Source organism: Paroedura picta, chromosome 2 (genome assembly GCF_049243985.1).
Source record: "Paroedura picta isolate Pp20150507F chromosome 2, Ppicta_v3.0, whole genome shotgun sequence".
Taxonomy (NCBI): Eukaryota; Metazoa; Chordata; class Lepidosauria; order Squamata; family Gekkonidae; genus Paroedura; species Paroedura picta.
This window is the reverse complement of record NC_135370.1, coordinates 104,031,116-104,103,204: the sequence shown is the minus strand read 5'-3', so window position 1 is coordinate 104,103,204 and position 72,089 is coordinate 104,031,116. Positions and strand designations below refer to the sequence as shown.

General features: G+C 42.4%; 2 protein-coding genes and 1 pseudogene across 3 annotated transcripts in view; 2 read left to right on the top strand and 1 right to left on the bottom strand.

The window, feature by feature from the left end:
• FSHB (follicle stimulating hormone subunit beta) overlaps positions 1–2,865 on the bottom strand; it is a 5,004-nt gene extending 2,139 nt beyond the window's left edge. For both annotated transcript variants that reach the window (XR_013227864.1, XM_077318999.1), the window contains exons 1-3: positions 2,540–2,865; positions 1,670–1,829; positions 1–67 (exon numbers count right to left, since the gene is read on the bottom strand). The exon at positions 1–67 is cut by the window's left edge. Coding sequence is in view for 1 of the 2 variants with exons in the window: in XM_077318999.1 (XP_077175114.1) it covers positions 1–67; positions 1,670–1,828 (226 nt within the window). In the remaining variant the exon portion in view is untranslated. The remainder of the gene's footprint in view (positions 68–1,669; positions 1,830–2,539) is intronic.
• A 19,462-nt stretch (positions 2,866–22,327) lies between these two features.
• LOC143828766 (calmodulin pseudogene) lies at positions 22,328–22,807 on the top strand (annotated as a pseudogene).
• Positions 22,808–43,795: 20,988 nt separating this feature from the next.
• ARL14EP (ARF like GTPase 14 effector protein) lies at positions 43,796–68,143 on the top strand. The gene is made up of 4 exons (XM_077319088.1): positions 43,796–44,036; positions 58,280–58,599; positions 61,492–61,622; positions 64,716–68,143. Exons 1-4 carry the CDS (start codon positions 43,796–43,798, stop codon positions 64,942–64,944), a joined length of 921 nt encoding a protein of 306 aa, XP_077175203.1. The 3' UTR covers positions 64,945–68,143.
• The last annotated feature ends 3,946 nt before the right edge of the window (positions 68,144–72,089 follow it).

Here is a 72,089-nt window from a genome sequence, read left to right as displayed (position 1 = left end):
ACACAATCTCCTTGAATGTGCAGATCTTTTGAATGTGTTTCCTTCGGGACAACTTATCAAGGGGATCCTAATCAAAGAAAGAGAGCGAGAGAGAGACTAGCTGTGAAATTCATTTGCTAGCAATGGCCTTTGACCTATATCTTGATATTATTGTGCAGAGCCTGCTCAAAGGCCTGATTAATTGGCCTAATACTGACTGTATTTCTCCCACAATGTCAGTGATCGTTAGGCAACTTGTTCAACTCAAACCAATTTCTATTTAGGGCCTGCCATTTGTTTCAGGACTCCTTGTTCTCATTCTGTATCCAGTGAGTGACAAGAGACACATATTGCTCTATATCAGAATAAACAGGAACGAGTTTTATAGTGTACAGCTTCTTCCTGAGCAAGTAATCCCTTGCTATGAACAAACTATTTCCAAAATTCACTATTTGGAGACTTCAGTCCTACATAGCTCTGGGTGCCTAGCCTTTAATAACCTGCTTCCTGATGGAGGCATCTCCTGTGCATGGCTGAATCATGTAAAGAGAGTAGTGTCATTCATTCTGTTACATATATGGAATCCTCAAGAGAGCAGGCATAATTTCCACACTTCAGAGTTCTCATAACTATGATAACCTAGGCTATGGCACACAATACATATTAGCCTTGTGAACATTTCTGTCGGCTTTCTTTTCTGCCTTCAATAGCAGCACATGTAGAAATTTAGCTGGTAAAGTTTTCTGTGGCATGTAGAAAGTGATGGTAAAAACTGTACTTGAAGGGTATAAATATTTTAATAGAAGGGCCACCACAGCATCCAGAGAAAAAGGCCTGGGCTCTTTAATAGAAGCTTAATTTGTAGAAATGGACAGCTGTAGCTTTCCATGCATGGAGGTAAATAATATCACCTGACAAATAGCATCCCATTAAGCATCTATTTTATTTCCTCCAGGCAGTCGACAACTCTATTTGTGTCCAACTGGTGTTTAAAACAGAAGAGCAAGGCTACTAAAATGTTGATGACAACTGATATAAAAATGAGACTTGGTAAATTTATATTAGAAGCAATGCAATTTTCACTGTTGCTTTTTCACAGTCTGGCTGCACTGAGAAGCTCATCACCAGATAAACTGAAATTCTCCCCTAGCCATAGAACTACATACCCGAGGCCTGTGTAACAGATTTAAATAAGTTATTTAAATAAGGCACACATAAAAGAGTCATGACTTGCAGCCTTTCAATATTCTCAGACCACAAACTAACAATTGATGCAGACGCCTCAGTAGAGCATATGGTTTGTATGCACAAGGTCTCAGGTCCAATCTCAGGCATTTCCAGTTTAAACGGGGGGGGGCATGGTAACAATCACACAAAAACACACACACACAAAAAACCCTTGTATATGTGGATTTTTCCACGGGATCCATACTTTGGGGCAAATGAATTCAAGTTAAGCATCTGTACTTACAAGTCCCACTGAACTTTCTCTAGTGTACACATTCCTAAAATTAGGATACCAGTAATATTTCTAACAATGGCCCAAATGGGTAAGCACCACAGCTATTTAAAATGGTTTCTTTGTGTTTTGCCATACCTCACCAGCGCATTTCTTTTGTCAGGATCTGAAAGAATAGTTTCTTTAGTATTATTTTGGAAGTACTAATTCCTGAGTCTCATGGCTCCTCACCTCTGTGTAGCAATAACCGGAGCACCACGTTGCATTCACACTGATGCAAAACCCACATTCCTCCTTCTCCACTGCTATTGTAACATTGGATAGCACACAATGATTGGAATATACCGTTTTCCAACAAAGTAACAGGACATAAAAGTTAACTGTCTTCATCCTGCAATGCAAAAAATTTGGGGTCAAGAGTCTTAAAGTTACACATATTTATGAAGTCATACACTATTATCCATTAGATAAGTGGCAATATCAGATACAATTACAGACTTCGGCAAACAGAAGCAGGGGATACAGTTGGTTAAGGAAAAGTAGACTCTGCAGTTTGTATTGGCAGAGAGCCAGTTTGATATACTGGTTAAGAATGGCAGCCTCTAACCTGGAGAACCAGATTTGTGTCCCCACTCCTCCATATGCAGCCAGCTAGAATACCTTGGGCTAGTCACAGTTCTCAGAGCTCTTTCAGCCCCACCTACCTCACAGGGTGTCTGTTATGGGGAGAGGAGAGGAAGGCAATTGTAAGTCACTTTGTGACTCCCTTGGGTAGTGAAAAGCTGGGTATAAAACCCATCTCTTCTGCAGGTAACAATACTGGTAAATGAGGAAAGTAGAGGTTACTCTACCACCACATCAGAGAAACTAACAACATAATCAGAAATTTTCTTTCAACTAGATTATTGCGCTCTCTCGCTATTACAAATAAGTTCTGGAAGCCTTTTTCTTTAAAAAAACAAAAAAGGAAAGAGAATAAACATATTTAAAAGATGGCAAATGGCTATCACTACTCTTTTAAATGTAATTTTTGTTGCTAAGCTTTTTAAAAGAACTTGTCATTTCCAAGGCAATCTTAATTGAGAATCTGCTGAAAGTTACCTGTAATAGACTTCCTTTGCTGGAATTAGTTGTCAAGAGAGGAAACGCAGGCCTTTTATACAAAATCAGATGTAACTTACACCTAAAGGCTTTGCAGAGGATTAAGACAACTGGTATTAGTCTGAACCCGAGTGAAAGAGAACTAATATTTAGCTAGACACTGATGAAACCTTGTAAAATGAAGGCCATGAACAGCATCACTATTCTTAAAATGGCCTGTTATAAAATTTCACCCAAAGAAACTTTGGAACTCATAATAGAGGATATTATTAGCACCATGATGATTATGCTGTTAGGACCTACACTAAGGAAACCATGGCCAAGGATTGGAGGTGTGCATTATAAAGGATTTAGAGCAGTACTGAGCGCTGTTGTCATACTTTCCACCCAGAGAAAATCTCCTCAGGGTCATAGCCTGCTTTCCTTTCTAGCAGGGATGCTGCAACTCCTAAAAAAAAAAGAAAGACATTTTGTTATATCCAGTAGAAATGACTATAGCCTATAACACAGAAGAAAGGAAGAAGGAGTATCAATTACTTTTCATATAATAAACTGGGATTATAAGGAATCACAAGGGAAATCATTTGATAACCTCCTCACTCCCCAAAATGTTCCCTTTCAAATTTCTTTCTTGGGGAGCTTGAGCAAGTTAGCATCATTTCCCTCTCTACTTTTTCATTTAACTAACCCCATTCACAAGTTACAGAGCATTCATGTACAACCTGTGCACAGTGAACACTCCACTATTCCTTATTCAAGCATAGAATAATTATCACACGATATTCAGTACATGTACAGTTCAACATGTGATTCAAAACCTCCCTGCCCCACTATGTTTTGGCTTGTCCCCTGTACAAGGGGCAAAGTCCTTGCCAAGTTACTACCAAACTCACACCCCACTTCTGATTTTGATAAAGTCGCCTATCTGTTATCAGATGTTGACCCCTATATTTCATATAGGGTGGTACTTTTCGCTCTGGCCGCCAGAAAGATCCGAGCCAAAGCTGTCTTACAGGTGTCCCCACCTTGATACACCGTGTTTCTTTTAAATTGTAACTCAGTAGCCCTCGTCTACAATTTATGTACGCAATATTGGAGAAATATTGTTTTATCCATATTTGTACCATATCGTTTTTAATTATGTTTTGTAATGGCCTTTGGCTAAACACAATAAATGTTATCGTATCATATCGTATTGATTCAAAACCTCACATTTATCCAGGCACTATTCCTCATACACATTAATAACATCAATGCACATTGGATGTACATTGGATAATTTAAAAAAATAAATAAGATGCAAGCACATATATGTCGAATGTACATGCATTCATTATTTAAGCAATGTCTTCAGCCTAAATTGTTGAACATTCCATGCTTTTTGGAGCATGTTCAGTCCTCAACAGGCTGTTGAAGAGATTTTTCTTCTCAATCCTTTTGTTAATTTACAAATTCATATTTTCCTGCATAACTGAATATCTGGGAATCTCTGTTTATCTGTGGGCAACCCATTTTTGAAACATTTAGAAGGAGGAGTGCCCAATGCCTAGCTGACATCAAAACCAACAGTCATTCATTGTCTGTGTATCTCTCCTTTAGAAACATTTAGTAATGCAGAATGGGTGAATTTGTTAGAACATACAAGATTAGTAGTGTGCATGAGTCAAAAGTATATGAAGAGAATCCTAAAAGGGACGTCAGAGGAGATGTGTAGTTAGCATATTAAGATCAGGAACCTACTGGCATTTTTCAAATAATCTTCTCCTGTGTACTGATTGGCTCAACTGGAGACTTCCTGCTCCTCTGAGCACACTTCCTCTCTGTTTGCCATCAGATAAATAGAACAGTTAGTGAGATAGACTGCTATCTCTCTCTGTCTTTACAAAGTTGTTTCAATTCCCAATAAAGCTATTTATTCTTTAAGCAGCTGGTGCTTTACACCTTTGCATATTTAAACTCTGCCAACAGAATCAATATCATCACAGTGGAGCCTACCACCACTCATCCTAAACTGCAGTCGACTGAATGGATTGGGGATAAGGGAACTCAAAGCACACTAATGTTACATTTTGCATTTTGAATGACTAAACAGTATGGGGAAAGTAGAGGAAAAGGAGACCCAAGGCTGCTGACTTTGGCACCAGGCACATGTCAATTTCAGTGTGAAATTCAGGCATCAGCTGCAAAACTGTCCAAGCATTATCCAGTTCAGTCTGTGTATATGTGGGTGTCATATCTTATTTCTTTTCATTTATTGTCCTAGCAACTTGGCCTTGATCTTATAACTGAATCCTCTAATTATGGTTAATGCTCTCCAGGCACCTGGATAAGACGTTCATGAACAGTCATAACATGCCTAATTATATTGTTGGCTTAATAGTAACCTTCTTGTACACTGAAAATGTACACTAAATAACCTTCATTTGATTCTCCTACCCATATTGCAAGAATGGGTATTACTATTTGGCAGTAATTATGAGAGATTTTCCTTCTGTTTAATTTGGAATGGGCCAAGTATTTATTTTAGAAGCTTTGCCAGTGAGTGTTCTAAAACATTTGTTTTCTGAAAATCTCTCTGAGGCTGCACCTGATGTTAGTGTGTGTACACTCATGCTGCTGCTTTGTTTCCCTGTATTTTGATTTCACTTTCTCTACATGCATCCTACAACATCAGTCAGGGCAGTGATCATTTTGAAAATTCAGCCATCAGTTCTTCATTTAAAAACACATAGGCAGTAACAATCACATAACATGTTTGCAAGAAACAATCAGCATGAATTATTCAAATACAGAAGATATCAAACCATAGGCCACTTGGTCAGGTGGCTTGCTCATGACAATGCAGGAGTCTAATTTTGACATCCAGGATGTGCACAGAAGTTTTATGTGGGTTTGAGTTTGTCTGTTTTGCAGGAGTAGACTTTGTGCAGATGGGAAGATTTGTTTTCCATCTGCACTAGAAGTATTCAATGTTTGTTTTGAATGAGATAGAATAGAAAGTTTAATATTGAATTTCTGTCAGTTATGTAGTTTTTAAACTTATAAGAATCTCAACACACAAAAATGGCAATAACAGCCAAGTTGTATAAAGTTAAAAATGCTTTTCCATAAGCAACATCTGCATAGCTAGGTAATGTTTACAAGAAACATCCCAAGGGGAGTATGAGGTTCTCACCACAAAATTAGCCAGGAGGGGTGCTGTTCTATGGAAAAGACTCATGCAGTCAACTCCTCAGGTTCCTACATGATTGAGGGATATTCCAGGGCACCTTGAGAAATTATGAAATAATCCAAAAGATCTGGGTAAATGAACCAATCAATTCAAAGAAGTATGGCACTTCACAGCATAAGCAACTCCTGGTCATATTAGCCCATTTAGACAAAGAAGAGGAGGCATCATTGAAATGTAAAGAAAATGGTCAGCCACATGAGCAATGAAAGAGAAACCCACCCACACCTGCACATGTCAGTTTGCCCTCTGCTCAACCTGGAAAAACTAAATATCCTTTTAACCATATATTTACCATTCCATCATTTGGAAGGCTCTGATAGTTGGGGACTTCAGAAGACAGACTACTGAAGCAGAAAACTAGAACTAGAGGAAGGAATTATGAAGTACCACTAGAGATGGGCAACACACAATCTAGCGCTCACATTTGACTCAGAACTAGGGTATTATAAATCAATACATAGACCTATAAATCAGCAAAAGAGTTAAATTGTGTTTATCCCAGTTTGCCCTGATCTCCCTTCTCTTATTTGGTTGGGGTGGCAGCAGCTGCACATACCTGGCAGTTGATGGTTGCAAGCCAACATGTAGCTACAGAGAGCTCTGACCAGCAGGAGGGAATGCAGCTGCAGACAAACCAGAGCTTAGATTCCAAAGTTGTTGCAGGAGCTCCTCATTCCTCTGCCCAGCCCCCAGCTGCAGCTCCCTGCCTTCTCAGCCCACCTGGCTCAACTGAGCCAATTAAGCAATGTCAGCTACTTACTGGGAAAAACTCCAGTTTAAAAGGAACATTACCATGTTAGCAAGGCAGTTGCACACCCCCAGCGAGGGCCAATCAGGTAGGGAGTAAGTTGACTACACGCAACTTCAATTTTATAATGTTTAGTGGTAGGTAATTTGTTACAAGTAGTTTTTTGTTATGCAATCAAGTATTTAAAACTATAAGTGGCTTATCTTTTTGGCAGGGAGACTGACCATGAGGAATGCCATGACCCCAACTCAGTCTGTTAATATGGTTGTATACCAAGCATACTGGCTTTTGTTGTTGTTGTTGTTCCTGCTCACATAATATAATATGTTAGGGCAAAGCACCTGAAAAGATGTGTGATTCCAACTTTGTCAGCAGTACCATCAACACCTTGGTATAAATGCCAAATAAAATGCTGCAACTAGGTGCCTGATATAAATCACTTCCCATCTTTTCCATTTCACTGCTTGCCTTGAGACATTCCTATGCTTTAATTAAAAAGAGAGAGAAGGGTAGAAGCTCAGTCTGCAGAGATTCGTGAACCAATATCTCAAGTGTCCCTGGATGTCACAGATCCTAGCTCTAAGGTGTTCTAAGCTTTGAAAAGTCTCTGATACTTAGTCTGTGATGTAGCTCTTTTGATTTTGCATGCAATTCTGTGACTCTAGAGAATATAATGGTGATCATTAAAGTAACTCTACTCAGTGTTTCATGCACACAGATCCCCCAAAATCCAAATTTTCCAAAAGCCCATTTCTCTCAAAACTTCCAAAATATATTTTGTCCCTTCATATTCGCAGTTTCACAGCATGACAGAAGAATCTTTACAATCTAATTTAGCTGATTACACTTAATATTAGTTCTGGTCTACCGGTTGTTACTAGACTTACTGTACAGTCACATCTGAAAATATGTTTCAAATAATAAAGTGGGGGCAGGAAGGAAGTATCTGAAGAAACCTCCTATTATTATGTCTCATAATACCAGTGCAGAGATACAGTTTTGCATTCTCTTACATATTTATTGATTCTGTTACTACCTAAACTATGGTATGGAAATGTTACACAGTCGACATGACTTCCCCCTGAAAGGGTACTCCATGAGCAAAGAAATCCTTTGAGATCCTATAACAGATTCTGGAAAACTATTTGAACAATGGATCCATAGGCATTGCCCTCTTTTGTCCACATAAGTTCATTTCAAAAGCCAATATATTGATATTTATATATTATACTAGCTTCAAAGCCCATTCCTAAGAATGCCCCTGTCCAGGCAGCTTAAGGTGGCCTTGGGCGGCAGCTCACAGCCAGATCAAGTGGGACGGGCGGGGGCTGGGCAGCTCGTTAGCAGGGCCGACAGAGCTCCTTAGCAGTGTGTAACAAGTAGTCAGCAGGCCGGGAGGCCCTCGTCAGCAAGCCCTCGTTAGGAGGCCTTCCACCATGATCCTTTGCCCAGGGCCCTCTCCCCTTACGTGCTGTTGGCTTCAGGCACTGAGACATCTGAAAGTCCAGGGACGGAGGGCGGGAGCTGCAGGGGCATGGCCAGGGCTGGCTGCACCCTGATTGAACCTATTCCAACTTGGACAGCCAGACACGTCCCACCCCCTAGGCTGTTTCATAAACAAAGATGTCCATGGACATCTGGAGGGCCGCAGTTTGACTACCCCTGTCCTACGCAATCATCAAAGGGGAAACATTTTTTTACTACATCTCAGGCTGTAGAATAAGGGTGCAACATATTGAGGATGCCAGGAATGGCCTTGATGTCACAAATAATATTATAAATGCAACGTGGTACCAAAACAAAAGGTCTGGTCAAAAGAAGAATTTGGTTCAAAATTGGCAATTTGAATAAAGTACAGAATAGTTACAAAATAGCTATTTATAGTTGTCTTTTAAATTTGGAGCAAGATCTTCATCCTGGAAGATTTTTTGTGTTTTTCAGGATATTTACAGTCACATTGCTACTCACAATCTCTCATCTCAATTTTATAATAACTGCATTCTTTCGCACTGCATCAAGTCCTGTAATCTTCATACTAGCACTGAACTGGATGAACTTTTGATCTGATCCACCGAGGAAATTCTCAAGTTTATCAACATGATACTTCAGTTTACAGAAGTGGGAGAAATCAAGTTTTTTGAACAACCAAGAATACTTATGAGGTATTTGAACACAAGTGGATAATTGAACATTTGACTGTGACGATCATAATTTATAGACAGCTGGTGTGATATTTAAGCTCTGCTCTTTAGGACTACTGCCAACATAATTTCTCCCTATTCACGGGTTCATACTGCACGTAGGCAGGTAAGGGACAACAGTCACAGTGACATGTTGCACCAAGTATGTATTTGGGATGCTTATAGACAAATGCCTTCCACTATCTCAGACTATTATTCCCTCCTGTGTTTTATATAGGGGATAGTAAATATTGGAATAGAGTCAAAACTACCAACCATTTCAAAGAGGATAACATTTCTTCCTTATTTTCTGAAATATAACATGGAAAAAAGTACAGGTAAAAACTTAGCCGTTGTGTTAAAGAAGTAAATGTACATTTCACATGAGCTAAATGATATCACTGAATTATCCCACCAAGTAAGAAACCAGTCAGTTTTGTGCATTAAAGGCATACACACAGCTTCACATTTTGTTCTATTTAATTTGTTTTGCATAGTCTAGGTTACAGATCATCATGAGAAGCACAGGATTTGATTCATCTTTCTTATCTATCTTTATAAACATGAAGGCAGAAACCTGCCTTTGAAACATATGCTTTATCTGCAATCAGTTAGCTGAGCTGAAGTATCAGCCTGCAGTGCATGAATTCAGAAAGGAGGGAGATTACTCATTATTTTTCACTATATTATTTCTCCAGCCAAGTGTAGAATCCATGCTGTCATGTTCCAGTCTGCAGCCAGCAAGCCAACTTGTGATAATGAAGATACAGTATTCTGGCAAAACTTCAGTACAGCTAACCCCTGAAAAATAAGATTAACCTTGAGCATTGCTTTGGAGAATTAAAGTAATTATGACTTTTAAGTGTATTGTTCATTATTCTTAGCATTTTTATATTACTTTCTTTCATGACACAGAGTTCCAATGAGTCTTATTCCCAAGAAACCCCAATATCTCCTCCCCAACCCTCCCTCATGTTCTAAAGCTTTTGCACAGATCCAGTTGAAGGGGAAAGGCAGAGATAATTACTTGTATCAAATTTATCAAACAGGTATTCCTTAAACCAGCCTTGCCCAGTAGCTGGGATCCACTGGAGGGGTTTTGGGAAATAGAAGAGTGAGGCAACTTTCACTGATCCCCTTTCCCACTGCAGACATCTGACTCTCTACAGCTGCTCCTGGGAATCCCCACTTCACCCAAAAGCAGCATTTCTGGGGCATTTTGGGACTCCAGTAAGAGAGAGGAGGCCAGGAAATCCCTCTCTGTAGACATCCACAGAAATCTCCACCCTTTGAGTGCTGATCAGTTAACTGTATTGCAAGCAAAACTTGTTGTATTAACATTTCCCCAGTAAGGCACCAGTCTCTAAAACAATGCATAGTTGAGCCCTCTTTATTGAAGGGATCCATTGTCCACATTCACTTGCAAATCTTGTTGAAAAATAAACAAGCCTGACACAGCCTGGTAATACTTCCATTCTTGTGACATTTCAGTGTTTGGCAACCTACCAGCCTGCATGCTTGAGATATTTGTGCAAAGCCATTCTCATGATATTCTAAATGTTTCACATTAACTCATCTTTAGTCCTGCAAAACTATAGGCTCCATGCTGCAATACGGGAACAAAACATTTGTGATCTGAAAACCCAGGATCTTTAATCAAAATCAACAACTGACTATATTTAGAAAATGGCAATCCAAATGAAATTAGCCAAAACGCCAAGGAAACCAGCTGCTCAGAGCTTGGGGGGGGGGGCAGGAGGACAGAACTGAGAACATAATTCTGTCCATGAGCTTCACACATAACGACTCAATGCTCATTCCTCAAAAGCTCTGTGGGTAACAATGCAAAAAAAAATGGGTCAGGGGGAGAAATTAAGGAAACATTTGCTACTGAATCATCCTTAGCCACAGAATACATTCTTGTATACAAAGGATTTAAATCACTGCTGGAAGATAGGCTTCCCCTTGTCACAACTCTGAAGGAACACGTCCATGCTGCTTAATAAACTAATGTCACTAAGGCAAAACACAATCAACACTATGTAAGAAATCTCCCCCCCCCCCAAAACAGAAAAACAAAATACAACAAACCATATACACACCAAGAGATCTTCCAGCAGGATAACAACAACAACAACAAAACAGTGAAGTTCCTGAGATTTACTGTTGTATATGCAGACCTGCTGAGGACTGACCTTGAGGTCCAAGGTGGGATCATAATTCCAAGCCACTGATTGGCTCATGCCAGGCAGGCTTCGCTGCAGGAGCCAGTTGATTCAAAAGTGTTCACCACAGCCTGATTCAATGCCTCACAGCAGGATCCACTATGGATCCAATCAGATTAAACTAATTGGCAGCCAATGGCCTGCATCTGCGGGAAGTTCCGTTTGTTCTGTTATGTAAATATTTGGGGGGGTTGATCTGGAATTCTCAGTACAGTTTTGTACCATGAGCTGATTGAAAATAAAGAGTTGAATGATTTCAGTGCCTCTTGACCCTTTCCTATAGCTACCTTTCCCCCTATTTTAATAATCTTATATTATTATTATTATTAAATTTATATCCTGCATCCCCCCGGAGGCTCGAGGCGGGTCACATAAAAACCAATCCCCTATAACAATAAAAGCACAATAAAACATAATACAATTAATACAAAAGTTAAGACAAGAATGGCGGCATTTTAAAGAAATTTTAATGAAATTTCACACAAACATTACAGATATAATGCGAAACCTTCCCTTAACATACTATATTAGTTCCCAACACCTTCTGTAAAAGGAAATAAATATGGTGCACAGGCAAATAAAGGAAAGCAATGCTGAGGTGAAAAGACAAACACTTTCCCCTTTGTTGCTGATTAGAAAGGGAACCACAGGTAGTTCAAGCCAATTAGCACTGCAGCCCAGAACCCTAATGGCCCTGATGATCAGGTAATTACCAGAAAGCATATTCCATCTCCATCTAGAAGACTGTCATCTTCTAGGAGGGGTACAGAGATTTTACGGGTCAAAGATGCTAGAAGATGTCTTCCTGGAGATTTTAGGAAAGGCTTCTTTGAACTGGGAGGGAAGATAGACAAATGGACATAGTAAAATCCCTGGGCACAGAGAAGGAAGTTAACAGGATTACAGGCCTGTCAGATACATTTTTCTTTCAAATCTAGTATTGACCCTGCAGCCAGTAGGTAACTTCTTATAAAAATGGGGGTCTAAAAAGTAAATAGAATGGAGGAATATTACTTAGGGTAGCTTCACTGGTGTTCACTGGGAATATGAGGAGTTTTTTTCTTTAAATTATTTCTTACAAACCATAACAAACTTCACAAGACCTCTTCCTCTTTCTGGCACAGTAGTGAAATGCAGACAATTGATCTATGCTGGAGTTGTAAGAAAACAAAGCTGTAAACAATTAGTTCAGTAACCTGCTCCATTGTAAAGGCTTCAAAAAGTTTTCAAATGGTGAAATGGATGGAACTTTACAGTCCCTAGCCGGTAAGAATATGTTTCAACCATATAACTACACACATGCCATATCCATCATAATAGGAGGATTTGTTGTTGGAAAAGCTCTCTTTGTTAGCTGGCAGAAAGACATTTAGATTCAACAGCGTAATTAAGAATAATGGATTTATTGTACAGGGGATAAGGCGAATGAGTGCAACATCTCCCCCACCCCAATCACACAAACATCATCAACAGAATGTCTAAATAATTTTTTAAAGCCAAGATGAGAAATAGGCCTCCTCCGGCCACCAGCAGGGAATGAGTGGATAGACTTGCCAGATCCAGTTTGGGAAACTCCAGGAGATCTAGAGAGGAAGCCTGGGGAGAAGAGGAACAACAGAGAGGTACAATGTCACAGATTCTACCCTCCCAAGAAGCTATTTTTTTCAGCAGGAACTCATCTTGTTGTCTTGAGATTACTTGTACATACATATGACCTTTATTGGCATTATACAGAAAGAGTCAATTTGACAAGATATATAGCAGTAGGACATACAGCAAATAGAAATTCAGTTAATACCATCACTACAACTCTGGTGAGCAAACTGTAAAAATCTAGCAAGATTTTCCATTCTCTCAGGTGTCATATCAACAAGAAAACTATAGTATTTTAGAATCAGAGAGATCAGTGTTCTCAACTAAAAGGCTCCCAATATAAAATTTAATTTGGGGCTCACAAAAAGCACAATAAAGCATCTCTGTCACTAGCACTGTACAGACATAACCTATCTTCAAGATATCCCCCATAATCTACCTTCCAAAACTGCTGAAAGCATTACATTATACCTTGTCTGAGAAATGACTCTACGCAGATTAACATTCTAATATATGGGGGAGACGACTTGTAATTCCAGGGGGTTCCCCCTGAGGCTGTCATTCTTATTCTGGAGCAATTTAACAATTGCCTCCTCTATTCACTATCTTATATATCAGTAATGCTCAAATTTAGCAACACAAGACTCCCATTTTAATTTTTTTGTAGATCCTATTGCAAGACTTTCCCTCTACCAACTTTGGCTCCCACCTGATACTTTGTTTTCTAGGGTGTATGGCATACCCCATGGATGTTTCCAAGCTCAAACCAGAAAGCAAGCTTAAGTACAGAGTTTTTACTATCATTAATTTGCCTACAAGGGCATGCCTCAGAGTCAGCAAGTTCTATAGGGCCACAGCTCAAAAGATCTAATCAATCTCACCCATTGATTTGAAGGGACTTTGTAGCAGAGGAAGCCAAGAAACTTCTTTATTGACTTCTAACTAGAGGTCAGTGGAACAAAATTGGGTAGGAGGCACAGAAAAGGTTTCTGAGCTGTTCATACAATTAGAACAAAACCAGAATTTTTGGTATCCAGCTGAAAACTGAAGTAGGACAGCCAAACTCAGTGTGGGGCCTGGAGCTCTCTCAGAATTAAAACTGATCTCAAGACTACAGTGACCAGTTCGGCTAGAGGGAATAGCTCTTTGGGAGGGTGGACTTTAAGTCCCTCCCCTCCCCATCCTTCCCAGGCTCTACCCACAAATCTCCAGAAATAGCCCTACCTGAAGTTGGCAACTGCAATTTGGCTATTGTCTATGTCCATCAAGTGATATTTCTCTACCTTTACACAGAAATTCTTGGGGATGGAAAAAAGAGTAAAAGCCCTTCAATTTTAAAATATTTATCCTAAGAGTGAAAACGAGAGAAGGTCATGAACCAGAGAAATAAGGACTGTAGAATAGTTCCATTACTTTCATCAAAGCAAGATCAGCCAGCCAAATGTATACATACATTCTGTCAAACTGATCTCCATCCACTCTCTGGCAGTTCCCCTTGTGTGTCTAGTCTCATTAGATTATAGGCTAGAGAGCAGAGCCTGCTTTATTACTGATATATATCACTTTGAGAGATGATTTTTGGAATAGAAATTTTATTTATTTATTTATTTATTTTAAGCACCCATTAACCACCTTTCTTATGGACCTCTAAGTGGCTTACAATACAGATAAAATACATAAAACATAAAAAAAATTAAAATCACACTTAAAGCCTGCCAGTAAATTAATTAAATATGATCCTACTAAAACTGTCTTCAACTACCAAAGACTGAAAGTGAGGGGGCCAGGCAAGCTTCCCTGGGGTTTTGTTCCATAATTATAGGGCTGTCACAGATAAAGTCATTTCTCCTCTATCCACCAAATGACCTCTTTTGATTGATGGGAAAATCAGGAGCATTCGCTGGCAGGGGCTCATGGGAATTGTAGTCCATGGACATCTGGAGGGCCGCAGTTTGACTACCCCTGATTAAGAGTTTTTATGGCTGAACCACTTTGGGCTTGGTGCGCGAGGCGTGGGGTCGGTGGTGGCCGCGGAGTGGTCCAGCGGCGTCCTCTTGGTCGGTGGAGGACCTGGAGAGGGCGCGAAGCTGGGAAGCGCCCTCAGCAGCTCAGCTGCGGCAGCGTCAGAGGCGAAAGCGGTGGAGAGGGAGGCAAGCGGTGAGCTGTGACTGGGGGGTATGTGGAAGGGTTTAGGAAGGGCGTGGGTGGCGGTGGGAGGTGGCGGCGGACGGCCAGGGTGGGGTGGGAAGGGCGTGGGTTGCGCGAGCGGGAAGTGGGGGTTGGGGGGGTGGGAAGGGCACGGACGGCAGCAGGGGGGCGGACGCTGAGGGTGGGGGTGGGAAGGTCGCGGCTGTTGTCGTGCGGTGTAGGCGGACGTGGGGAAGGGCTGCCGCTGGGTGGAGGGGAAGGAGTGTTCACCGAGACCAGTGGCGTGGGGCGAGGGTCCTCCCTGGTGGCCATCCATGGAGGATGGCGGCTTGGGAGGAGTGGAGTCAGTGGTGTGGCGTCCGGGAGATGGGTCAAGTGTCAAACAGGGAGGCGCGCTTTGCACACCTCCCAATTGGACACTTGGCCCTGGAGTGCCACTCAGAGGAGCGAATCAGGACCCGCTTTGAGGCTCCTGATTCGCTCCTCCGAGTTTTTATCCCGGACAGAGCCCGCCCTAACTCCTCCCCACCAGCCCTTACTGTTTTATTTAGTCCGCGGCACCCATGGTGCCGCGGGTGGTTTAAAGATGATTCTATATCACTTTCAAGGAAAACCTTGTGTCTTTTTAGGAATCAGCAGAAACTCTATGGTAAAACCTGTGGTTGACTGTGTTGAACGCTTCTGTCAGATCTAATACAAACAGCAGTAGTGACCCACTTAGGTCCAGTTTCTTCCAGAGGTTGTTTGTTAGAGCAACCAGAGTTGTGTCTACCCAGGCCAGTTGGACCAGAATGAATCAAGTACCAATGTATCTTACAAGAAACTCTGTAGTTGTCCTATGACCACCCATGCAACCACCTTACCCAGGAATACCAGGTGAGATACTGGGTGGTAGCTTGCCAGGTCAGAAGGTTCCAACCCTTGTTCTTTCAGAAGTGGCCTAACCATGGCTTCTTTTAGTTTCTCTGGGAATGTTCTTGAATTAAGAACAAGTTGATAAGTTCTCAGAGAGGAACCCAGATCTCCATCCCACCAACGTTCACCAGCCAAGAGAGACATGGGTCTAGAGGACAGGTGGTTGGTAGGACAGCTTCTAGGACCTTGTCAACATTGACCAAGGAGAGTGGGCCGAAGTGGTCCAAAAAGGACCAGACAGTCAAGGGGCCTCCAGTTCAGTATCTGTCTCAAGCATGATAGAAAGCACCTGCTGGAACATCAAGATTTTCAACATGAAGAAGCTCACAAAAGCCCCACAGCTAACATCCAATTAAGTCTGGGATGATCCTTTGAATAAGGTTGTCAAAGACCACATTGCTTTAAACAGTTGTGCTTAGTGCAAGCTCACAGAGGCAATAGAGGCTGCAATGTATTTGCAGCCTTTACTGCCATCTCATAAGCATTCATAAGCCTTTTATAAGATGCTCTTGAAGCCTCATCATGAGTTTTCCAACAAACTTGTTCTAGTCATCTCAACTCTTGTTTCTGCTTCTGCAGCTCCAGTGTGAGCTGATTTGGGTCAAGAGTAGAGAGGGCATCGTGGAGCGATTTTGTCAATGACTTCAGAGCCAGCAATGCCAATACTCTACCAGCTCATTGACTGAATCTCTGGGGGTGACATCAGATCCTGCAGAGCATTCTGGAATCCAATAGGATCTATAAGTCTCCTTGGGTGAGTGAAAATCTGTTCTCTGCCTATTCAAGGAGGAGGCAGTGTATTAACTCAATCCTTTAGGGCAAAGTCATCCAACAATGACACCCTGATTGGTTGGACTGCACCACTTTCTTTTATTTATTTGTGGTCATTTAGATCAAACTTTGCACTACTATACAATAGCAGTTTGTAAAAGGGAGGGTAATACATTAAAAGGTTAAAAATGCATCAACAATAAAACTTAAAACTTCTCCATCATAAAAGCCAACATTTAGAAGCATTAACTGCTGTTGACTATTTTACAAGAATAAAATGAGTAATAAAAGCAATAAAACTAGTAAAGCTGTTAAAATATAAAACAAAAAACAAGATTAAGAGACGTGCGATAATATCTACTAACCAAAAAGCATAAGACGTTCTGTGGACCTATTATGGCTATACATGAGTGACCCAATCTTTCCTAATTCTTAATGCTAGCCATGCACATTTTGACTGCACCACTATTTAACCCCATCCCAAAAATCAAATCCAGGGTGTGGTCTGCTTGGTGTGTGGGGCCAACAACAAATTTGGTGAATCCCAGTGTTGCCTTGGCTGACACTAGGTCTGAATTATGCAAGGTCACTTTTCTCTGCAAGTATGTTTCCCAAGATCAATAGTCTGAAGAACTATACTACCCACCAAGCCACCAACACCAGGAAATTTGGCAGGGTAACTGTAGGTACAGTAGGTGACCTGTACACCAGACAGATGGCCAAACTCTCCCCTGTGTCCCACACCAGACCTACCCACTCAGTTCCTGGGATTGTTGGGATAGGGAGTGCCCAAAAGGAAAAAAAGATTCTCAGACAGTTGCTCACAAACATTTCTTCTTTGCAAAGGATATTATAGTTCTACCAGACTCTGCAAAAGGATCCTAAGGGAATGACTGGATTTTTTTTTCACAGCACTAATGAGGAGAAACACAGTGTGAGGTAAAAAATTGTCTATTTTGTTCCCTAGATAACCATGAACATACTGAATCTACCTTGTGAATAATAGCAGGAGATGTTGCAATAATGTGATAAATATGTGATAGTTAACTGTGCAAAAGAAATGTAAAAATAATTGACTATAGCAAATCTGAGAATCAAAACAGGACAATAACAATGTCAGAAAGCAAATGGTGACACCATAGGTAGTGGCAAGATAGGAGGAGTAGAACTATTAGGGCCAAGAGACAAAAATAGAATTGAATGAAGACCGAAAGATTGCTTGCATAAATGCTGGGAAAACAGCAAGATCTCACCACGACATAAAACTACAACCAATTAGTTTTCTTAAGCTATCATTGTTCTTGCTGCTGAAAGAGCTAAGCAGGGTTCCGTATTTTGAAATTGTCAGTCAGATATTTTGTGGCTAAATCCTACAGTGCTCTATTGTCATCTGATGAGTTTAGCTGTGGTAAAGTGTATTGGGAGAAAGATCAGGGCAAAGTAAAAACACATCTTACCTCCTTGCATACCAGATATGCCTACCTGCAATTTAGACACCACTGGTAATCCATGCAGTTGTGTAGGCTGGAAGGCAAAACTAAGCCAGTTGGTAATTGCCATTGCAGGAACTGTTATATTTGCCATCTTTGCTTTTGCACTGATATTTTTTGTGATTCATCTAACCAGAGTACGTATTCCATAAAATAATTTGTTATTTTTAATCCTAAAGCTGTGATTTATGTTATCCAGTAGCCATGATGTAAGTAGGTTTTACTACCACAGCTGTGAAGAAACAAATTTGTGAGCACATAAATTGTATGAGGTTACAAAAAAGGAATGCTTGTTTGATTCAGCATTTCAAGACCTTGAGAAACCCAGGTAACCAGTTTAACTTCTGTGTGTTGGGAAAAAATCAAGTCTCCCAGCCTACAATGTATTCAACATCTGAGAGCAGGGGATACATATTGGTTTTATACTATGAACACTCTATTTCCACATGGCCTTAATGGGGAAGTTGATTGGTTATATGTTTGATGTAAACTGTATTTGCTGAGCAGAGGATAAAGCAATTCCACCTATGTTTTTAGAAAATGTAGTACTCAAAAGTAACTTCATGTTGAAATATCTAGTTATTTCTGGCAAACAACAAAACTTTGATATTTTAAGTAAGAGACCAACAAAGCTAGGAGAATTCCCCAGTGGCTTATGTTGTAACACATTGTCAATTTATTTTTGCTGTAACATTTGTCTGATTTTTAAAGAAGAGTTGGTTCTTATATGCCGCTTTTCTCTTCCCAAAGGAGTCTCAAGTGGCTTACATTCGCCTTCCCTTTCCTCTCCCCAGAACAGATCCTGTGAGGTAGGTGAGGCTGAGAGAGCCCTGATATCACTGCTCAGTCAGAACAGTTTTCTCAGTGCTGTGGCAAGCCCAAGGTCACCCAGCTGGCTGCATGTGGGGGAGTACAGAATCGAACTCAGCACGCCAGAAGTCCATACTCCTAACAACTACACCAAGCTGGCACAGGCATGTAAAGTTTGCTAGTCTCAGTATTGTAAATCCAAATTTCTAGAACATTTTAATACACCCTACAAGAAATATTACATGATTCTTTGTAATGTCATATTAGTAACTGAACATGAATTAATTACCTCAATCCTGTGCTGATTGGGACTTCTTCTGTGTGTACTCCTGGGATTTTTCTGCAATAATCTTACATCAAATTTTGTATGCTTCAGAGGAAGAATCAAGAGAACATTTGTCTCTGTTTCAATAGCAGATCTTTGCTGTTGAATTTCTTTCTTAAAAAATGAAAATGTTTCAGATATGACCCTTTGTGTACATGCACATAGTGAAATATGCTTTCCATCACTGAAGGCAAGGTTGATGGCATCAGCATACCCTCAGGTGGGGCAGCTGCCCACTGCAACATGTCATTTCCCTGCCTGTCCACTGTCACCTATGCCTCCAGCAGCATATACTGCCGCCTGGGAAAGTTCTGCGAGCAGTGCTGATGGCCAGAAATATGGACAGCGAGAGGGCTTGTGAGCAGTACAAGGTAGGATGCACAGATAGGGAGACACATGACTGAGTGGATGGGAATCGGTCTCTGGGAACTCTTTGCCCAGCCCCACCCCTCAACTAGAACTGGCTGTTACTCAAGGAGCTAGTTTCAAAATATTTCTATACGTATTCCATGGGGGGGGGGGTATGTGTTTGTTTCTACATTTCAATGGATGGGTGTGTTTTTCTCAAACTTCTGAAATTTCAGAGTCATGGAAGTACACATCCATGGGACCTTTTAAAATTCCATCATAGCTGCAACTTCTGTAAAAGAATGAGGGAAGAGATATGGACCTTCCTTGAATTATGTAACTGTTGGAGTGTGGGGGGGGGGTGAGATAAAATAGCAAACTGCTTCCTAATAGCAGCATATACTTTGAAAGTCTCAAAATGTAAGCAATGAAATTTCAGGGCATAATAAATTATTTTATCTTTAAGGGCCCAGTGTTCTGCCTTGTTACTGCTATGAAAATGATGGTATGGCTATTTTTTTCAGAACTTCTGTTCTGAATTATTTCATGTATATGCTTCTGGACTGTTTGCAGTTGCTTTATACAGCAGATGATTTCACTCTTGAATTGTAGTCTCAGAGTAATTAAACACTGTTCCATTTTTAGCACTGTAAATAGTTAATGACAAGAAGCCACCCACTTTGTTCAGAAGTCACTGAACACAACATGTTGCAGCATTTGCTTTCTTCCCCCCTCCCCCACTACACTGTGGGAAGGGAAAGATCTACATTTGAAATCAGTGTTTCTTTTCCATCGCTCTGTGTAATCATCTGAGCAACTGCTGAGGACTCATCCATGTGTGCTTGTTTGACATCACCACCACTTCACTGCTGGCCATCTCCAATTCCAGCTGCTGCAGACTCTCCTGCCACTGGCAGATCCTGACCACATCCAGCTCCTATTCCCTTAGCACAAGCTTTCTCAACCACAGTTCCTTGAAACTCCGGGGTTTCTTGATGGCCCTAGAAAGATTTCCTGAATGGGTGGCAGTTAATTATTTTTAATTCTAAACATTTATTGGGTGATATGACCATGCTCCTGCCCTGCTCCCCACATGGCCAATGATGGGCCTGGAGGGGTGGGAAGGGAAGGGGCCTTGGGTAGGCATGTGCACAGCTATGCTTCCCAACCGTATTCTGTATGATCACTTCTGAGGTTTCTCAAAGCCTGAACAATGTTTCAGGGGTTTCAGCTCTGCCTCCAAAGAAGAGCTCACCCAATGGGCTGGTCACTTATCCCACCTGGCAGCTGGGCTGTACTCAGTGCCCCCTGAAGCCAGTGGCTGGAGAGATGGGTGCTTCAAATCAAGCCACCACCCATCTGAGGCTGGTCCCAAAGTGGCTTCCCTTCTTTTTCACATACACCACTCTCCTAAGAGAAGAGATTGGACAATTGGCACCATGCAGCAATCAGCCAAGCCTTCACTTACAATCTCCCAGCCTCCCAAGCTCAGGTAGCAGCTCCTCCAATAGTAATTTAACCTCTAATAGTAATTAATTAGACTGACATTAATTAGGATACTATATAATCTGAGATCATGCTAGAAATCTATTTAAACTTGATGCAGGTCGGTGTAGTGGTTAGGAGTGCCGACTTCTAATCTGGCAAGCCAGGTTTGATTCCCCACTCCCCCACATGCAGCAAGCTGGGTGCCTTTGGGCTCGCCATGGCACTGATAAAACTGTTCTGACAGAACAGTACTATCAGGGCTCTCTCAGCCTCACCCACCCCACAGGGTGTCTGTTGTGGGGAGAGGAAAAGGAAGGCGATTGTAAGCTGCTTTGAGACACCTCGAGGTAGAGAAAAGCAGCAAATAAGAACTAAATCTTCTAAATAGTTTCATACTGTTAATGTTATGTTATTAATTATAATTTCCAATTTTACAAATTTAGAGTCCAGCGGCACCTTTAAGACCAACAAATTTTTATTCAAGGTATGAGCTTTCATGTGCATGCACACTTCCTCAGATACAAAGTCATGGACTGGAAGCAATCAGTTCAAACTTATAGGTAGAGTGTAAGAATAAATTAACATACAGGATAATGAAAATGATTAACAGGTCCCAGAGATAAATAGGAAAAAATAGCATTTTCGATTTTTTTGCGTTCACCTGAGATTGACTTGCATGGGAAACATTTGGCCACAGTAAAAATGTAAATGTCTACATTAAGAGAATAATGGGCAAACAGATAGTCAATTGCTGACAACAGCTGAGATCTTGGCCCTTTGCCCCTGCCTATCCTTTCAAACTTGAAAGTCTCTAAGGAGCTTTTATTCCAGTCCCAGGTCGATTTAGTCCCTGCTGTCTACAGTGAATGTGATTTCCATTTTAATTTTGGGCAATTTAAATTTTTCATCTGCAACAAGCATGATTGATCTGGAGTGACCCTACCTTTCCCCCGCGATATCCTGGAGTGAATATAACCCTCGATATTTGAAAAATCAGCATGAGTAAAGGTGCAGTTCTCTGCTTTTTCTAAACTAATTTGCTGCCTCGAACCTCCAACACTGTAGAAAAGCCCTGATTGGCCAGGGCATTAGTTCAAGGCTTCCTCGTTCCAGGTTGCAAGGCTTCTCTTAAAGAGAAAGCCCTAAGTTCTCTCAGCAGAGGCTCCAGAAGCCCTAACTTAAAATTATTTCCAAATTTCACCAAGGGGTGCCTGATTCCTAGTGGGACCTAGCGTTCCCCTGAAATCATACCTTATCTCCAGACAACAAAGATCAATTCCTCTGGAGAAAATGGAGCATTTGGAGGGTGGATTACATGGCATGTGCCCCACTGAGATCCCCACTACGGCTGCTCCCGAAGATCACCGCTGCGCCTCCCCACCCCCCTCGGCTATTTTAATGCTGCGGCCGGGCATCGGGACTCATTTGCGGGGGCGGAGGGATACGCACACGAGGGCATGAGGTCGAGCAACGTTTGCCTCCAGCCACTGGGCACGAGAAGCATGGGGAGGGGCAGTGGCGGTGGCGACTCAGCCCCGGGGCGGAAGGAGACGGACAACGGCCGACAGCTGAAAGGTCGCAGCACCTGGTCCCCTCCCCCCCATCACCATGGCTGACCAGCTGACAGAGGAGCAGATTGCAGAGTTCAAGGAGGCCTTCTCCCTCTTCGACAAGGACGGCGATGGCACTACCACCACCAAGGAACTCGGCACTATCATGCGCTCGCTGGGGCAGAACCCCACGGAGGCTGAATTGCAAGACATGATCAACGAGGTAGGTGCTGATGGGAATGGCACCATTGATTTCCCAGAGTTCCTCACGATGATGGCCCAGAAGATGAAGGACACAGACAGTGAGGAAGAGATCCGCGAGGCCTTCTGGGTCTTCGTGAAGGACGGCAATGGCTACAATCAGCGCTGCAGAGCTGCGCCACGTCATGACCAACCTGGGCGAGAAGCTGACGGACGAGGAATTCGATGAGATGATCCTAGAGTGTATTATTATAATCTTGACCACTGAGGAAGACCCAGAAGGGTCGAAACGTGTTTGGTCCTTGGTTCTATGTGCTGTTAGTTCGGTATAGTTTTTAAGAAGTTTTTATTCTGTTTTTAATTGTGCACCATAATAAACAACCAACCAGTTTTACATTATTTTTATTGTTCAGCTCAACTTTTGAGTTCCTACCTGTTAAGGTTGGGTTTTGTTCCTTTTTTGGTTTACCACCGAGATCCCTGTCATGGTCAGGCTCAATCCTCAAATCTTCAGGAGTTTCCCAACTTGGTTCTGCCAATCCTAACCCTCCCAACACCCTGCTGATGACCAAGGAGGATCTGGCAGACCTAATTCCTCTTTGAAGCAATGTACAATAGTCATATAAACTTTTAACAAGATATTACTACATCCAGCTAATCCTCATAGTAATAACAGTGTGCTGTCAAGTCACAAATAACTCACAACAACCCCTCATTGAATTTTCAAGGCAAGCAATGAGCAGAAGTAGTTTGCTGTTGCCTTCCTCTGTATGGCAACCATTGTCATCCTTAGTGGTCATCCATCTATAATGATTTCTGTAATTTAGAGACAATACTTCCAGGAGAAGAGGAGTGTTTTCAGATGATCCCTCCTGACTAGAAGAACAGAGCTATGGGCAGTAGGATCCAGAGAGCATTTAGGAAAACTACAGGAATCTTGTTTCTTTGGCAATAAAAGACTAACTGTTACATTTACTTTGGTGTGTCCTTCATACAAAGGAAATCTAACTCTTTACATCGTCCAAGTAATAACAGTGGACAAACCAGTTTAGCTTCCAAGTTCTGATGAGATCAGCCCACTTAGTGCTATTAAGGCTGCTAATAATCCCCATAACTATCTTTATTTTTATTTTGTTTTAATTTAAAATGTAGTTATTGAACTCTCTGCCTCTGGTGGCACTTCTCATTGTGAACAGTCTTTAGAGAGGAAAGGAATCCCATTTCCTTCCTCCTTGCCACCACCTCTGATTTCTCCCAGTTGAGTCTTCCATATCCTTGCCATAAATCGCCTACAAATGGCAGTTCTCTTCTCCCCTTTCCTGATCATGGCTTGCAACTGGTGCTTCCTATTTCTACTGATAGCTGTACAGAATCTTCTCTGTGTCTCCAACAGTGCAATTTTCAATTTTGGATTCTTTGCACTTGCCCACATGGCTTCTCCAATGTTCTCCCTCTTGCCTCTTGCCTACCTGTTAGACTAGTAAGGAATGAGGGAGAGAAGCTGGAGCAAGCTTCATCTTCCTCTCCACATATGTTTCTGATGGTTATCATTGTTGCATCTTGTGCACCATTTTTGTGTAACCCAAAATGCCACCCAAATCCAGGTGTTGCTGTGAAGTGGCTCCTGTGTGCATAATCATGTGCCCTGGCAAACAGAAGGTCCCATATTCCTTTTGCAGGAGAATATATATATTCAGGTGTACAAATTATACATTTCAACAGCTGGAAGATGGACATAATGCCAGAGGTTCTGAACCCAACTACCATGCCATATATTCATTTGTGAGCAAATGAACATCAAAAAGAGTTTTCATATCTCAAACTAGCATGTTACTACAGATCCTGCCACACTACAAGAATGATTCTGGTTTCCTCAAGTGTCTTGGAATTCTGTATCTGAAGTGACAATAGCAAGAACATTTGGAATGTAAAGGATGATAATTCAGGCTTCTTTTATAAATTATTGCTTTTCTACCTGTTGGGGAATCAGGTAATATATAGGCAATACACTAAAGTACCACACAGATCTTTTCTTTTAAAAAATCTCAACTTGAATGTGTACACACTGCTTTCTTTTGCCCCTTTGAAAGCTAAAATGACAGCATATATGATAAATCAGAGCTCAAGATGACAGTTTAAATCAAAAACAGCAGAAAAAAGTCTGGAATGAAATTTCAATCTAGGATTTGCTTGACTGATTTACTGTCAATTGGCTTGTTCCTGCATAAGCAGTAGTAGTTGGATTTTGATAAGCTACAGTTAATTAGTGTTTTTTAAAAAGGACTGTCACAACTTTTTATACATTGTAGCAACAGTTTTCCTGAATGATTCAAGTGAACAAAGATCTTCATGTCTTAAGAAAAATGTATACTTTTGGATTGCTGCAATAACAATAACAGACTCCTCAGAACAGGTACCCAGGGTGTACATGCATTAATTATTTCTGAGAAGATGCTGACTATTCTGTTTGCTACGCTATATGGAAAACAAATGTATTTCTTTCATGTCTTCCTGTGATTGTGAGTAACCCAGCTCTCGTATCTCTTCTCTGCTTTGCTAATAAAATCAGTTGTCATCTCCAGATAACATTTTTATGCTATTGTCACAGAACTCTTTCATTAGCTCCCAGGACAGTTTTTCTGCCTGAATTGGTAACCAAGGTAGTCTCAGGAGTGGTGATAGAGATAGGCAGCATCTTCCATTCAAATCCCCATTAAGTGTTGCACATGTGTTTAAGTGTTAGTTCATTGACTGAATGAGAACACAAAGTAATGTAGGCTAAAGGGGGAGAAAAACCTCTCAAAACTGATAAGACTATTTTGAAGCTGACAAGAGCAGCTGTGAAGCCCTGTATTCCATATTGCCAACCTCTAGGGGATTATCTGTTGTGTTATTGGCCACTGAGGGAAATGGGAAAGAGTCTCACAGTCTCATAATATGGGGAAACACACTGAGTGTACCAAATGCCCAGCAGAATCCAGTAACACTGGCATTGCAAGCTCTAATGGACTGATCTTAAAGCAGAGCCACAACAATCCCAAGCAATGGGGGAGGGTTTGAAAGCTCTGTTGAAGTCAAGAAAATAGAAAGGGAATACAAAGCAACCCTGGCAAGGGGTGGAGAACCTCTTGAAGAGGCAGAGAAGGAGGACAGCCCGAGCCAGCCTCTCTGTGCTGGAGCTTACGACTGGGGAGAGAAAGATATGAAAACAGCAGAAAGAACAATCCTTGGGAGTCAGACTCCTGATCTTTTCTGAAACAAATGCAGTGTTTGGGGTCTCAGCTGGATATAATGACATAGAATCCATCCTCCAGAACAGCCTTTTCCTCCAGGATGACAGATCTTTATTGTCTGAATCCAGATGTAGTTCTGGGAGCTCTCCAGGTCCCACCTGGAGCTGGCAGCCCTAGGTCTGGCAGCAAGCTCTGGGTGACTTGATACCACCTGACATATATGACTCAACTTGGCCTGGCTGCTTGTTACTCTTCAACAGAACAACAAAAGATCGACTAGGCAGAAATAATACAGTTGATTATATCAATCCTTTTAATGTCTCCATTATTCAGTATTTGGAAAAGTCAGAACAGATTCTGAATAAATAATGTCCCATTTTCAATTTCTTCTATTTCCTCAGTGACTTAAAGGTAAAGGTATCCCCTGTGCAAGCACCAAGTCATGTCTGCCCTTGGGGTGACGCCCTCTAGTGTTTTCATGGCAGACTCAATACAGGGTGGTTTGCCAGTGCCTTCCCCAGTCATTACCGTTTACCCCCCAGCAGCAAGCTGGGTACTCATTTTACCGACCTCGGAAGGATGGAAGGCTGAATCAACCTTGAGCCGGCTGATGGGATTGAACTCCCAGCCTCATGGGCAGACAGCTTCAGACAGCATTTCTGCTGCCTTACCACTCTGCGCCACAAGAGGCTCATTCAGTGACTTACACCTATTAATTAAATATATATCATAAGTAATAATATATTACAAAAATAAAAATAAAATTTTTGACTCCACCTTAATATATATTCCAAATATGTTCAGTCTCTTTGAATTAAGTTTTTCTATTGGTTCTGAAAAGAAGTATATTGATTGTTATTCCAACATATACAATTCACACATTATTTCATTAATGATCATATTAGAAAATAAAAAATGAAAATAAATACAAAAATGCTTTGTAGTATTCCTTGGGACTCTGCTGAATAAGTCGATGAGGGATTCTTTGAAAAGTAATTCTCTTCTAGGTTGCCATAAATACATTCTCAAATACTTAATACATTCTAACATTAATTGCTAAACAACAAGTGCAGCATTTGTCAAGACTAATTAAAGGGGTCATGTAACAAAAAGTCCCAGGTTATGTTAAGACCATGCTTTCCCAATGTATTAAGTGCAGATATATAAAAACTCCCCTTCTGTAACAATAATCTTTCTATATTGACCCACTGATGCCCAGATCTGGTCATTTATTCTAAATACTCGAGATTATGCCTACGCACACCAAAGTGGCTCATAAAAAGTGTGTCCTTTACAGAACGTTTTAATCTAGTTTTAAAGCCCTTGAAGACATGCCTACATACAAAATGCCTACATTAGGTGGCATAAACTACATTTCTAGTTGCACAGTTTATGAAACTATTAACAGATTTAAAATACAATGTTAGGATTAGTAAACTCTTCAATTGGTAACATAAATTTACATACATTGCATGCTCCACATCGGAAATTCCCTTTAGGTAATTCTCTTGAAGGACTACCCCTCCCCAGTCTACTTTGGTGTGACTGAGTCCCTTATGTTGGGACCTTGCCTCCATGCAAATATTGATTTACTAGCTTCAAAGCCCATTCCTAAGAATGGGCCCTGAAAGGGTCCCCTCCCCTGGCCCCTGGCCAGGCAGCTTAAGGTGGCTTTGGGCCGCAGCTCGCAGCCAGAACAAGTGGGGAAGGCGGGGTCTGGGCAGCTCGTTAGCAGGGCCGGGACAGACCTCCTTAGCAGGCAGTCAGCAGGCCGGGAGTCCCTCATGAGCAGGCCCAGCCTAGCAGGCCAGGAGGCCCTCGTTAGCAAGCCCTCCACCACGACCCTTTGCCCAGGGCCCTCTCACCTGCTGCTGGCTCCACGCACTGAGGTGTCTGAAAGCAAAGAGGCTTGAGTCTAGGGCCGGAGGACGGGAGCCGCAGGGGCAGGGCCAATCAGGACAAAGCTGGCTGCACCCTGATTGGCCCTATTCCAACTTGGGCAGCCGGACACGTCCCACCCCCTAGAAATATATAGAGGAACAACAATGGATGATGATTATATTCAAGTTGCCAATGTTTGGATATTATCTTTTTAATCGGTTCAGCCCTATTTGGTTATTCCAAAGAACATACAATTCTTTCCATAGTTGCCTTAGGTTTATATAGTAATAGATCCTCCCTTCGCATTGCTCTGGCTTGATTCCTCACCTGTTAAATAGTCTCTTCAAGGCAGCCTCTCTGTTTTAAAGCTTCAGATAATCTTTCATTAGCATGGTCAAAGTCCACCAGATTGGCGTTGATACTTCTATGCCAAAGGAATTGTCCAAACAGCAAATTTTCTTTAAAATGCCTAGGATGGAAATTTGAAAAATGTAACAATTAATTTCTATCCGTTGGTTTCCTATGGGAGGATATCTTCCATTTTCCCTCTTGATTTATTTTTACCATGGTATCCAAGAATGTTATTTGTTCATCACTCATATTAGCTGTACATTTTATATAATCATAGAATCATAGAATAATAGAGTTGGAAGGGATCTCCTGGGTCATCTATTCCAACCCCCTGCACTGTGCAGGACACTCACAACCCTATCGCTCATCCACTATAACCTGATACCCCCTTGAACCTTCACAGAATCAGCCTCTCCATCAGATGACTATCCAATCTCTGTTTAAAAATTTCCAAAGATGGAGAATCCACCACCTCCCAAGGAAGCCTGTTCCATTGACAAACCACTCTGTCAGGAACTTCTTCCAGATTTTAGACAGAATTTCTTTTGAATTAATTTTATCCCATTGGTTCTGGTCCATCCCTCCAGGGCAAGAGAGAATATCTCTGCTCCATCCTCTACATGGCAGCCTTTTAAATACCTGAAGATGGTTATCAGATGCCCTCTCAGTTGTCTCCTCTCCAGGCTAAACAGACCAAGCTCCCCCAACCTTTCCTTATATGTCTTGGTCTCCAGACCCCTCACCATCTTTGTTGCCCTTCTCTGGACACAATCTAGTTTGTCTACATCCCTCTTCAACAGTGGTGATCAAGTACTCCAATTGAGTTATACTAGCATGTTGTTCATTCACCCATTTATTAAATAAAACAAAACTACTCTCATCCTTATAAATAAAAAAAATCATCCAAAAATCCCAAATAAAAGTGTACATTATTAAAATATGGATTAGTATGTAAATTACACAACCATGCATCCTCAAGCTGTTTCTCAAATAGATTCACAATCCCAGGAGCCCCATGGTTATCCTAAACAATTGTAAGTAAACTTCTCCTTCAAACTATAGAATTATGTTCAGTAAAGAAAGCAAAAATGGCGGGAGGTCTGGAGTTTTCTCTAGAAGCCAGTAATCTCTCCATGGCTATCCTTGCCTCTTTGTGTAGAATATTAGTATAAATTTACATCAAATGTAACAAGTAATGCCCCCTTGGGAACCAGAAGAAGTTCAGTGGCATTAATAAAGTGGGTGTATCATTAAGCAAAGATGGAAAGTTTTCTAAAGTTTCATAGAGTGTTCACGGTGGCATCTGGATCTGGGGCTCGTGTTTCGCATCTTACATAGTATACTACAGCAACTCACACATTTTCAGGCCTCCATTTGTTCCATCTTTTGTTTTCCAAACACGGCTGCATCTTGGCAAACACTAATAAAATCCCAAGGCCTTGTAAACTAATCCCTATAAATCATTTATTTTGACTATGTTGAAAATTTCCACTGTGCAAATAAATATCAAGGTATTTCTCTGCCTGGGGCTGGCAAACCCTAAAAATCAGTGCTTGCATATCTGAGGCTGCTGAATAAAAAGTCTGGACATCCTGGGCAAGAGTTTTTTATAACAAACAATAAAATATGAAAACCATATCTTAGAATCAGATGGAAGCTAATTTATGTTTATGTTTCTTGCAAACTAATCCCCCCCAAATAAATAATCTAGATGTGAGAATTATGACAACACTGTCGATATATGGGATGTTAAATTGGTAGCCTAGCAAAATTATTAGTAGGACATTCTAAGAATTCACTTATTTTTATCATGAGTGAGCAACATCAAAAAATAAAACAGATTTCTTTCATATTGTTACTATCCTTTATTGTAAAGCAGAAACTATGGGGGGGGGGAGTTTTGTTTCACTCCTTCTACCTTACCTCACTAATGTACTTTTTCTGATCAGAAATCCAAGAGCATTTATTATGCTTTTATCTAAAGCCAAATGCACAACCTTAGGCTTTCAGGGGCACATATTGGCTTTAGAATAGTCTTGGAACAATTCTGTCAACTTCAAAGGAAACTCAATGCAATGTTCTGGAGCAAAGAATATTTATACTGAAACCTCTGAAGTTAAGGACCTTTAGTTGGAAAACCACCTGGTTCACTGAAAAGGTTAAAATTCTACAAACAGTGTACATTATTTGCTTAGTACCAAGGCGGTATCATTTTTAAGGTTTGTGCTTGAACAAAAGCCCAACCTGAAAAAACAAATCATGAACCCAAAGGTTGAACAGCAAATACATACTAAAATTAAAAAATATATATTTATTTTATTTATTTATACATATTTATTGACGCCACTCCCAGCACAACCGGCTCATGGCGGTTTACATACATTTAAAATCCCACATAAAACAATACTCAACCAAGTCTAAAAAACCCAGATGGTGGAAAAAAAACTATCCACAGGATACTCCTTCATTCCCTCCCCCCCCCACAACCATTGGACCTCCAGGAGGTAGCTTCCAAGAGTATCCAGGTCAACAGCTTTTCCATAGGACCATGTAGAGAGGGAGCTGATCTTCCTGGCCTGGCCTCAACCAAATGCCTGGTGGAAGAGCTTCATTTTACAGGCCCTGCAGAACACTGACAATTCCATCAGGGCCCTTAGCTCTTCAGGGAGCTCATTCCACCAGGTTGGGGCCAGGACTGAAAAGGCCCTGGCCCTGGCCCTGGTCCTGACCCTGGCCAGATGCACTTTTCGGGGCCCAGGGACAACCAACAGATTCCTACCTGCAAAGTGAAGGGCCCTGCGGGGGTCATCAGGAGACAAGCAGTCCCTCAGATAAATGGGACCCAAGCCACAAAACGCCTTAAAGGTAAGAACCAGAACCTTGAACCTGATCCGTAAGCCAATTGGCAACCAATGCAGCTGCCTTAGCATATAGAGTGAGTTACAGAAGTCTAATCTGGAAGTGACCGTTGCATGGATCACCATGGCCAGGTGGTGTGAGGACAGGTAGGGCGCTGGTAGTATTATTAAGTTTTTGTTAAGAAGACTTAAAACAACATTAAAAGATATAGTCTGTGCAATATTTCACACACAAAAGCTGGTTGGTGGCATAAGAATCATAAAACAATAGATAAAAATAATTTCAGACGTGCAACTCACAATCAAAAATTAAAGTAATCAAGAACCACCATTTTGCCCAGGGCAAGGATTCAATCCTGAGAGTGCATCCTTATGAGTTCACACATTGATTTTTGGCCCTGGATCCATGGTGGTTCTTGAACACTTTGACTCCCTCACATCACCAGGCAGACCAAGAGTTGTGGGACAGCCTGGCTGAAGTGCAACTTGATGAAGACATCAACAGCAAGTTTCTGCTCATAGCCACCATTGACAAGCATTTGCAGAAGGAATGATATATTCTGTGGGTGACCATGAAAACATTTACTGTAGCTTAATTATTAAGATGTAATATCATAGAACCATACTTTTAAAAACAGAAGTTATTTTGGAAAAACTGGGAATTTCCACAGCCTTTAAAAATAGTGAAATATTGACCTTTCATTGTCATTATATTCCAGACCCTCCACATGATGTCACCAACATGCAGAGTCTGAGCAGTAAACATCCAGCTACATCCTCCATTTTAAAGCGCTAGTTGGTGAATCCCCAAAAGTGGATTCACCAACATATGTAGCGCTACCTACCAGACAGCAATCAGCAGGCCACTAGCAAAAAAATGCACGGAGGCGAAGAAACATTATCTCTGCCTCCAGTGTCCTGCCCTTGAACCTGCCTCCCTCTTCCTTTTCCCAGAGAAGGGAGTTTGTTTGTTTTTTTAAGTGAACGGCCTGGAGCAACAAATAGGCATTCAATCATGCCGGCAAAGGTAAAAAAAAATAATAATAATTCCCCAAAGTTGTAGCACAAAGCATGTCTAGGTCCCCCCCCCCCAAAAAAAAATCAGGAATTAGATTTATTTTTAAAAGAAGCAAGACTCCTGATTCCATAAGGAGTGGCAACAAAGAAGCACTATGCATCTATGATTAGATGCATAAGTGTTTCAACAGAGAACTATTGATTTTTTAAAAAAAAAATAGCGTGCATCATGGGCCCTTTAAAGCATGGGGAAAGGGAACTGTCTGCCTGGCTTGATTGACAGGCGGAAGAGAATCACGTATAAATCGTGTTGCTCTCTTCCGCCATTTCCAGCAGCCCTTATGGAGGGGGAGAAGCGTGAAATGGTGGCAGAGAAGAGTGAGACAGCAAAAAAGGTGAGGAGGGACTGGGAGGCACGATTATATGTAGCATTATACCACTCAGCTGGCCTAATGCTATTTTTAATGATGTGCAGAAATGCCCTAGATATTTTACCTACTGTTTTCCAACTGTGGGGGAAAGTGGCATTGACATAGAACACAGTAAGAAAGAAGACATCAAGTGACCATTCAGCCCTTTCACATCTAGCCTCAGCACTGAATTTTAAAAATTAATTAATTATTATGTAGATGTACTCAGAATACACTTATTTTTGAGTCAGGAAATATTTATATCCTGACCCAAACACACTCAAGCTAAGAAACCAATAACCATTCAATGGCTTTAATCCTGTTTGAGTAAATACCTCCCACAGAACTTTGGAAATGGAAATATGAGTTGTTAGTAGTCTCCTTAATATTATTAAAGTGTTTATGCAACCCACATTTTCCAGTTGTATCAAATGTTGTAAATCTAAAGCATAAGACCTAGCCAATGACTGCTGTGTTTTAAAAGTTAATTACAGGCATGTTGTGTCCAGGCAACCATGAGCAAGTATTTATGCATAGGCAAATTAATTCCAAGTAAATCCTGGAAAAGCTAGAGAATTTGGAAACGGGGGCATAATAAACATTTGCACTAGAAGATTTCAAGCCTAATGACTAATCTAGTCTGCTTAGATTTCATAATACAACAAAGTCAGGTGACAGAAAGCCTCTAGCAAAGATTCAGTGTTTATTTTAGGAGCACTTTCTGTAGAAGGCTGTATAGTATTAGTTACCTCTTTCCCCACCATAGTTCTTTGTGACAATATACCATTGTCTTTTTGACATTGTGTCATTTTTCTTTACTTTAATTACTTAATTTACACAGTACTGCTGTATTTCCAAAGCATGGCTGTCCCAGCTACTGAAGATGGTCTCACTATACGGAGCCTAGTTCTTCCTTATCATACCTATTTGAAACTGTGCTTTTGTTAGTTGCGAAGTCGTGTCCAACCCACTGCGACCTCATGGACAATGATTCTCCAGGCCTTCCTGTCCTCTACCATTTCCCGGAGTCCATTTAAGTTTGCACCTACTGCTTCAGTGTCTCCATCCAGCCACCTCATTCTCTGTCATCCCCTTCTTCATTTGCCCTCAATTGCTCAAAGAATTAAGCTCTTCTCCAGGGAGACCTTCCTTCTCATGAGGTGGCCAAAGTATTTGAGTTTCATCTTCAGGATCTGGCCTTCTAAAGAGCAATCAGGGCTGATCTCCTCTAGGGCTGACCGGATTGTTCACCTCGCAGTCCATGGGACTTGCAATAGTCTTCTCCAGCACCAGAGTTCAAAAGTTTCAATTCTTTGATGCTTGACCTTCCTTATGGTCCAACTTTCGCAGCCATACATTGCAACTGGGAAGACCGTAGCCTTGACTAAATGCACTTTTGTTGGCAGGTTGATGTCGGCTTTTTAGGATGCTGTCTAGATTTGCCATAGCTTTCCTCCCCAGGAGCAAGCGTCTTTTAATTTCTTTGCTGCAGTCCCCATCTGCAGTGATCTTGGAGCGCAGGGAAATAAATTCTGTCACTACCTCCATTTCTTCTCCATCTATTTGCCAGGAATAGAGAGAGCAGGATGCCATGATCTAAGTTTTCTTGATGTTGATGAAACTGTGTTATTTATTATTTATTTAAATGTGAGGCAATCACACGTACTGTCCTCAGTCCCAGCCTCTACCCATAGTTGTGAAATTTATCACATGATCGGGAATCCACATGTATATTGATGTATAGACTGTGATATTTTTCACTTCAATGGGTTGAGGTTGAGTGGGTATACTTCCTTCCATGCCACTGTGATTTAGATGACAGTGGTGTGAAAGCTGGTGGAAGGAACATTAACTGTTTGAGATATGCAGATGTCACCATATTACTGGAAGAAAATAGTAAAGACTTAAAATAAATACTGCCGATAGTTAAGGCAGGAAGTGCCAAAGCAAAATTATAGCTGAACATCAAAAAGACAAGAGAAATGACTGCTGGGGAATTACATTAGGTTGACAGTGGGAAAAAACTGAAATTGTTAGAGATTTTTTACTCCTTGGCTCTGTCATCAACCAAAAGGGAGACTTGCAACCAAGGAGATTGAGTCTGGGAAGAGGAGACATGAAGGATACAGAAAAGATCTTTAAATGTAAAGATGTATCACTGGCAACCAAGATCAAGATCATTCATCTCATAGCATTCTCATAGCATTCTTCAGTATTATGTGTTGATGTGAAAGTTGAACAGTGAAGAAAGTTGATAGGAGGAAAGTTGATTCATTTGAAATGTGGCATTGGAGGAGAGTTTTACAGATACCACAGATTACCAAAAAGAAAAATCAGTGAGCTCTAGATCAAATAAAGCCTGAACTCTCCCTAGAAGCTAAAATGACCAAAAGTGGGGTTATCATACTTTCATCACAGTATGGGAAATCAAGGGTTGCCGGAAAAGACAAAAATGCTAAAAAAAAAAAAAAAATGCTAAAAGCCAGAAGAGAGGAAGATCGGACATGAGATGTATTGACTCAATCAAGGAAGTCATGATCCTCAGTTTGCAAGACCTGAGCTAGTTTGCTAATGATAGTGCAAAAAAAATGGGGGGCTATTTTAGGTTCAGGTCAAATCAACTAGAACCTGATTCAACTTTACCTGAATCACCCAAATCCCAGCTTCAGGACTGAGATTCAGGTTCAGCTTGATTCAGAAAGCCAAATTTTCCTGAAATCTGCTGCTCAACAAATAGCTGATCTGCCATTTGAACCACCCCACTACAACTCAAGCTGATCTGGCAGAGAGCCTCCTCCCTGAGAATCAACTGTTGGCCTGTAGAGTGGTTTGAACTGCCCCCTCACAGCCTATGCTGATTCAGTGGAGAGACTTCTCTCTGCACATCAGCTATTTGTTGGGCTCTGGGGGGCAGTTCCAACTAGTCCTCTCCCCACAGCCTGCCAAGCAGTTGAACCAGAGATAGAAGTCTGTTTGCCAGATTGTCTTGGGCTGTGTGGGGCGTGTAGTTTGAACTGTTCCCTCCTGACTGCTGCTCTGCAGAAAGGCGTATCTCCATTGAATCGGCTTGGGCTGTGGGCGTGGTAGTTTTGAACCACAGCTCCCCACATCCCTACAAACAGCTGATCCCCAGAGAATTTTCTCCCCATAGATCAGCTGTTTGTTGGGCAGATGCAGGAACTGGAATCAAAAGCTGAAGTGATATGACTTTTTGTGATTCAGGTCCCAAGAACTGGGGATTCTTGGTTTGAGTAAGAACTTCTGGAAAAAACTTTTACCCATCTGAATACACACTCCTGGTCATTAATTCAAAGGGTTGTCATAAGTCAGAAGTTCACAGATGGCACTTAACACACACATACATAGAAGAAATTATTACCTCCTTGGGCAAGGTGGTAGCTACTGGGCTGTACTAGTTCAACCACCCCTGCATAAAAATGCATTTGCAAGAGTGGGTTTCTGTTCATCAGCATGCAATGTGAAACACTGCATACTGAAGCTGCACAACATCCAGGGTGGCAAGCATGCTTTCTCATCTGGACCCTTCCTATCTAGCCACAGGACCTCCATCTTGGAAGGGTTGGGTTTCAGGCAGCTCCACTTGAGCCAAATCATCGCTGCTTCCAAACACCTGGCAAATGTTTCTGGGGAGGAGTTGGGCCATCCATCCATCAGGAGGTAGAACTGGGTGTAATTGGCTTATTAATGACAATCCAGCCCCAAATCCCAGACCAGCTGGACCCGAGGGCACAAGAAGATGTTGAATAATGTGGGGGAGAGGACTGTGCCCTTTGGGACCCCACAGAGGAGTTGGAATTCCTGCGACTGATCCTCTCCCACCATCAGCCTCTGGTTCTGGTTCTGGAAAAAAGAGATCATCCATTGAAGGGCTGCCTCACACCTTATATCCAATTCCCTGTGATTTGAGTATAATAAAATTACCCAAAATAATTTTGCCAAATGTGAGCTTGCAGATACAATGGAGGTGGTATAAAACTCTCATTTAACCACCATCTCATAGGCATTCACAAGCATCCTATGTTATTGAGGCTTCTTCATGAGTCTTCCTTCAAACTCTCTCTAGTCATCTCACCTCTTGCTTCCTATGGTGCAGCTCCTCTGTATACCAGGGGGCTGGCTTTGGAAGGGAGATGAGAGGATATCTGTGTGTGATTACATCAATGGCAGCCGACAGCCAGCAATGCCAGACATTGACCAGCTCATCTAGTCCCACAGAGCATTCAGGAATCCTTCTGGATCCATAAATCTCCATGGGTGGGCATAAATCACCATGGAGATTTGCAGACATTTAGAGCCTCTTGTGGCGCAGGGTGGTAAGGCAGTGGCATGCTGTCTGAAGCTCTGATCATGAGGCTGGGAGTTCAACCCTAGCAGTCGGCTCAAGGTTGACTCAGCCTTCCATCCTTCCGAGGTCGGTAAAATGAGTACCCAGCTTGCCGGGGGGTAAACGGTAATGACTGGGGAAGGCACTAGCAAGTATTGAGTCTGCCATGAAAACACTAGAGGGCGTCACCCCAAGGGTCAGACATGACTCGGTGCTTGCACAGGGGATACCTTTACCTTTACCTTTAGCAGCTATAGGAAAACAATTCTAAAGCACCATGGGGGCCGAATTCAGATCAGGATCATAGTGCAATGGGAAGCAGACAAAGGACACCCCCTGGAGCTCTTTCAGGTTGCAAAGAAAACATGAGGCAGACTCAACCCCCTCCTTCCCCCACATCAAGGTCCCAATCCAAATCAGGCCCCTGTAGCACTTTAGAACAGAGCTCGCTTGGGGAACACACATTTGTGCATTCTGTAAAACCCTGTCAGGTTCATCATTAAATTTATCATGTTGTTTGGGCCTAAGCCTGTATTGGATCAAACTCTCATCACAAACCTGGGCTAGTGGTGAGGGACTAACTCCAGGTTAGCTGCACATCAATATTTGTGCATTATTATTAACTGTAAACCAAGATCTCTTCATTTTCATCTCTGCAGAAAGGGAATGAAAAGAGAAAGGTAGAAGCCACATGTGAGAGTGCAGCAGTAAACTGTGTCTATGCATATGCAGGGTTAATATCAGTTCAATGTGCCATCCAGAGACAGCCTATGTCTTCACTGTTGCTCCTTTTCAAAATTACTTCCTTGACATCCCCAGTCTTTTAAACAAATTTTGGGTTGGAAACACAACCCACTGGATTTGTTCAGCATTGTCACAAAGATGGACAGTATCTCTGAAAAGGCAAGATGGTTTATGGTTTCTACCAATAAATATGGGAGTGAAAAGTTAATGGCTACAGCTCAGTCCTTCCATATCAGCCACTGAACATGTAGTGTTCAAATAGTTAATCTTCTTTTCTGTCAGTCAAATGAGAAGATATGACTCAAAGGCACATGGGGGCAGATATATTGAGTGGGAAGCTGACAATTTTATCTAGTCACTTCTCTGACAGTAACAACACTTTGGGATTATTTTGATGTTAATGATTTCATCTTGGGAACATTCTTCCCCTAGAGATGTGCTTAAAAGTTGCTCTTCAGATTTTGAGTTCCTCCTGCCCATTGTTCCTTTTCCAAATAATTTTCGTACATGGGTTTTGATTATGCCATTTAGCAGAAGGGCATAAAAATGGGCTCTGGGTTGATTGTCAGTGCTCCAACAGTCCAAGTCACTTTTTATCTTCAAAAACATGAAAGAAAACAAGTAGTAGGAAAAGCCATATGAGTTTGAATCTTGTTTGCATCACACAGAGCATAGGAGTAGGGGACAAAGCAGTCTCTGGCAATGGGAGATGCAGAAACTGGCAGTCTTCAAGCAAAGGTTGGATACACACTTTTCTTGGATGCTTTAGGATGCTTAGGGCTGATCCTGCGTTGAGCAGGAGGTTGGACTAGATGGCCTGTATGGCCCCTTCCAACTCTATGATTCTATGATTCTAAAACCATTTTTGTTAAACAAGTTGGAACCTGTTTTACCTCACAATCAATTACTGCACAGTGTTGAGTGTTTGTTGGCTGTGAAGAGGGATGTTACTATGGTTTTGCCTAAAGTGACATCTGGGCCTTTGATAAAAGGCCACTCTGTTACTTTAATTACTGTGTATGTGTCCTCAATTGGCTTTTTACTGTCAGCAATGAAGTCTGAAAGGAGACCTTGGAGGAATATCTGTGAGAAATAATAAATCAGAAGTCTCCATCAGTCTAAAGGACGGGACCAAGAGTTAGATGAAAATGCATGGCCTATCTCCAGGGATCAAGTGTGCGGGTCACACTATTCTGCCTCATTTAGGGTTGCCAAGTCCCCATTGAGGGAGAGATTTAAAAAAAAAACAGCAGCATTATGCACAGTACTGCGTCACTTCCGGTAAAACCCCACAAGTGACATAGGGTAGCTGTTGGAATCACAGGAAACTCTATGGTTGGCCAGCTTGACCTGACAAACTTCCCTTCATTCCATCCACTTCAGTTATGTGCACAAAGTTATTATTAATATATGATGTATATTATTTAGTAATGTTATCCATTTTCTTTAGTATATTTGTTACAAGTGTTCTTTTTATTTATTTTAACAGCTATCTCGCAACTTTCTTTGCAGAGTCATCATGACCATACAACTGGGAATCTTGCTTTCTGTCCAGCATGCCAGTGGTTTCTTTTGGGAGATTCCCTTCACTAGGAAGGAGAAGCTTTCAAGGCCTTCATAAATTGTGATCCTCAGGTCTACTCAAATAGAAAAAATCATCATACTAAAGTCTTTATGGGTTGCACATAGGGTAGAAATGTCAGTACAGTTGTTCATCATCCCAGACTGCAAGCTGTGGCTGGTTTGTCCCTCTCCAAGTCATTCACTTCTAGCGTGGATACTATTCTTGATTCACTTCCTTTTATCAGTAATTTTCTGGCTCACTGATATTTCTGCAACTTCTCATGTGTATATCATTTCAAAGTTAGTCAAAGCCTGATGGTTTACAGCTTCTACCTGAACTACTTTAGAAGCCAAACCTCACTGATCCTTTTTACCACCACTGAGCAGTGTTCTGTAGGCCGGTTTCTAGATCTGTTTCAAGCCTTGTGGTGTTTAGACCAACCATTGAGAAACCCCTGTAACATTCTTCAGGCTTTGAGAACCCCAGAAATTATGTCAGCACGCCCCCAGAAGTCACATCACAAGAAGTGACATCATCCAGACACTCCCACTGGATATGACATCATACTTCATCATCCTCGCACACACCCGAACACTGGATACAGTCCAACAGACTACTCTACTAGGCCAGGGCCAGGGCTGGGCAGGCATCTTCCATTCTACCACCCCCTACCACCCCCTACCGCCACCACCCATGCAGTTAAGTTAAAATGAGTATTTACTTCTCCAGACTCTAGGCACTACAACGTGCAATAAGCTTTGATCAGCATGGATTTTTATGACCAAGGCCCCTCCCCTTTCCACCCCTCCAGGCCCATCAATGCCATTTTGGCAAGGAGGGATGGGTAAATATAACCATATATAATTAATTAACTCCCACCCAATCAGCAAAACCTTTCCAGAGCCACTGAGAAACTCCAAGGTTTCAGGAAATCTCTGTTGAGAAAGCCTGGTTTAGACCAATAAGGTTTTTACTGTTGAAATATACAAGATCTGTAATGTGCTTGATTCAAAAGCATATGAAGAATATCCTAGAGGGGACATTGGAGGAGATGTGTATTTAGCATAATTAGAATAGGAACTTCTTGATATTTTTCAATCCCCTTCAGCATCCTGATTGGCTCAATTGGAGACTTCCTGCTGTTTTGAGCATACTTCCCCCTGCTTGTTTCCAGAACAGGCTAAATGAATACAGAACAACAGTTAGACAATTGAGCAGGACTATCTCTCTTATCTCTTTCTAGACAAAGTTGTTTCTCTTCTTAATAAAACTATTTTATTCTTTTAAGCAGCTAGGTACTTCACCCTATTTGCATATTAAACTCTGCCAGCACTCACCTCCTGGTGAAAAAACTCTGGCTCCTATTTTAATTACATTTTGAAATGTTCTATTTCAACTTCATCTGGGATATTTCCAAATTGTTTAGGCTTACTTTAAAGTCATCAATTTGATGTCAAGACGCATTGATTTCTGCTAGGAGTGTTATTCCTACCTCTTCCATCCTTGTCTATTGTCTTGACACTAATAAAGCAGTACACACAATATGCCAGGGTATTAGGCCAACACACTTGGAGGGGGAGGAGGAATGGTCATGTCTGCATCACTCAAAAGGACAGCACATGAGCCCACACAAATTATGCACTTGTAGGCCATATCAGGGGCTATTATGCACATTCAGGTTTTTCCCATCAGTGCACTGATCCTTTTAACTCATCATTTTTAAAACATTTGCATTTATGCATGTGCTCTGATACTGCATTGGATTTTTCTGCATATGATTATGGATTTGAAAGGCTTATGACAGCAAATAATTAAGTGGGGGGGACTTCCTCTGTTGTGCTAGATGCTTATTGGCAGGCCACGGTCAGCTGCAATGTCAACTGAACACCAGTCTGGCATATGCTGGTGGCAGGGCCTTGTGGGAATTGTAGATCATGGACATGGAGACCTCAACAAGACATTTCCATGGGAGCACACAGCCTTTTGAAAACACTGCAACCTTTCCCCCTCAGAGGTATGCTGTTTCTCATAGAGGGTGGATTGAAATGCCTCTAAGGGAGTGAATAAATTTATTTCTGCTGGTAAAATGTTGTCATAGCATAGGTGAGAGGGTCTGCACCAAACAAGAGGAACCTGGTGGACAAGGGACTAGAGGCTGTCCCTTCACTCATTGGTGTATGGTGGCACAGGAGAGGAGACCAAAAACATGCTTATGTTTATACATTGACAGGATCCTAGGAGATCAGCTCAGCGGATGATCCCCAACAGCAACAGAACTGAGACCACACTGAGCAGTCCATAGCAAAGTCAGTATTGTGGATAAAAACAGAGTAAGCATCTTCTTCAGGAAGCACACAGAACAGGGCTGTTAGCAAAGGCAACATACGAAGGAAGGGTTTTTTAACTACTTGGACCCCCGCCCTCCAAGCTGAATGCAGGAAAGTTTCTCACAAGCAAAGATTGTTTGATGAGCCAAGGTACAAAACTAGGAGACAGGCAGTTGACAAGAGTTCCCAGATTCCATTCCAGCTGTGCTGTCCCTGAGAGCTGGGATGTTTTACAGCCCCAGGATTAGACGTAACATTAACATAATGTTATCTCTAACACAAGAGCCAGTGGTTAGGAGTGCAGATTTCTAATCTGGAGAACTGGGTTTGATTCCCTGCTCCCCCACATGAAGCTAGCTGGGTGACTTTGGGCTCACCACAGCACTGATAAAGCTGTTCTGACCAAGCAGTGATATCAGGGCTCTCTCAGCCTCACCCACCCCACAGGGTGTCTGTTGTGGGGAGAGGAAAGGGAAGGCGATTGTAAGCCACTTTGAGACTCCTTCTGGTAGAGAAAAGCGGCATATAAGAACCAACTCTTCTTTTACATAACATTGGTTATGTCTCACACATTTCGTTAGATTGCCCCTTATATGAGCACTGTCGGGATGACAGCTCTGTTGCTTTGCTGGGAAACAAGCCTTCTGTAAGTAAATCTATGACCTTGCAATTTCTGCTCTCTGACAAAGACCCAGAGGTAACCATTTTAGTTGCCAGAGTTTTAACTAAGATGCTTTTATAATATGCTGCCTACCTTGTATTTTATCTTTTACAGTTTATTTAATCATTTTAAGATCTGTTTGGCCTATTTTATTATTTTGTTGAAATTTTAAACCCTATTTTTATATGTCTTATACATATTTTATGCCAATAAAAGGTTACTGACTGACTGACTGACTGACTGACTGACTGACTGACTGACTGACTGACTGACTGACATTGGTTACTGTAGGACTTCAAAGAAAACCAAGTTACACTGAGGGACAAAGAATACATGACACTGAACAGGGTGATCAGGCTTGGCTAGCCACCCTCCATGTGAAAATGGGAGACACTGGCATGGCACATGACATGCATGCAAAAACAGGCATCTTCAGCACTGTCAAAACAGACAGTTGGCCCTCAAGCTCCCCCCCTCTATGACCAACACTAATTTGTTGCCCACAGGGTCTAGTAAGAGTTGAGCTGAGGCTCTCACAATTTCTATTTTATGGTGTTATTGTTATGATCTTGTTAAGTTATTATTGTTATAATATTACTGCTGTTACTGTTACCTATTACCATGTGTTAATTGTAGCCTTCCCTGTTTTCTGTAAACCACCCTGAGCCCTCGGGGAGGGTGGTAAACAAATAAACAAATAAACAAATAAACAAATAAACAAATAAACAAATAAACAAATAAACAAATAAACAAATAAACAAATAAACAAATAAACAAATAAACGTGTTTTACTAGTTTTAAATACTGAATAGAAAAGACGCAGTCACCATTATGAGGGGAGAGTACCATGCAGAATCAAAAATACTATGGTGGGTTTTCTGTGAGGAAACCAGCACCACATGCAGAATCAAAAAAGAACATGCCTTTTTTGCATGGTTTCCTGCCATGTATAATAGCCCCAGGAAAAACTGGAAATGCTCAAGAATGAGTGCTCTTGACCACAGCGATAGACCCAATGTACATGCAGCTGTTATGAACGTAGGTGATACAAGCAATGCCCACTGGGTTGATTACTATCTCTTATGCTCTCTCTTTATCCCATTGCTTTGGATATTAAGTGTCATGTGTTCGGGGCTTATTGTTATATAATGCCCCTCCCCCCATTTCCTTGACTGGTGGGAAATTGTTGGAGAACAGCTTCTTGGTGCTAGTAGCTTTGTTTGCAAACACAAAAGCAGGGAATACCAAAGCAAAGTAAGCCTATATAAGCAAACAAGTGGGAATTCACAGGGATTTGCGGAATCCATCTCATCCTCCTCCTCCCCTCCCCACACACTATTTATACTTTTCCTTTCCTGAAAGCCCCTGTAGTCTCACCCCTTTCTTGCCACTTACTCAAACCACTTACTTAAATGAAACTACTCATTCAACTGCCTTAAGCAGTATCTGTAAACCGCCCTGCGGCTCAGGGCACCACGGACTAAATAATTGACTAACGGCAAGTGGGGAGGAGTTAGGGCGGGACCAGTCCGTGATAAAAACTAAGAGGGGACCAATCAGGAGCCGTGAAGCGGCTCCTGATTGGGCCCCTCCAAGTGCCACTCAGGGGCCAAGTGGCCAACTGGGAGGCACGCATAGCGCGCCTCCCTATTGGCCACTTGGCCCGCCCTGCACTCCTCGCCCAGATGCTTTGGCAGCGGGAAAGGAGAAGGGACGCCCCGTCTTCAACGCAGCGGCCCTGCTCCTTTCCTGCCACTGAAACATCGCCCTTCCCTTAGGAGGCCTCACCTGCCAACGGCCCGCCCCCGCCTCCCAACAATGGACATGGCCGCTACCACGGCATGCCGCGCCGCCGCCTCGCCGTACCCCCACGACCCTCCAGGTCAGCTCCTGGTCGCCTCCCAATCACCCACTCACCAGCCACTCACTCCCCAGCTACCTCGGCAGGCCCCTCTGCCGCCACCGCCTCTCCCGCCAGCACAGACTCTGCCGCCGCCGCGCCGCGCCCTCCGCCACAGCCGGAGCCTCCCACCCCTTACCCGCCCAACTCAGCCCTGGACGGACTCCCGCCACAACGCCAAGGTAGGCCGCCCCATGCCCCTACTCACAGGCCCGCCGCCACCTCAACACACCGCCTGCTTCCGACCTTGCCTCCGCCGACGGCCCTCCGCAGCCCCGCTACGCCCTGCTACGCCCAACGCCCCAGCCCCGCTAGAGCCCGCTGTATTTACCCTACAGCGGGCTTTTTTTCTAGTCACTAATAAAAACACTATTTCAGACTTAGACTGATTTATTTATTCATTCATATTATTTTACATTGCTATAGCTTGGGAGAAGAACTTTACAACAGGTAAAGCATATACTTTTCCAGTTGCAGAGAAGACTAAGTGGCATATAGTTAGATCCTTTATTTTTCCATTTTTTTATAAATAGTAACAATTACAGCCTTTCTGCGGGTGGCATCTGGCCTGTTTGGTCTAATAAACCAATCTAAAACTTTACCTCAGAATGGGAAAGTTCACAGGGAATCAGAAGCCAGCCTACCTTTATATGTCTCTCTGTCTTTAGCTTCTCCTCTCCCTTAGGGTTACTATTATTATTCAGTTTTTAAATTGCCTCTCTTCCATGGGGTTCAAGGTTGTTTACAACATGTTAAAAATATATAGATATATACTTTATTAATTTCATTTACACTCTAAAAAATAATCATGAAAATAACTAATTCTCCAACTGGTAATTAATATTAACTAATTTACTATCTAACTACCTATCCCTTCCCTGCTTGTTGGGTAATCGGGTATCTCAGCAGCATTGACAAGAGATAAGCGAGGAAGAAATGCAAGGATCAGATGGAGGCCCTTTCCATAAATCACCCTGGCCTCAGCAGTAAGCCTGGTGGAAGAGTGCAATCTTGCAGGCCCTGTGGTACTATAATAGCGTAATCAGTGCCCTAGTCTCAAGCAGCAATTCATTCCACCAGGCTGGAGCTAGGGCACTGGCACCGGTTGAGCCTAGGCAGATGTCTTTGGTGCCAGGAACTACCAATAAGTTTGCATTAGATGACCTAAGTGTACTTCAGGGCAGTGGTCCCCAACCTGCGGGCCGCGGCCCGGTGCCGGGCCGCGAAGGCCATGGTGCCGGGCCGCGGCTCCCTCTCCCTGCCCCCCCCCGCAGTAAAAAACTTCCCAGGCCGCAAGCTTGCGGCCCGGGAAGCTTCTTACTGCGGGAGGGCGGGGAGAGGGAATCGGGGCCGGGCCGCGCCCCTGCGGGCGCGGCCCGATGCGCGGGTGCGGCTCATGGGTGCGGCCCGATGCGTGGGCGCAGCCCGCGGGCGTGGCCCGATGCGTGGGCGTGGCCCGCGCGGGCCGCGGGTCGCGCCCCAATGCCCTGCCGGTCCCCAACCTCAGAAAGGTTGGGGACCACTGCTTCAGGGGACATACTGGGAGAGACAGTCCCTGACTCTTACCGCACGGAGGATGTTATGCCACGCTGCCACCTGAGTTTTGCTTGGAGCCAGCTGCCCCAATTTTTCCCACAACCACATGAGAGCCCTTGGCCCACTTCAGCCGCGTCTTGCTCCCACATAGGACTTCCCGTCGGGTGTTTTTCTGTTTTGGCTTTTCAATCAATGTCATGTGCCATAAACTCCCAGTCACCTTCCAGTAGCATTCTGTTAAATCTTTCCACCCACTCCCTTCCAAGGCTGAAATCAATCTGTGTTTTTTTTAAAGGAAAGGCTAGAATTGTGTTACAACCAGAGCCCCCAAGCGTGGGAGTTTCCCGAGATAAGTCAGGCCGAGGCCAAGTGAGCAAGCGTTTTTTCTTGTTGAAGAAGAAGAATTGGTTCTTATATGCTGCTTTTCTCTACCCAAAGGAGTCTCAAAAGCAGCTTACAATCTCCTTCCCTTTCCTGTCCCCACAACAGACACCCTGTGAGGTGGGTGAGGCTGAGAGAGCCCTGATATTACTACTTGGTCAGAACAGCTTTATCAGTGCTGTGGTGAGCTCAAGGTTGCATGTGGGGGAGCAGGGGATCAGCTTAGTTGCATGTGGGGGAGTAGGGATTCAAACCTGGCTTGCCAGATTAGAAGTTTGTGCTCCTAACCACTACAACAAGATGGCCAGGTTTGCCTCTCTCAAGGCAGCCCATAGGAATCCTAAGGTGCAGTTTCAGCGGAGCAGCCTGTCTTGTGGCTGGCTCCCAATGCGAGAAGCCAAACATGGCTGCCTGGCTGCCTCCTTCACTGACTACCAGAGTGTGGCACTGCCAACAACAAGTGGTTCCTTCCATCTACTGGTGCTGGGTTTAAGTTCTGCTCAGCTCTACCAATGCTTCTCTGACATCAACTGCAAGCCATTTCCCAAGCCCAGGCATTTTCTCCCAAATGTTCTCCTTGCTCAGAGCTGACTACATCCACGGAGGAGGAGGAGGGGTGGGGAAGAGCTCCTGATTGGCCTTCATTGGGGGAGTTCCATGCCAATCAGAAGGTTGGCATGTCATCAGAAAGATCCGATGCTTTTTATTAGGTGAGATATTATATTTTTATTATTATTATTAAAACTTAGTAGTGCTCCACTGTTCCTTCTCATTAGTTAGTTGATCTACCACTAGACAGACAATATATAACATTATTCTTCAATTTCTAGTTTAGTGGAGGGAATAACCCAGAGATTAATTGAGGGAAGCCCGTAAATTTTATTGGCTATATTTACTTGTTCTGGCCTCAACCAAAGGCCTGGCGGAAGAGTACAATGTTGTGGGCCCTGTGGAACTTATGTAGTTCCATCAGGGCCTAGGTCTCAATTCTCAGTTCATTCCACCAAGCTGGGGCCAAAATGAAAAAGGCCCGGGCCCTGGCTGAGGCCAGACACACTTCCTTCAGGCTGGAAGACCACCAATATGTTGACATTTCTTCTTGGATATATTGGGAGAGGCAGTCCCTGAGATATGCAGCATCCTGACCATGTATGGCCTTAAAGGTTAAGACCAAAAGCTTAAACTTGATCCAGAATTCAATTGGCAGCTGAAAGGTAGGTCATACATGGCCACTCCGTGGATTCCTAGTGAGAACCCAAACAGCTGCATTTTGTACCATCTGCAGATTCTGGGTCAAGGCTAAGGGTACACCTGTGTATTTTCAAAATAAATAGGTAAATAATCTCATATGTATTTCCCACCAGATCAGCACTACTGTAGAAAGGTTATGAAGGAGGGAGCTGCATAATTGACATTAACCTACATCATCAAGGGATATTCAAACGTATTCCCAGATGGAGTAGTAACATACTAGGAGAAATGGCTTCTACATCACTGTTCTGTATGTACAAAAGGGGTCTGATAATTCAGAAGCAAAACTCATGCCTAAACTTTAATTTATCATGACAAATTATTTTCAGCATATTTTAAGAGTCTTTATTTTTATTTGTAGCTAAAGTACCTACCAACTTGACAGAGGTTTGTGTTTATACATGTCAAAATCTACAGCCGATTATAATGCAAATTCCCCACAGAGGAAGTGTAGAGACAGCTGGTAGCACTGCAGTATGCATGGCTTTTATTTTTCTCCAAAAGATTCAGGAAATAGAAATTTAATTGGGAGGATTGGGATATCTTTTCCCACTATCCAGCTGGATGATGTGCTGCTTTTCAAGTTAGAAAAGGCTGCTTACTATGAAAATTACAGTGAGGGAAATGCATTATCTTATATGCTATAGAAATACAAGTGTATTTGACTGGGGAAGGGAATGGCAAACCAACCTGTATTGAGTTTGCCAAGAAAACGCTAGAGGGCATCACCCCAAAGGCCAGACATGACTCGGTGCTTGCACAGGGGATACCTTTAACTTTATATTTAGAGACTCAACTGAATATACAAATGTGACAATAGAATGTCTTTGTATAGAAGAGCCTACAGTTTATCTTCACAGTGGGTTTCTTGCTTGGTGGTAAGGATGATTGTTTGATAACTCCAGTCCAAGTTTTTCAGCCAAAGAGATGCTGGCGTAACTTTGTTATGACATGACATGATGTAAGAAACAATCTATGGATGGTCTTCCTTGATTTCCAGCATAAGGCTGGAAGTGTCAGTTTAGCTTAATTCACCAACAAGCAAACCTAAGAATATACCTATCACCAACATTCTCCAAAAAGGGATGGTAGGCCTACTTTTTACAAATCCCTAGGGAATTTAGGTAGGTATACATTCTTTAGTCACACTGTACATGGTAACATTGCACATAGTAATTTGAGATGTGCACTCATCTTATCTGAGCCCAAACCCTCTGAACCCCCCCCCCACCACCACCACCACCACTGGAGTTTTGTCCATCATCTTTCAAACCTCTTGGAGGACTGGAGAAGTGCCAGATTAGAGGAAAGCAAATGTTATCTCGGTCTTGAAAACAGAGAGGAGCCTGACCTCAATGGAAAAGATAATGGAGCAGATTTTAAACATTTGAAGGACAGTTTGTTGATCTGGGGAAGTCAGCAAGGATTTTCCTCCAGCTGGTCCTGCCAGACCAACCTGGTGTCCTCCTTTGACTGACTGACAGACTTACTAGATTGTGGAAACTCTGTTGATGTTGCTTACCTGGATTTCAATAAGGTTTTTGACAAGGTTCCCATGATGTTCTAATGTGTAAACTGGAGGACTGCAAACTGGATTTTGTATGGTTATGTGGATAGGGAACTGGTTAGAAAATTGCACCCAAGGAGTAGTTGTCAATGATGTTTCAACAGATTGGAGAGAAGTGAGCAGTGGGGTGCCACAGGGCTCGGTACTGTCTCTAGTACTTTTCAACACTTTTATCAATGATCTGGATGAGTGGGTAGAGGGACATTTAGAATCACAGTGCTCCTCATTAAATTTGCAGGTGACACCAAATTGGGAGTAGTCATGAACTCCCAAGATAGAGACATTCAGTGAAATCTGAGCAAGCTGGAAAAGTAGGCAAATGAGAACGAGATTCAATTCAATAAGAAGAAGTGTAGAGTTCTGCATCTGGGTCACAAAAATGAGAAGCATGCATACTGGACGGGAGATACACTTCTGGATAGCAGTGTGTGTGATCTTGGACTGTAAACTAAATATAAGCAGACAGTCTGATGTGGTAGTAAAGAAAGTAAATTCAGTCTTGGGCTGTATCAACAGAGGCATCACATAAAAATTGCAAGATGTCACAGTCCTGTTGCATACTGCATTAGCCAGACTGTAACTGGAGTGCTGTGTGAAGTTCTGGAAGCCTCCTTTCCCAAAGGATGTGAACAAAAATGGCCTGGGGACCAAGTCCAATGAGGAAAGGTTGAGGGACTAAGAAGAAATGTGCAGCCTTGAGAAGAGGAGGTTGAAAGGGGATATGATTGCTCTCTTAGTATTTAAAAGGTTGTCACTTAGAAGAGGGCAGGGAGTGGTTCCTGTTGGCTGCAGAGCATAGGACCCACAGTAATAGGTTTAAATTACTTGTAGAACAGTATCAGCAAGATATCAGGGGGGAAATTTCACAGTCAGAGTAGTTCAGCAGTGGAATCGGCTGCCTAAGGAGGTGGTGGGCTCCCCCTCACTGGTGGTCTATAAGCAGAGGCTGGACAGTTAGTTATCATGGATGCTTTAGATTGATCCTGAATTTAGCAGGTAGTTGGACTAGATGGCCTACATGATTCTAAATGTTTTAAAACAAAATAAATTCAAAGAAATTAGAAAATGTGTGTAGTTGAATGCCCACTAGAAATCTCTTCAGATAATCTGGGGTGGAAAGAAGAGTAAATGAAGCAACCCCTTGGGGGGAAAGGGGTGAATTCATCTTGACTAACACTTGAAGGTCCATGACTGGAGTAACAAGGGCAGAGAAAAGGGAATGTGAGATAGCATGATAGCTGTGTGACATAGCACAATGCTCAGCCAGAACTGCAGACCTCAGATGTAACAGAGTCTCAAGAGAGAAGAGGCAAGTCTGGCCTTCACTGGCTTGTTTAAGGTCAGTACAGCCTGACTGGAGCAGCTGGTGGTTTGAACCAGGCCAAGCAGGTTTACTAGCAGAATGAAGGGGGGAGTCAGAAGTGCCCATAAACCTTTTCTGTCCCCTGTCTAAAGAGGGCAGCAGGATATTGGGTGGGAGACAACAGACTGGAGTAATACAAAGCCCAATTCACATAACATGAATTTTACAAGAGGAATGCAACTATGTGCTAAGAAGTAGGGCATGAGCAGCAGCCAGTATCCAGCACACTCTTGCAAACAAGAATCAATGAAAGACTTGAAACTGCTTTGAAGAGCAGCAATTGTTAATTGCTTAGATATTAAATCTATTTTTACTGTTGATGAGGAAACCCCATTTTTATTTTCTGTGCAAGGCACACCTAATGTTTGTGGGTCATCTGCATGCAGATTCCAATTAAAATAATTTCTTCATTTCTTGCAAACGAATACATTCATTTCATACATGTAGCTAGGTAACTTAGTTTCACAGTGACTATAATACTTAAAACACAGCACCCAGACCTAGGCAGGTTTTGTATGTGTTAAGTCCCATTGAGTAATTTCCTACTTCTGGCAACCCTATGAATTAATGGTCTCCAAAATGTCCTATTGTTAACAGCCTTGCTCATCATGCAAACATCCTTGACTGAGTCAATTCGTGTCATATTGGCTCCTCCTCTTTTCCTGCTTCCTTCAACTTTTCCTAGCATTGTCGTCTTTTCCAGAGGCTCTCGTCTTCTTATACTGTGACCAAAGTATGATGGCCTCGGTTTTTAGCCACTAGCTTCTAAGGAGAGTTCAAGCTTGATTTAATCTAGAACCCACTTATTTGCCCTTTTGGTATTTCACAGTATCCGTAAACTCTCCTCCTGTCAGCTTTCTTTATTGTCCAACTTACATGTCCATGTGTAATAATGGGGAATTAACTTGATCTTGGTCACAAGCAACACATCCTTCTTCTTAAGGATCTTTCCTAACTCCTTCATGGCTGTACATCCCAGACCCAATCTATTTCTGATTTCTTGTTGCAGTCTCCATTTTGGTTGATAATGAGGTCAAAGAATAGAAAATCTTAAACTATTTCAATTTCTTTATTGTCAATCTTTAAGTTAATTAATTCTTCAGTAGTCATTTCTATTATTTACTTGACGGTCAGCTGTAATTCTGCTTTGGTACTTCCTGCTTTAACCTTTAATGATTCCAAGTCTTGATCGCTATTTTTCATTGGGCACATTCTTCCCACTCTTACTGTGCTATAAAATTCATTCTGTATCTCCTTGATTTGCCTTTTAGTATCAGCCACTTCAAATCCTTTTGGGTAATTCATGATTATAAGAACTGCATGGCCTTTTAACAGCATGACATCACTTAACAATCCTTTACCACATTATGAAAAATTTCACTGTTTGGTCCTGTTGACTTTATTCAGAATTGCCATCAATATCAATGAAAAAGGGATCTACTGCTGAAACTTGTAAGAAGCTGTAGTCATTCTGGAATACGCTAAGGGAATTTGTAGGTTAAACAGAGTATAACTTCATTCAGATCCAACATAGTGAAACAAAGAAAATAGAATGAGGCATACCAGAGTCCTTTATAGCAGCTTGTTGTGTTCTGCTCCTGCCTATAGTGACAGAAATAATGATTGAGAATTGCTCCAGATTCTAGCACTTTGGACGTACAATAACACATAGAATTTACTTCTGAATATTATAAAAACCTTGTTAAATTAACACTAGCAGTAAGTAAATATAAGTTGTAACTATTTCTCTATTATTTATATAAACTGATGTTAGAATTATGTCAATAAAACCTTACCTCATAATATTTTTTCATTGATTTTTATCACTGAAAGTACCATTTTGTAAGAGAAGCCTTCCTGTCTTCCTTGATTGATAGCACTTCACAGCTTTTCTGTCACTCTTGGGCCAACTTATGATGGGAGCATTACAAATTGAAGTCAGAATGGCTTTCTATTAATAGGAAAATGAAGAAATGGCAAACAAGATACCTCAAATGCAGTGGATAGCACACTGAAAATTCTGTGATGCCTTCCAGCCAGCTCTGTATGAACAGCTTCTCCAGCACAAATGCCAGTCACATTCTTTCTAAAACATTTAATTATTTTTGACATCCATTTAACTTCCCATAAAACTCAAGAAAATCTTTTCAAAAATTACTTGACTCAGGTCCACATTTAAATACAGCAGCAATTTCAACTGTCATGCATAGTTAAGATTTTGTTTTTAAATCAAAGCTGAGATAGATTGGGTCCTAGTCTCCTAATCTGGTATCTGAGATATAGATATTCAACATGGAATTTTCCCCTTAGGTGATAATACAGAAAAAGAAGTCTCAAAGCAACCATAGTAGAGAGGGAAGGCAACATAGTAGAGTCTTTGCAGATCTTGGATGCCATATAAAGGAACACCGTTGGTTTCTCATAGAAATAAACCCAAAGCAAACTAAACCAATAGGCAAAAAGTTGTATCTTCTTGAGATTTATTAAATGCAGTCCTTGGTTAATTTTGGTTGCAAAATTATTTAGGGCTGCATTTAATAAATCTCAAGAACATACAACTTTTTGCCTATTGGTTTCGTTTGTTTTGGATCTTGGATGCCAAGCAAGGAAGACTGTAGAGGAAGGCAATGGCAAATCACCTCACTTCTCACTTGTCTTGTAAGTCCCTTGCCATAAGTTGTCTGCAACATGATGGCACTTCTGCACATAGCTATATTTGGTACAACCCAAACAACAAAAGCATTTCTGCCAATAGAAAATAGATGTGACTGTTACCAGTTCACTCCTCCTATAGCAGATCCCCATTTTACCTTCTATGCTGCTTCAAAGGATCTCTTTAGCCTCTAGATACAAGATTTTGGAGAGCTCAGTGTAAAATTCTATTCTGTCATTGGAGCGCCATTCTCAGGGCCATTCCGCACCGGGATCCATGTAGCAAATTGTTTGCTGAACGAAAAATCAGCATTTTAAATAGTGGAATTTGTCGTTATGCATACCTGCCTTTGTAGTGGAATCCAGTTGCGTTTCTATCATTTCCCACAGGGTTCCAGTCTCGGCAAAAATCGCTAGAAAGGAAGCGCTATTGCTGAGCTGTGTCCCGCCCCTGGCCATCAAGCAGCCAATGGGCGGCTGTTATCATGCTCCCAAACAGCCCCTTTCCCTTTAAGGAAGGCTTTAAAAAAACACACACACACACACACCCATTGCAACGAATATGCATTGATTCGTTGCAACGGAGAGACCCATTTAGGTAGCAGGTGGTGTTTGAGCTGCCGTTTCATCGTTGCCACGCTCCCCCCCCCCGAGTGAAAAAAAAATCCCCCCCTCACGGGTGTGATTTTCGGCCAAAAACAGTGTGAAAAATAAAGTGAAAATAAACCAGCAAACGGGCCTCTGCGATGCTTGTGCTTGGTGACTTTAAACAGAGGGACTGCAGCCGGGGAAGCCTCACTGGGTAAACGAAGGCTTGCCAGTGCGTTGATCTCCACTCGCTCGGAGAAAAAAAAATGGCGATCGCTTTGCCGGAAGATCAGAGGAGAGAGCCAGGGGGGAGAGACTTTGCAGAAACCGCAACAATCGTAACGCACAGAACTTTCCCGCTAGTGTTGCAAATTGGTTTCAGGAGTGTAGCGCTTTCCGGAGGGTGAATCCACTTTTTGGGGTTTCCCTGAAAGCGCTACAACGAAGCGCTTTTTGCGGATCGGTTTCAGGAGTGTTGCAGATTGTCAACGACGTTGTGCATAACGGCAAAACTGTAGCGATTTCAATTAGTAACCATTGTGCTATTTTGGACGAATGCGGAACGGCCTTCAGTATTTTATATTCAACACAAAGAATCTCCAGTCTCCTTTTTTAGTCATAATACTCGTTATATTTTTTTTGAATTCTTTATGAAAGTTATATTTCAATCTTCACCCTGAAAATCTCATTTCAGCCATACCTATTGTACTAATGTGCTATTAACAATTTGATTTTTCCCATAACTATTGGCAACCGTTGCAGAATGTCAGCAGCTGCAGAATCTCATTCTGATTTGCATATTTCTGTTCCTAGTTTAGGGTTCCAAAATACATTAACTTTGAAGTTAGTCCCATTAGTTGCAATGGAACACCCTTAGGAATTCACTCTTTCTAACTCAAGGTAGGTTGGAAGGGGTTCTCTCCAAGACTTTCCCTCCAGCAACTGGAGCCTTCATGGAACCCTTGTTCTGCAACAGCCAATGAAAGCAATGACATTGTTAATTTATTCAGAATAAGCAAGTGGTGTCATCTGCTATCATGTTCCATTTCAGCTCCATTGTGCTGGAAGGCAACATGATGCTGTTACTCACTAGCCTGTTAGTAATTTTAGTTTGTTTGGCTCATTAAAATGATTCCTGAGATCTGCACTGTGGCTCACTAGATTTGTTTTGACTATGATTCATCCTTTTTTAAAACAAAAGATATTCTTAGTGCCTTCTTAAAGAGCTGTTAGATGGTTTAAAACAAATAACTATAGGTTAACTGAACAGGAAATAGGACCTAGAGTCCCCACAGTCCCATAAGCAATTGGCCTTTTCATTTGTAACTACTTTGATTCTATGTCAAAAGGGAAGCATTCAGTAGCACCAGGCAGTATCAGGCTACACCTAGCCGAGACGGGAAATTATAAAAAAGAAATGAGCGCCATACAGAGGCACAACACAAGAACTGCACTGCTTCAAACTGCAGAGAAACATTAGTGATGGCAGACACTTAATCTCTGTGCAGCATAGGAGTCAGAGCAATGAAGCTGATTTGATGAGTATAGCTCTACTGTGTGCAGTTCATGCATGTTTGACAATATTTGTGGTACACAGTAAATATAAAGGGGGAAGCCACTGGTTTGGTACAAATGTCATACTCCACACACACATATAATCACAGATTGCAATGCCAGTGTCAGTGGGTTCTATCATGTATTCTGTACATGCAACATGTTAACCCCATATAATGAGATCATGTAACTCTTTCCCATTTTTCATAGTAGCTGGTAACACAGCAGAGAATCCCCCAGTGCTCTGCAATATGAAAGACGGGCCTTTGCAGCACGCATCACAAGTGGAATTTCACACACACCCCAATTTAGAAAGGGGCATTTTAAAATGGTAGCTGTGGAATAAATACAACTGAGGAAAAAGAATAGTGTGTAGGCAGGCACAGAATCCAAAGTCAAAATTAAAGGCTTACTGTTCTGAAAATCTGCATTAAGATGTGCGTGCACAATGGGCCTAAGAGTCAGTATACCCTCTGCTGTCACAGTGCCAGCACAGAATCTTGAGCTAAGCAAAATATTCTGCACTTTGAGTTATTGGCATTTATCAGTATTTTTAGAGGTTGAGCTTTAAACACTGAATGCTGAACATGCCTGTTGTGCTTGACTGTGATTTTATTTCTGAACACTTTTGTATGCATTTTTCTATAGCAGTTGTTCCATCTGATGTTTTTATTTTCTAACGATTTTCTTGTGGAGCTTCTGGTTTTGGCATGGCACACATCTTTGCTTTTAAGAAAAAAAATTGTGAGCTGTCTTCACAGATTTTATGAAAGATCAGACATAATCTTATATTTAAAAAGTAAATGTTATGGTTTATGGTTGAGACCACGGTTTGAGGAAGATCTGGTGCCCCCCCTCCTAACATTAAAGACAGCAGTACGCTACGATGGGTCATGGCTCCCTCTCACCACTTCCCCCCTTTTGGAATGTTTAGGGGGGACGGATAGTTGATTACACTGCCATGTCTCTCCTTGTGTTGGATTTTTATGCCCTATTTTTAACAGGGTTTTATTGGGATTTTTAATGAGCGTGGCGGGGAGTGACAGGGAATAATAATAATAATAATAATAATAATAATAATAATAATAATAATAATAATAATAATAATAATAATAATAATAATAATAATAATAGGAAAGGTGCTCAGAAAAAGTTGCAGAAAATGTGCTCTGGCTTTAAGCAGACAAGGCCAGTCCTAGAAAAGACATGGCTACCAGAGAATCATCTATGCAGCAACAAAAGCAATTTAATTCTTTTGTGATATTCTCCAGAGCTAATAGCTTAATAACTGTGCAAAGCTATTGGAAGGAGAGGCAGCTTCATGGCAAGGATTCTATGATTCTAATTCAATAACATCAAAATAAATACAGTAGTAACAGTGGTTTCAATAACAGTTCAAACAACATTTTCATGTAACAATTTCAATACTATGTCAACATTAACCTGTTAACTATAGTCCCATAGGTTGGCCGATTCAGGGTTTCATTCCTATGGAGGGGTTTCTGGGGGGCCCAACAGATGTTCTGGGTTCGATCAACCACAACCAAATGCCTAGTCTTCATGGTGCCATTGGACTCCAAAGGCAGGCATTTGGTTGAGGAAAGGGTGCCTAGAAACACAATCACAAACACTAATAGGTCCCGCCCTATTATAGACGATGCTATGGAAGATCTCATCACATGAGAACTGTGGTAGGCAACGGTGGCAGGAGCAGTGGAGCTATGGGGTTTCTTTTTTGTACCGTTCCACCATCTTGACGTTGTTTAATATTATATTGTTTTGATTGTTATTGGGGATGTTTCAATTGTTGATATAGTCGGTTTGTTGTTTTTACTGTTTTATTGTGAGCCACCTCGGGCCAGCAGTTGCCAGGATATAAATGTAAAAATAAATAAATAAATTTTATTCTGAATAAAACTTTGTCTTCAAGGCACCATTGGACTTCAGTTTTGTCCTACTCTTTCAAACCAATACAGATACCCACCCACATCCAATCCTAAAGTGAATTTCTCCAGTCTAAACCCATTAATTGCAATGGGCTTAGACTAGGTGCGAAGCTAAACCTCGCCAGGCCGGGCCAAAGGCTCAAGTTATGCCAATGTTGCCAAAGTTATAACGAAAACTAATGCTGACTAGGAAAAAATTCATCAATAATTTTGTCTGGGAGGGTTTTTTTGGGAAACAATATTTTATTTGAAAACTACATACCAAAAGCATATTGTAACACAAACTCTTGGAAAACAATTTGAAGAGGGTTGGGAATATTATTATTTAAAGTCTGTTGTCTTTTAAACAAGAAATAAAACAAATCAAGTTTAATAAAGGTTTGAGACTGTATAAAATTATCACTTTTCATCATAATGTGGTACTCTGCCTAAGCAGGCTTGCTTCTTAATGCTTTTTCCCCCAATTAAGAATCTTTCTGATGTTTCTAATATGAAGGGGTTTGGATCTCTAATAATAGACGCTAACAAATTAGACGATTACGATAAGACAGCTAGATTCATCTTCAAGATAGAAATCAATATGCTTGCACTCAGGAACACACGAAAACGAAACACGTTGCTTACTGAGACGCCAATTTTTGTAACTTTTGTATCCTGCATTACTTTGAATGTAAGCAGGATTCAAAGTCTGCGTCCCATACACTTTCCTGAGAGTAAATTGCCATTAAATATAGTACTTCCAATCGGCTTTCCTTTCTCTCTCATTTAAGTGAACGGCACTTAACTTTGCACGCGTTGAACTCGATATTGTCAACAGATAAATAGACGCTATTGATTTAAAAGGACAAGACCATTTATTTCACAGCGTTCCCACAGCTTTCACTAAAAAGCTCCCCAACATAATTGCGAACCCTTCGATCCGTAAGCGCGACATGTAATTCTCGCGAGAGCCAACTCCAAGTGGATCCGGAGAGACAGATAGCGAGAGCGCACGTTGGGAAAGACGACCTCTACTGCGCATGATCTGGTTAGTCAGTGTCGCAAATGCGGTGCGGTGCTTCCTGTTTCTGGGAGCCTTTGGAACAAAGAGATGTAAAAGTCCAGTGTACACATCACTTCCAGTTTCAAGTGCGACTATTGTTGTGGTGTATAAATGAAGTGTACAAAATCAATTCATAAATATAAATTATGGGGGGGGGGGGTTCGTTTGCTCATTGCTTGAACTTTGTTGCAGCTAATAAAAAGGGAAAGGCAGTTGTGCTGTGTGAGAAGAAATGAGGCAGCAGATAAGCTGAAGCTTCAGTCTGTCTATAGGAGTACTAAAGGGGGTATGTAGTTGTAATAACAGTTTGAAATCTCCATTTCTCATACAGCGGGAACAACTCCAGTTTTACTCTGGTGTAAGTAAGATCAGTGTTCAATCTATCGGATTACAATTAAATCGCCTTATTGAATTTGGAGACGTTCCAGCAAAAATAAGGCGAATTCTGCACTCCAGAAAATCTGCTTGATCCTTGCAGCCTTTTTTCAGCCGAGACGGCAGAACGCGATTCTTTGCGCGAGGTTTCTCCTTTGCAAACTGACCAGCTAGGTGTGAATCCAGCAGCACCTTCGGGATTAACAAGAGTTTCTCGGGTTTTGAGCTTTCGAGCGACTGTCCACCCTCGCGTCTGTGTCTTTCCCGCACATGGCGGACTCGGCCGTCTTCCGTCGGAACCCGAAGTCTTGTTCCGGTCTCCAGCCTGGCGTCCCTTTGTGCGAGGGGGGTGGCGGCGGCGGTTTCCTTCCGCTTCGGAAAGGAGGCAGGCGGGCGGGCGCGTGGAGCGGACGGGGAGCCCATGGCGGCCTTTGGGGACCTAGGCTCGGGGATGGTTTCAGGACAGGGCCGGAGGAAAGCTTATGGCAAGGTACGTGTGGGCGGGCAGGTGAGAGGAGCGCGTGGAGGGCTGCTTCTGCCTCCCCTGCCTCGTTCAGGCTGTAGCTTCGCCCCGCCTTGGAGGTTTCGCAAGCAGGGTCCCTTAGCGCTGTCACGCCGGTTGCAGAAAGGGCCAGCTTGGTTCAAAATAAAAAAAGCGACAGGCGCCCCAGCAGCAGGAATATGGAAGGAGCGTTCTGCATCACCGTCGGCAAAGCGGCTGGGCATGTTTTCTTTTCCATATCATCCTTTCAGTAGTGTTTGTGTGTAAGTGTGTGTGCTGTTAATTGTTAAATACGGTAAGTGCGGTTAGAATCGACCTCAAGTAAAGAAGCACCTGCGGGTAAATCCTAAATTGCACAGGAGTCAAGCATAGTGCTTTATGTACGAACATGGCGTAATCGTTCAGCGTGTGGGGATGCTATAAAGAGAGGCCAGTGGAACGGTGTAATTCATTCACTGAGAGAGGTTGTGAGTCACTGCCAAAGTTTCCTCTGCAGGTTGAATTAACTCATTGTATATACAGGAGTGTGATCCAGATTTATTGTATCAGTGGGGGCTTCTGTTTGAAATCTGTTATCATACACATACATACACCCCAGGATTCCATGCTTGAGTTGAAAAGAGAATGGTGCTTTGGTAGTTTTACTTTTATTCTGTTTTTGTTACATGACAGTCTACTGGTAGGAGTTGGCTTGCCTTAGAGCATTATTATCTTAAAGAAAAGAGACTTGAGTATGTAAAAGTTTATGTTGCAGTATTTGTCTTTTAGGTGTGATGAGTTCCCCCTTTTTGTTGACACAAACTTAACATGACTGAAGGAGCTTACAGTCTAACATTTGAAACAAGGAAAGAGAGAAGACAAAATGGAGATGGGGCCAAGCTAGGGAAGAAAGTATGTTCATTCCAGCTCTCTGCTGCTGTGGTTGTCGATGATTAGGGGGGAGGTTTGGTAATTGGTGGAGAGCCACATGTAATTTGCTGCCAATGATAGTGGGAGGGAGAAATATTAGTGAACTCAACAGCTGGGAGCACTTTTATTGCTGGGGGTGGGGGAGGGAGACAGAAGCCTTGGCAGGTGGCAATTGGAGGAGAAACCTTGACTGGCCCGGCCCACTGCTGATGTGACCTCAAGGATGGAAGCAGCATTGGGGAACTATCAAGATGGTGAGAGGAATTACTTCCCCGGTAAAATGTCACAGGTCCCCACTTGCACTTTCTATTTTTATCATGCTTAACTTTTTCTTGTCAGTTACTGGGCTCAATTTAAGATATTAGCTGTCACATATAAAGCCTTTCATGGTCCTATATCTGTGAGATCATCTTTCTAAGTATGCTCTACACAACAGCTTTACTTATCAGAGCAGGGTCTTCTGCAGCTGCCACCTAACAAATCAATACAAATACATGTATCTTCTCCATTGTGGCTCCAACCTTGTAGAATGGTCTGCCTGAGAGGGTCAGAGCTTTCCACAAACTATGCAAAACTGAAATATCCAAGAAGGCTTTTCTACACAGGCAATAGAGCTGCACTGTACTGAATGATCCACAAAGTTACTTGGAAAAATTATTAGGGGCTGCAGCCTATACTGCTGTGTATAACTTCTGAAACAAAAATCTTACTATGGAGTTTTGCATCCTTTAAAGGTAAAGGTATCCCCTGTGCAAGCACCGAGTCATGTCTGACCCTTGGGGTGATGCCCTCCAGCGTTTTCTTGGCAGACTCAATACGGGGTGGCTTGCCAGTGCCTTCCCCAGTCATGACCGTTTACCCCCCAGCAAGCTGGGTACTCATTTTACCGACCTCAGAAGGATGGAAGGCTGAGTCAACCTTGAGCCGGCTGCTGGGATCGAACTCCCAGCCTCATGGGCAAAGCTTTCAGACGGCAGCCTTACCACTCTGCGCCACAAGAGGCTCTTTTGCATCCTTTAGCCTCATTTAATGTGTCATGTTAATACTTATGCTTTGAATCACTATTGTGTTTAGACTTCTGCTTGGCTCTAAAATCCTAGTCCTATTGCATTGCTTATTGAATGTCCCCTCCATCGATGGATTTACTCACTTTCTGTAATCTGCCTTGCATTATTATTATTATTATTATTATTATTATTATTATTATTATTATTATTTAATTTTTAGACCGCCCTTCTCCCAATAGGTCTCAGGGCGGTTTACAACATAAATTGTTAAAACTCAATAAAATCCCCATAAAAACCCCAATTAACATCAGCAAAAGTTACATATAACATATAGCGGCGGTGGTCACTATTCTGATCTTAGTTCAGCCTGGTGGAGAGAATAATATTCAGAAGAGAGTGGCACCAATACAATAGATCTAACAATGATCTCGATGTTAGAGATCTCAATATTGGAGGGGATCCTCTGATGGATTAGTGGGAGAGCTGCCCTGGCCTCAACCATATGCCTGGCGGAAGAGCTCCGTCTTACAGGCCCTGCGGAAAGCTGGTAGATCCCGCAGGGCCCTTAGCTCTTCTGGGAGCTCATTCCACCAGGTTGGGGCCAGGACTGAAAAGGCCCTGGCCCAGGTCAAGGCCAGGTGAACATCCCGTGGGCCCGGGACAACCAGTAAATTCATACCCGCAGAGCGGAGTGCCCTGTGGGGGGCATAAGCAACCAAGCGGTCCCGCAGGTAGACGGGACCCAGGCCGCGTATAGCATGCAAGTGAGAGAGACTATAAACAATGTAAATAAAAATATTTGTGAATTCAACATGTGAAGGACTCAACACTTAACAAGAGTTGTTACACAGGGCCTCAGTTTTGTGCCCAAATATTTGTATACTATATGTGATGTGATGTGATGTGATGTGATGTACTCCAACTTGTATTACTGTTTCAAGTGAAGTTGTCTGTATCTGTTCAGGGACGTACAGCTAAGACCTTGAAGTCCCTACAGTTTGCTAATCCAGGACGACATACTGAATTTGCTCCAGAAGCAAACAAAAGGGAGAAAAGAAGGCTGCAAACCAAGAGTACATCCATTAATTCAGACAGGTTGGCTGTTTTCTGCATTGATTAAATGGTGTCCTTGTTTCATGCCCTCAGGGAAAGACAATATCTAGACCTCTCTTCAAATCTGCTTGTGTAGACCAAATGCGTTTCTTTCAAGTGCCTGGAAATGGCATGATAAAAGCAAACTGGTATTGTATAGTGTAGCTGGGAAAACTTGGGAGTGAACTATGGAATGCTTCCATGCAATCTGCTGCCAGTGCATCTTCTATTAATCCACAGGGTGGCTAAAGAATACTCAGTTTTGCCTCCAAAGGCAGGTCTCTGAGTGGGAGACTTTTAGCAACTGTTTGGCTGCTTCTCACCATTCTTTGGCATGAGAATGGGATATGAACAAAAACACTAATCAAATCATTGCTAGGGATCTATTGTCTTCCTAATGTCACATTTGGAAATGTCGGTGCTGCATTCTCCCTGGGGAATGCCTTAATGAGCAGTTCTGGTGAGCAATAATAAGCAATAATAGTAATGCCGTCAATTATAATAAACATTGTTCAGTCTCAACTGTGTTATACTTACAAAGAATCAGAGCACAGAGAGGAGATGCTTCTAAAAAGGAAGTGCAAAGTGAAGCTAGAGAGGTTTAGAAAGAGACATGATAACAAAAGTGCTACCTTACAGAAATAGGTTACAGTGGGGAAAATTTGAGTTCCAGATGTGAATATTGGTCTAGGCCAGTAATTTCAGACATGGTCTCATGGGTATGGTTCCTGCTGATGTGTTTCCTGATATCCACTTGCTTCTTCCCAAATGCAAAGACCCAATCCTAGTTTCCCCCCACTTAAGTGGAGTTGGAAGTACTTCAGTGGAACCTAGAAAGTATCACTTTGGTATCTACAGGAAGCACCCATTTGGAGACAGCTGCCTCTCTCACAGGAGGATGCCTGGAACCTCTTAATGTTTTGTGGGACCTACCAATATTTTGGAAACATTCATTTCTTTTTGGTGCCCACCTGAACCCTCAGGTTAGATAGTTAGGTTCCTCTGACTTAGGCAGAGATGATGGATGAAGATGAAATATTTTAAGAGCACTAATAATGGTGTAAAGGTATGTCTACAAATTAGTCCAGTACCTTTTTGACACAACACTGACTGCCAAGAGAAAAAGAGAAAATACTTAACCCAGGAAATTGAATTAAGAAACCAAAAAGGGTTAAATGGCCTGATATAAGTGCAATGTATAGAAAAGATTAAAATGTTATTATGTACAAAAATACATGTATTTATTTACAAAGGCAGTTCAAAACACTATAACCTCAATGGTATCCCCACTACAAAATCAGTTCTAAAAATCACAAACAGGGACCAAATATCCTAGACCAGTGGTCCCCAACCTGCGGGCTGCGGCCCGGTGCCGGGCCGCGAAGGCCATGGCACCGGGCCGCGGCTCCCTCTCCCCGCCCCGCCCCCGCAGTAAAAAACTTCCCAGGCCGCAAGCTTGCGGCCCGGGAAGCTACTTACCGCGGGAGGGCGGGGAGAGGGAATCAGGGCCGGGCCGCGCCTGTGCGGGCCACGCCCGCTCGGCCCGATCCGCGGGCGCGGCCCGTGGGCGCGGCCTGATCCGTGGGCGCGGCCCGGGCGCGGCTCGGGTGCGGCCCGATCCGCGGGCGCGGCGTGGGCGCGGCCCGCGGGCGCGGCGTGGGCGCGGCCCGATCCGCGGGCGTGGCCCGCACGGGCGTGGCCTGCGCGGTCCGCGGGGGCGCGGCCCGATGCCCTGCCGGTCCCCAGCCTCGGAAAGGTTGGGGACCACTGTCCTAGACCAAATGCATTTCGGTGCACAACCGTCTTCAGTGGTCAAGCATACATAAATTGTAAAATATGTAGGCTCCAGACACATAGGCCTTCTCAGGGGAGGTCAGTATATAAATATAATAAATAAATAAATAAAACATAGTACATGTTATCAAATAATGAAAAAGACACAGTAGAAATTGGCCCTTGTTTGCCATTTTTAGAACTGATTTTACAGTGAGTATCACTGTGGCCTCTTAGAGCATTTTAAACTTTCTTTGTAAATAAATACTTATATTTTCGTATCTAATTACATTATTTTTCTATGCATTGCACTTTTAATACTTGTTGCACCAGAGAGAAGTGATTATTCCTCTGAGAAGATGGATGGTAGATTTCATCTATTGGCTAGAACTTGTGCTGTTGCTTATTAATCACATGCCCTATAAATAAATATTTTCTATACTAAAAGTCCCAGATTTTTCAGCATTTCCACATAGGGGAATTGAGATCTTATGCAGTATTCCAGACAATTGATTGATGGATTCTTGGTGTTTCCAGCATATCAATCACAGCCACTCCTAATATTGCCAGATGACCTGTCAGTGATGTCATATAGAAGTTAAACAACACCGACAACGCTGTGGGACTCCACGTGATTGCTTTCAGGTTGCAGATTCAGCGTACAAAGTAGCTGGTTGTTGCATTTGGGATGGTTAAACTGTTTAGAGCTGCTTAAGCATTGACCCTCTAAAGCAGGGGTAATCAAACTGCGGCAGGGGCTTCTGGGAATTGTAGTCCATGGACATCTGGAGGGCTGCAGTTTGATTACCCCTGCTCTAAAGCCTTTGCCGTACTTATACTTGAAATATAAAATGGCATGGTCAGCCATATCAAAAGCAGCAAAACTTAAATTGTTCCCCTGCATAGTCCATCCTCCCACCACTCCCCTCACTACTGTTTCATTCTGCTACCTGTCTAGACCGGGCTTCTGTCTTGCATATTAAAGACTTTGCAGTGCAACAAAGAACGTGAGTGTGGCAGTATTAGTAGTATATGCTATATAGGAAGATACTTTGTAAGTTTCAGTGGCAACATGGAGACTGCTGGCTGTTAGGCTTCTAAGCATCTTGCCACATGAATTTGCCCTGATGCATGGAAACTTTCTGAAGTTCTAAAATGACTGACATCTGGTTCTATATGGTGGTAATAATTTCATGGCTATTGCTAGGTATGAAATCTCTGCTGCTTCTCTACCTAAGAGAACTAGCAAAAGGACTACTTTTCAGGTTAAAACGGAAGGTAGCATAACAGATGACTGTAAATTATGCTTCTTTCCTTCTGCAGGCAAGTAATACCAGCAAAGAGCAAAGTATATGATGGTCAAGGACTTTTGCTTTATACTGGGATTGATCTCTGTGACTGTCTTGATGAAGATTGCCTTGGATGTTTCTATGCTTGTCCCAAATGTGGCTCCAACAAATGTGGACCTGAATGTCGCTGTGACCGCAAATGGCTGTATGAGCAAATTGAGATAGAAGGGGGAGAAATCATTCGCAATAAGCATGTGGGGTAGCCTACATGCTGTATTCAAGTACCACGCAGCCAGGAACTAAGTTCCAAAGTTAACACATAAGTGATTGGCTGAGATTTCCAGTTGCTGTCTAATGTAATGTATGATAAGAGAAGCTCAGGCGTAACAAATGTCCAGGGTTCTTTCTCTTCCTGTAACTATTGCTACAAGGAAGCAGCTAGTACAGTGCCTGATCTGGGAGTACATGAGGATTAACACGATCAGTATTACATTTTGCAACCTCTGCTCCGTAGAGGAGATGCTGTTCCTTTCAAAATAATGTGATGGTTACTTGAGTCACTTTAACCACTAGCAACCACAACCAGTATTAGTCCTTGAGTTGGTTGATAATTTGATAGCGATGTTGCATTATGGACAAAAAGTATTAACAATTAACTAAAGATTATGATAATAGTACATAGTCATTGCTTCAGGTTTTCATTTTCAATGATAGTGTGAGTTTCTCATTCATATTCTGAATAGAAATAAAGCCTGTCCCGTGATTTCATCAGTATGATAAGAGGGGATAATTTAAACCAAAGATGTATCATTAGAGAGCATTTCCGTTATGCATGTATCACTGTGTCTACACAGTGTGAGCTGAAGTACAAGACAGCCCCATCTTGGTCTCAAATACACACGTCATTTACTTGAATGTTAGATAACAGCAGTTACAGAGACTGTATTATGATTTGTATTTAATCACTGATTGTTCACGAGAGTATGTGAAATACATTTTTCGATATCTTGTTTTTAAGGAGCATTAATTGGCTGCATTTTACTTATTAGGGCAATATGCCATGTAACTAAATTTAAGAAAAATTCTAAAAACATCTACTTCTTTGTCTTGATTTTTAGTATATTTAAGTTTAAATAAGAGCATCTTTTCTTACAAGGCTGTAATTAAAAATTATCCCTCCATTGTTGGGCTATATAAGGCCCAACTTCTAATAAATTCTGGTGAATTTCACAGTAAAAATGTTAAATTTTAAAGCAGCTCAAATAGTATCTCATGTTAATAAAAGCAGGCTTTTGCCTTCTGAATCAGTGTGGCTTTTTTATTTTTTTAACAGTTTTTATTTCAAGCTTTGCTTGAATGGATAAATTTCATATGTTATGCAATTAAAGGTCTTGAAGATAAAGTGCAGAAAATTGGCCATTTCATAAAACCTTTTAGCAGCCTGCATTGCTGCTGGCAGGCTACTTGTGCAGATGGAATTTCTGCTCTCCCTGGCAAATAGCATTCTGCAAAGGCTGCTGCACAATAAAAGCATTTGAATAAATTTTGTGATTTTTTTTTTTTAAGAATGGTTTTGGCTAATGTAAAGCTGAGACTTACATTTTAGTACAGTGCGATTTAGCAGTTTTGTTGAAATGTATTTCTTGTGCTGGATCTGACCATTTATTTTTCTGGCCCAAGTAGTCCTGTCTGACTTTCTTCCTTGGTGCATTCTCTGTCCCATGTGTGGAGTTCTGTCTACCCAGGTGACAATCTCCAGCAAGCAGTTTTGGCATTTCCATTTTGCACCAGCAGAAATAACTGGTATAACTTAATTTACTTTTACATTTAACTGGAGTTAATGAAGTACGGTTTCCATTATTTTTTTTAGGAAAATGTTTGATTGGTTTTCTCTTGAATACTTGTTCAGTGATTGATCAGTATACAGAATTCATCCAAATGAATGTATTGGTAAATTATTCTAGATTAAGGTTGCCAATCCCCAGTTGAGAATGAGAGGATAATACTGAACTCCAGCTACACCAAATGTTAATTACACAGTTCCTTTAATAAATCTTTTTTCAGTTGCAGAATTTGCAGAGAAGACTTGCCAAAACATGCACCAGTTAAACAACATTTTCTCAGTAGTTTCATCATCCAGGGAATGACTGGCAGTAATATGTAGGCAGAGTTCACAGTGTAAACCAAGCCTCCTAGGGCAGTGGTCCCCAACTCCCGGTCCAAGGACCGGTGCCAGTCCGTGGATCAGTCGGTACCGCGGGTCCTCCTCATCCTTCTCCCTGGCTGCTGCCACAGGGGCTGCCCTGCCACTCTGCTGCTGGCTCACCTTTGGTGCTCTCCAGCAGCCGCCATGGCTGGGGCTCCCCTTCAGCGTGGCACTGTGCAGCTGCTGCTGGCAGTGCCCCCCAGTGGGCGGTGGGAAGTCGGGCACCGGCAAGAATGCAAGTGGAGCAGGGGCTCAGGTGGCAACATCCCTTGGCAAAAGACTAGTCCCCCCCCCCCCCCGCAGGCCTCAGTAAAATTGTCAAGCGTTGACCGGTCCCCGGTGATAAAAAGGTTGGGGACTACTGTCCTAGGGAATAAGGATTAAAGAATTTACAATTACTTTTTGAATTTGAAGATTTAATCATTATTGTCTTGCTGCCGATGGAACTACTGAGAAAACATTCAACCAGTGCACATCTTCTCTCTGAATTCTGCAACTGAACAAGAAAGGGATTTATTAAAGGAACTGTAATTAACAGTTGGCATAGCTGGAGTTCTGTATTTTTTCGTCATTTGCATTCTGCAACTCTGAACAGTTGTTTTGACTTGAAATTCCCAGTTGGAGCCTGAGGATCTCCTAGTAGCCAGTCCCCCCCCCCCCCCATTTTAGGGCTCCAGGAAACTGAGGGAATTTATATGATATGAGGAGGGGAAAACCAGGAAGTAAACTCAGTGTCCCTGCATCATCCAGAAATTGTCAGGACGCTGGGGATGCACTCTGGTTTTAGAGCCAAATGCTATGGTAAGAAGCTAGTTTTGCCCACCATAGAAATTTTGCCCACAAACCAGATTGTCACCCCAGATTGTCTGCAATATGCTATGGGTCTGCAATACACTTCTGGTATACATTTACTTCCTGGTTTTCCCCCCATTCCCAGCCCCCAACAGCTGGTTCCATAGACCTAGCAACCCTATTCTACATTTCTTAAAACACATGCTCTAATTCTGTGCACATCTGGTTAACACTAAATGTCAAAGATTGGCTGTTAATACTGAGGAAATGAGGAAATTCACATTCATAGAGAAACATGTTCAGTTGAAGGTAAAAAGTTACTGCTGATATTAGAGTTCTTTTAAACCATGAAATTTCTAGTAAATGTCAGACATTGTCTTCCTGACCTGATTTGCAAGAGGAATAAAGGTTGCTAAATTTGTTTTTATTCACCTGCACTAATAAATAAATTGATTTCATCAAAATCGTGTATTGGTTAATTTCTAACAACTTTTTCCTGATGCATGAGGGAGCAGATAAACTGGTTACAGAATTTCATGCATGGCAATTTGTAAAACATGCATATATCTTGTTGAATTCCTGGAGTTTAATTTCCCCCCACTCAATTATAGCAGGAAAAGATAAAACCAGGCTGTGAAGAGTGTGTTCAGGTTTGGAAAAAAGGGTGCTAAGAGTCATCTTCAAGACATAGCCACTTGTAGCAGAATAACTGTTCTTCTAGGTACCAGGATTTAGTGGCAATTAATTTAAAAGGGGAATGGGAAACAGCTGTACCCTTGGCCAACTGGAAACTTCTTGTTGAGGCTATGAACTCCATTAGATCTTCCTAACACTTATTCACTTTAGAACAGATTGAAGAGGCCTCCAACTTCAATCTTTCTGTTCTGCTTGATAACAGTGGGTCTTAGCTGCCCACAATAGGTGTGGTACCATTTCTTAAAATTGAGTCAGAAAACCTGTAGTTAACATGAAAATGCATCTTGTGCCATTATAAATGGGACCCTTTCCTATGGAATTGGAGACTCACGAGAGATGGCATCAACATTTGAGCGTGGACCACTAATAGTCTTGACAACAAGCAGTGGCAGCAGGAAGATGTAGTCCAAATATTTTTTTTCCTTTAAAAAAGAATTGCCTTGTGCCAAGCAGTATATTTCAATACTATCCCTTTTTATTGAAGATTAGCCCAAAGGTTAGTTGAGGCATAGGGGGTGTTCGGTCTTTGGCAGAGAAACTGGTCTATGTTAACTAGAGAGGGTTAAACTTTGTTCAGCCTTGTGCTCATTACTTACTAGAACAGATGGTGGTGATCTATCTTTGAAGTTGGGCTAAGGAGTTACATTGATTTGCTATGTCACCACTAAATATATGTTCTAAACCATGTAAATTGCGCGAACCACCGTTGAGCAGCCAGGAATAAGACCATATGGAGAGGGAAAATGCATGATAGTCTCAGAAGCTTTGTTCCGCCCTTGTACCCTCCCTACCCCCTCCATTTTCTGCTTCGAGTAACTTTTAAAAAAAATTGTGTGGTCTGTGTTCCAGCGTGACCACAAATCTACATTGTCAAAGGTGAAATTAAATCTTTAAATTGTCCACAGTCTTCTTGGTTTAAGGCAGGCAAAACACAGCCCCATTTCTGTTTTCTGGTGGTGGGGAATGAGCGGGGAAGGGGGGGGTGAGTGATCTGGCAGCCTCCTCCCGATCATACAGGGGTCTGAGCAGTTTGATTTAAAGGCAACCATAAGCCCAAAATGTCTTTTTGGGTTTCAGTTACCTGTCTAACATTCTCAGGCAGGCAAAAACAGTTCTTTGTGTTTTCTGGCAGAGGGAAATGAGCTGGGAAAGTGGGAGGGTGTGGTCTGGATGCCTCCTCCCAATCATACAGGGGTCTGAATAGCAACCATTAGCACAAAATGTCTTGTGCTCCAGTGACAATGTTCAGCGTCTCAGAAATCCACACGGACAGAAATAAACAGCAAAAAACACTAGAATTCCAAAAAGGGGGAGGGGGGATGCTGTATCATTCTGGCATTTGGGGGCAGTGTTGATTTTATTAATGATGCATCTATGTTATGGCATTACCACATAGCAATGTGGAAGGACCTTTGTTTTAAAAAATAATTTCAGGTCTGGGGGGAGAAAGTTTCAGTCCACGAGATAACTGCTCTGTTGTGATTGGTGGCTTGCTGTGATTGACAAGCCAAGGAGCATAGGGAGAAGTTCAGCTTAGAATCATAGAGTTGGAAGGGGCCATACAGGCCATCTAGCTTGTTTTCCCTTGCAGCCTTGTCAGGAGGCAAAAAGCCTCAACAGTGCAGAGGGAATACACGGGAGTGGTCTCCCTGTGAGGAAGGCTGCAAATGCAAAATTTACCATCCTACATTTGCCAACTGGAAGCCTCTCGCATTTTACCACTCTGTGCGGAAATGGCCTGAGTGTACTATCCACAATCTTCATGATATGTATGATCACAATCTTTAAATAGGACAGGGTCCTATTAAATAAAAGAGTAAGGCCACCTGGGGAGGAGTTAGGGCAGGCCCTGTCCAGGATAAAAACTCAGAGGGCCCAATCAGGAGCCGCAAAGCGGTTCCTGATTGGGCCCTCCGAGTGTCCATCCAGGGCCAAGCAGCCAATGGGGAGGCGCGCAAAGTGCCTTCCTATTGGCCCCTCACCAGGACAGACCAAAATTCCATTCACCCAGCCCAGTCTGGCTGCCAGTCTGCTCCACCAAAGGGAGAGGAGGTCAGGGGATAACAGAGGCTTGGACAGGCTATGCCAGCCCTTTTCGCCCCAAGGCTGTCCTAACTGTCATGTCCAACTGCAAATTGCCTCAGAGCCCTGACAGAGCTGGCAGGAGGCTGCAGAGTGCTCCCCCCCCCTTCAGGCCTGCTGCGAGGAAGCCTCTGACAGGCCTGGACTGAGGGGAGGGAGGCCTTTCCAAGAGCAACGCAGGGGAGACTGAGGCCCTTCCTTTTGAGGGGGGGGACTTTCCCCTTCTGCCAAACAGTTGCCTGGCAGGGAAGCCACAGAAAAGCCCCTTCTCACTTAAAATACTGCTCTGGCCAGGGGTTAGACACAGCCAAGCCATGTGTCTTTCTTCTTTGCAACTCTCTGCAGATTTGAGGCCACTGCACAGCGTTATTCTGCAGAGGAAGCTGGCTCTTTTGTCTCCTGTTTCATCTGCACAACAACCCTGTGCAGTAGGCCTCAAGTCTTTCAATTCAACAACAACCTGTGTGGGAAGCCTTAAATGTTTCTTCTCTACCACAACCCTGTCCAAAGGGGCCCTTTCTGCCTGGGGAGCTGATCTTTATACTCTGATAGGTGAGCTGTAATTCCAGGAGCTCTCCAGACTCCACCTGGAGGTTAGCTACCCCTGGGTTGGAAATATTCCTGGAGGTTTGGAGGTGAGACTTCAAAATCGTACAATGCCTCAGAGTCCAGCCTTCAAATGAGCCATTTTTGCCTGCAGTTGGTAGGGAGTGGTGCAGGAGTGTCCCTCCTGGCCTATGGGTTATAGCCAGCCCTTATCATCAACTGTTTGTATTCTGGGGCGCAGACAGGCAGACCAGCATCAGTCCTGTGAGTCTGGAAAGTGCAGGAAGATCTAAATAAATATTTACAGCCTGAAACTAAATAGAGAACAAGTCAATGTCTGGAGACAAATCGTCACTGAAATAGTAACTGGCAAATAACCTTGGCCTGGCAAATAAAAAGACAGTATTAAAAACCTTACTAAGGTCAAGACTGCTGTGCACAGACAGTCTTCCTCTTAGGGTTGCCCGCTTCCTTGTGAGGCTCGCTACCCCACTTCCATCATGGGGAGTCTGCTATGGGGAGAGAAGGGGAAGACGATTGGAAAATGCTTTGAGACACCTGAGGCCTGCTGGGTCACTGCGGCCCATTCCCAGTTCTCTCAGATCTCTCACAACCCTACATACCTCACAGGTTGACTATTGTGGAGAGACAAATGGAAAAGGTGTTTGTAAACCGCTTTGAGACTCCTTCGGGTAGTAAGCAATAGGGTACAAAAATCCGTTCTTCTAAGGAGCAACCATGAAAGAAGCATGTGGGCACATAACATTTTACCAACAGTGAAAATATGGGAGACAGAAGGAACAGGGTGGACACCTGTGTACTGTGACTACCCTATGTGTATTAGGGCAGAGGGGCATTTCGGTGAATGTGGCCTAATTCACACAAGAAGGGAAATGACGCAGAACTGGGGGGAATTGGTTGCCATGTAATCTTCCCCTAAGAAGAGTCTCCAGTCTGATTTTCCCTTCACATATCTGAGGACATGGCTCTGGAAAGCTCATCTGTAACCACTATGACACAATTCCCAAAGGTCAGTCCTCTCCCACAATCAACGAACATTCCACACCACAGGTTCTTGACACCCAT

Excerpts from the sequence above, each read along its gene's own strand:
- ARL14EP (XM_077319088.1), top strand. The coding sequence starts at position 43,796 with ATGCCGCGCCGCCGCCTCGCCGTACCCCCACGACCCTCCAGGTCAGCT. Across the intron at positions 44,037-58,279 it reads ACTCCCGCCACAACGCCAAG|CTAGGTGTGAATCCAGCAGC; the intron begins GTAGGCCGCCCC and ends CAAACTGACCAG. Across the intron at positions 58,600-61,491 it reads GGAGGAAAGCTTATGGCAAG|GGACGTACAGCTAAGACCTT; the intron begins GTACGTGTGGGC and ends GTATCTGTTCAG.